The following is a 70,353-nucleotide window of genomic DNA, read 5'->3' on the forward strand; positions in this document are numbered from 1 at the left end:
TAGAGTTAGGGTTTACTGTACAAATCTTGTAAGATTTCCCTTGTATTTGCTTCTCTGTATATTCTTGTTGTATTGTGAGCTTGTAAGGCTTCTCCACCTTCAGTAGTTACCGTAAAGGAGCGGTTTCATAGTGGAGGATGCGTGAGTGTGTGGATCCTTGGATTAGTCACCTTTGCTTGAGGTGGATACCAAGTAAATCCCTAAAATTAGCGTTGTTTGTGTTTGGTTCTTGTATTTTCCGCTGCACATCATCAAGAAGAAGCAAACCAACGCAAGCGCGACGAACCGCTATTCACCCCCCCTCTAGCGGGCACAAAGGTCCCAACAATTGGTATCAGAGTGAGGTCGCTCTTCTACGGACTAACCGCCAAGAGAGCATGAAGCTAGAGGAAGAAGAAGATGGAGAGTGAAGGACCTCTCTGATGGGACATCCGGATTCCACCTCCATAAGACAAAGAGGACTTCAATTTTTGGTGGAACCGATTGGAGACTTGGTTCCAAATGTATTGGAAGCAATGGGTGGTCTTGGAGGACCCATTTGAAGCTCCAATGGACAAGAAGAGGAAGCGCCTCCGATCTCAACATTGGATCGAGGAACAACGGGAACAAGCGGAGGCCGATAAGGAGGTAACTAAAATTTTGCTAAATTTATTACCTTCTAATATCATTGTGAGTGTAGGTGAATACACAATTGCAAGTGATCTTTGGAAAAAGATCATTGCTTATCATGAGACCGCTACACAACTCCAAGGAGTGGAGGAGCCCAAGGAGAAGGGTTCATTGGTTCAAGAAGAGAAGGACCAATCGGATGTTGACACGAGTGCAACATTCGAGGAAAAAAAAGAAGAGGAGGAGAAGGAAGATGAGGAGAGATCATCAACATCTTCAAGAGAGGAAGAGGTGGAAGCATCCACATCCTCACGAATTGAAGAGGTGGAAGCACTCACACCCTCAAGAGGAGAAGAAGAAGATGATGCTACCTCCACAATTCAAGCTACATCAAATGGAGAATCGAGCATTATCCCTACAAGAAAAGGTATAGAAATTTCAATTGTAAATAACAAAAATCATATCATTTGCTTTAAGTATAGGGAGCATGGGCACTACAAGAGCAAGTGTCACAAGTTGGCCAAGGAGAAGCCTAAGGTGGTTGATCCCATGGAACACAAAAGCAAGGAGTACATTGTGTGCTTCTTATGCAATCAACGAGGACATTATAGAAGTCAATGTCCTAAAGGGAAGAAGACAACCAAAGTTAAAGGAGGAAGCACAAGTCAAGGGGGAGCTTTTAAGAGTAAACCCAAGGTAACTTTTAATAATGCAATTCCTTTTAGTCATGATAAAACGCATGTTACAAATAATTCTTCTCATTTTAATGCAAATTATCATGAAAATAGAAAGCATGATAACATTAAGGGAAAATGCATTCCTCCTCATGCTAGAACTACCACACCTAAGGTTAGGAAGGTAGACAACAATTTAGGCAATAACTCTAAGGATTATCGATATATGCCTAGATATAGAAATGCTCATAGGAGCCAAGAAAAATCCAAGTCCATGGATTTAATGACGGAGAATCAAGTCTTGAGGTCAAGACTTGATACCTTAGAAAGAACCCTAGCAAGAATGGAAAACATGCTTAAGGGTCAAAATGAGCATCACCTAGGAAAAGCTAGACAAGAGACATCCAATGGCTATAGAGGTTTGGGATACAAACCTAAAGTCAAGAAGGATGTGACTTTTTTTCATAGGGTTCCATATAGCTATGAGACCAGCCCTAGATGTAAAGGTCAAGTTAAGGACACTAGGGAAGGAATTCCAAAAAGTTCTTTTGGCAAGACCAATGTGACTAGGACTTCTAAGAGATCTAATAAAGTCACAAATAATGTCACAAGGGAGGTCATCCCTAAAGTTGATCTAGTAAAGGTGACTAAGACTCCAAATAGGCCTAATAAAGTCACAAAGAAGGTTACAAGGGAAGTTATCCCTAGGAGTGACCTAGTAGAAGTGACCAAGGTTTCTAAGAAGCCTAGAAAGGTCCTTAGGAAGGTATCTAGGGAAGTCATCCCTAGTGAGTACCCAGAGCACCCAAGGAGCATCAATAGGTTTTGGGTTCCTAGGAGCATATTCTCTACACCCTAGATGGGTTTAGATAGTGTCAACTCCAATTAGAAGGGTAGTTAACCCAACCTTATTAAAGTTGACACTTGAGAGCATTTTCAATGTTATTGTTAATCTTTCAAAATGAAAAGGATTATTGGGTTACTCTTTGAAAGAGTAAAATGTGTTAAAAATTAAGGAGTTGAATCTAATTTAAATTGACACACTTGAGAGAAGCAAAAGAAATGCCAAATTAGAAATTCGACATTTTCTTATGGAATTAAGGGAAATGTAAACCTTAATCCAAATTGTTACTCTTGGAAAGAGTAACATGTGCCAAAACCTAAGAAAATTGGATTTAATTTAACTTGGCACAATTGGAAAAATATAAGAAATACCAAATTGGGGGTTTTGGTATTTTCTTAGGGTAATTAAAGGAAAATCTAAGTCCTAATGTAAGATGTTTACTCTTTGGAAGAGTAAAATGTGTCAAACTTTGAGGATTTGAACTTAATTTAAATTGACACATTTAAAAAAGGATAAAAAATGTCAAGTTGGAGTGTTGGCATTTTCTTAGAAGGTTAAAGGTGAATCTAAACCTTAATTTGATTTCATTTACTCGTTGGAGGAGTAAAATGTGTCAAGTATTGAGGAATTTGACTTAAATTTAAATTGACACAGATGCAAAAAAAAAAAAATACCAAGTTGGAAATTTGGTATTCTATTGAGAGGTTAAGGGAAAATTTAAACCTAAATCAAATTAATTACTCTTTGGAAGAGTATGTTGTGCCAAACCTTGAGGAATCACATCAAAGGTAAGGTGGCACACTTGGAGAAAGGATAAGAAATGTCTAGTTGAGATACTAGTATATTCTTAAGGGATTAAGAGCAAAATTAAGTCTCAATCTAAATATTTGATCCTTAAAGAGAGTAATATGTGCCAAACAAAAATTTGAGGATTGAATTCTAATTGGTACAAATAGAAAAAGGGTAAAAGAAATGTCAAGTTGGGTTTTGGCATTCCTTCAAGAGATAAGCAATCTAGGCTTAATGTTAAGGTTCTAGCTAAGGTTTAAGGATACTTAGATAAATTATCTAGGTATACTTTATTTATGCTAAAATGTCATGTTTGATTGCCTATCATACGCCATGACATCATGCATTGAATTCATTTTTATTATGAAAAACACAAAATATCATGTCATGTCATACATACATCATGTAGCTATAGCTTGATTTTCTTTTGAAAATTATTTCTTTTTGATGTATGTCATAACATCATGCATTATTTTAATTTCCTTGTTATTAAGGACACATGACATCTATTATAAATGGTAAATATCCCAACAAGTGGGATGACACCAAGTGATATCCTAGGTGGATGATCACAAGTTTCATAATGCCTAGATAGTTATGCATGATCCCTTAGTTTAGGGTAAAAATAAATATACATCTCACAAAAAATCATAAGGTGACTTGTATGTGTTTTAGTACACATTAGATGCAAGTGAGATGTTAGGATGATGAACAAAACTCAAGATGTTGATTTAGTGCATCTTGTTGAGTTTTAGGTTCATCAAAACACATAGTTATGTGTTTTCTAATCATTGGGAAAGCTAATGTACAAGTCATGTACATTGAGCCCAAAGAACATGGTTGGATATTGGTTTTGAAAAACCTTGGTGAAGACTATCTTTTGATAGTAATCATCATTGGAAAATTAGACACAAACTAGAAGAAAACATTGAAGTTTTCAAGAGTTTTTAAATTTGTGTTAATCTTTGAAAATAGGAAGTATTTTCATAGAAAACTATTTTTTCCTGATAAAGTATACCCTAAATAATGTCTACATGAGTTTTCATGATTTTTAGAATTTTGTAGAATTTTTGAGGAGTTTATGAAATTCACAGAAAGTAAATTTCAGAATTTCAGCATTCGATCGATTGGATGGGCTCAATCGATCGGGTGATCGATTGAAAGCGGTTTTCTCGCAAGCAGAAGCTTGCTGGATCAATCCACCAATCGATCCAAGCAACGTGAATCGATCCATTGATCGATTGACACGTTGAATATGGCTGAAAAAGTATGTTTTTGGTGATTTAAGCCAATCTTCGTCTAGGTAACCACTCCAAACCCCTTGGAATACATTTGTATACATTTAGGGGGAGTTTTCATGATGAAAACAAGTATGGATTGGTTAAGAAAAACCAAAGTGAAGTTTAGGATAAGGTTTAATTTCAATTCTGAATTTTGAAACCTTAAAACTTCAAGTTTTGATTTTCAAGGGTCATTAACCATTCCTAACCCTTTGGAATACATTTGTATACAATTAGAGGGAGTTTTCTTGATGAAAATAAGCATGGATTGGTTAACGTAGACTTAGGTAAAGTTTAGGGTGAGGTTTAGCTTCTTTATTGCATTTTGAACCTCAAAACTTCGAGTTTTGGTTTCCTAACTGTTTAGGAACTCCAAGTCATTGTTGGTGCAATGATAGAAGTTTACCATTTTTTAGGGGGAGTTACTCTTTGAAAACATAAAAATCTTTTCAAAGACCTTGGAAGGGGGTTAAACCTTTGTGATGAAGTAATACTCAGGGTCGAGTATTGGGGAGCAATGGAAGATTGGTTATCTTCATTGCTAGGATGATTACTGCTCAAGAGAGAGCATTGGGTTAATGAAGGGGATCAGACCTTCATTGGTAAAGTGAAAAATGCTCTTGGATGAACATTGAGAAAACGATTACTGCTCAAGGGGGAGCTTTGGCGACAATGAAGAATATGAGATCTTCATTGTGTGGCAGTAAATAACGTAGAGTTAACTCTTATAGAGAAGAGTTTGTTTTCAGTTTTTGATGTGTGACAAAGGGGGAGAATTGGAGATTAAGTTAGGCCTTCATCCCAAGAAGGGGGAGCTTACCCTCTAGGAAAGGGAGAGAATGAAGGAAACATTCATTTATGTTTTGTCATGGAGTTAAGGGTATGAGATTTAGCCTTGTTATGAAGAATGGTGTTAAAGCTATGAGATTTAGCCTTGGTATAAAGAAGGAGTTAAGACTATGAGATTTAGCCTTGCGATAAGGAAGAGGTTAAGACTATAGGATTTAGCCTAACTTAGAGGTATTGTCAAACATCAAAAAGGGGGAGATTGTTGGGGCAATTTTCCTAGGTCAAGTTTGACCAGTTTGACTAAACTTGAGTTGAGTCAAGTTTGAGTCAGGATTTGAGTTTTGATGTTTGACAATATAAGGAGATTGCTAGAGCAATCGTCCGGTTGTGGAGATGGTCAAAGGGTTGACCAGGTTGATGAGAATACAAGTCAAGTAGATCACGGATGACAGGAGACTTGACTGGGTAAGTCATAACTGGAGGTTAGGCGTCTGAAGTCCTAACTGGAGCTTAGGCAGTGGTGGAAGTCCTAACTGGATGTTAGGCAAAGGAGAAAGTCCTGGTGAGGAGCCAGACATTTGGAAAGTCCAAGTGTAATCTTGACAAGGGAGAAAGTCCTGGCGAGGAGCTATGCAATTGGGAAGTCCAAGTGTGATCTTGGCACATGCTGTAAGTCCAAGCATGTGGTCGTGGCAAGGTAAGTCCAAGTGTGATCTTGGCAAAGGAGAAAGTCCTGGTGAGGAGTCAGGCAATTGGAAAGTCTAAGTGTGATCTTAGCAAAGGTTGTAAGTCCAAGCATGTGGTCTTGGCAAGATAAGTCCTAGTGTGATTTGGCAAGGAGAACTCGACAACTAGGATGAGGTCGAAGGAAGTGTTGGAGCAATCCCAATGGTCCGTGGGACCATGTGTTTTGGTGTTTGGGCAAAGGGTTTAAGTTAGGTTTACCCTTGTTATTTGATATGTGTACTTGAGTTGTGCAGGACTGCAGGTGACACATGTGACTCAGGTTGACAGCTTCGGGTCCGGTGAAGGATGGAGCATCCGAGGGACCATGGACAAGGCAGCAAGGACAATGGGCGAGGGAAGCGACTTCGAGGCATACGCGAAGGATGGCATTGGAGACAAGCCGCGGGCTTGGATGCATCCGAGGGACGAGAGCCAAAGGAAGTAGGCTTGAAGGCAAGAGGTCAAAGCTGCAAAGAAGAGTCAAATGAGTCGTGAGGGGTACGAGTGCATAAGAGATTGTACTCGGAGTAAAATCCTAGTTTTAGGGTTTTACTGTAGCGGCACTGTAACAGTTACTGTAGTGTACTATAGCAGTCGACTGGTGCATGGACCAGTCGACTGATGCACTGTAGCAGATAGCCGTTGAGAGAGCCGTTGGGCTCGCATCAGTCGACTGGTGCAAGGACCAGTCGACTGGTAACGGGCAAATCAGGTTCTGATTTGTTCCAAGCTCTATAAGAAGGAGCTTGGTATGGCCGGCCAAGGCGACGAAATTAGACTTGGTTAAAGCCTAATTAGTAGTCACAAAAGTGCTCAAGGTTTCCCTTGTGTCCAAGAGGTCTTGGTGAGTTTGTGGTGAGATTTCTCCACCCACAAGGAGGTTTGAGCTAGCCGGAGTTTCCGGGGGCTAATCCACCGACGGATAGGGATCGTCCACCTCAAGGACAAGCCGTGGAGTAGGAGCCCCTCCGAACCACGTTAAACGAACGTGTTAGCGGTTTGCTTGCTCTTTCTTGTAGTGTTTAGCTTTCTACTTGTTTGTATTAGTTTGTATTTCCGTTGCGCACTAACAAGTGTAGGGTGAAAGCGAGTATTTGGGGGGGCCGTCTATCCAACCCCCTTCAAGCCGGCCGCAAGATCCTCCAACAAGTGGTATCAGAGCAAGGCCGCTCTCCGTCGGACTAACCACCGAGGAAGCAAAGATGACCGGCTTGATAGATCCGCCAAAGTTCGAAGGAGGAAGCTTATGGGACATCACCTTTTGGATGGTGAAGATGAAGAACTTCTTCGAGACGGATTGGGACACAATGATGGTGGTGGAAGAGCCATTTGAAGTCCCTAAAGACAAGAAAGGGAAGAAGCTCCGAACACGACATTGGACGGAGGAGCAAACCTCACTATTTGAGGTAAACTCAAAGGTAATAGCAATTTTAATTGATTTATTGCCTCCTAATGTGTTAGTGGTGTAGGTAAATATGAGAACGTCCATGAATTGTGGAGCAAAGTGAAGAAATTTCCATGGGAGGAATTTTTGCCTACACAAGAAGAAGAAGAAAAATCCGAAGAAAGTGATGAAGTGGTCCAAGAGGAGAAGAAGGACCAATCGGATGTGGAGCCCAAGGAGATGGGCTTAGTAGCTCAAGAAGAGGAGGAGGAGCAACCGGAAGTTGAGTCATGCTCAACATCCGAGGAGGAGAAGGAAGATGAGGCATCATCTACATCCTCAAGAATCGAAGAAAATTCCAAGGTAAGTGAAGAAGAAGAAGAGGTCTTGGAAGTGGTCAATCTAGCAAGCACCTCCACCGAAGTGAAGTCAAAAGACCATATAATATGCTTCGGGTGCAATGAGAAGGGACACTATAAGAATAGATGTCCTATGGGTAAGAAGAAGGTAACTCCTAAACCCAATCAAGTTATTTTGAATACTAACATGGGTTGTAGGAATAAAGAAGCCCAAAAGAAGGAGAATAAATGGCACATAGTGTGCTTCACGTGTGGTGAGCGGGGTCATTACCACACCAAATGCCCAAAGAAGAAAGAAATCAAGAAGTTAGCGCATTTGAAGAAATGGGAGAAGAAGAGAAGCAAGAGTCAAGGGGGAGCTTCAAGGGTAAGGGAGGTATACCCTAATTTGAAATGCAATGCAAATTCTTATGTTCCCATGTATGCTAGGAAAAATAATGATTATCATTATGTAGCAATGAAAAATTTTGGATTTAGATATCATGATAGGAGTAGGGTAAATGTGGATCATAACCCTAGGAAATCTATGCATGATAAATTTAGAAATGATAGACCTAAGGAGACCCAAGGTATTAATCCCAAGAAGGGGAGACACATGCCTAGAAAGGGTAGGTCTAGGAATGTCCATGGTGGACATGTTGACTTTAGGGTTAGGAACCTTGAGAGGGAGAATCAAGCTTTGAAGTTAAAGCTTGATAATTTGGAGAAATTCCTTAAGAGATTCACTATTGGATCTAAAGGATTAAATATGGTGTTGGGTAGTCAAAGATCCAATAATGATAGATCGGGTGTGGGATACCAATCTAGTCCCTCCAAGGTCAAAAGGAGACCATGTGCTGGGGTGGCACATGATAAGGGCAAGGGAGAGTCATCCAAGGCCAATAAAAAGAAATATGTTAGGGTTGCATATGATTATGGCAAGGATGATGTGTCCAAGGTTAAGAAGATAAGGAGATCTTCTAAGGGACATCATTGTGGTTTGGTCACAGTAGATGAGTCACCTAGGGAGGTGACTAAGGTAAAGAGCTCTAGGGGGAGCTCAAAGAGTCAATTTGGGACCCATGGCCAATGGATCTCAGGTGGGTTCTACTTGGGGGGTCTAGAGGAGCCATGGAGTGTGCCAAATGGTTTAGAGACGGACTTGAGTCTCAAACCTAGGGATTTGACACACATGGATTATGTTTCATGCAAGGAAATATGACATTAAGGGTCATATTGCATGATAATTGGTTTTGGATGTATAGATTCCATATAAACCAATGCTAGGGATGCATTGTGGGTTGGTATGGGCAAATACATCAAGAGGAAGCCAAAACTAGGACTTTAGGTCAAGGTTCAATTGAACCATTTAGCTAGTTTTGGATTTTGTGTCAATCTTGGGATTGGTGATAGATATATTTTGTAATATATTTTTCCCAAGTAGACAATAGTACAATAGACCTCTCCACAAAATTTGAGAATTTTTGGAGGTCTAGGGAATTTCTGGTGCATTTCTGAAGGTAGCTTGAAAAAGCTGATTTTTTCATAAATAGGGTACCAGTCGACTGGTACAGATACCAGTCGACTGGTAACAATGTTTTTGAGCACAGAATGGTTCTGTAAGCTCATTTTGACGAGGGCAGTCGACTGGTACCGACACCAGTCGACTAGTAACAGTAGATTTCGACCATAGAATGCTTCTGTAAGGTTTTGTCGAAGGGGGCAGTCGACTGATACCAGCTTGAAAGTGTTTTTCAGCACTGTTCTTGACCATGTCAACTCACTTAGATGTATGGGATCCAAGGGGGATTAATACATGAGTTTAGGGTCAGTTTGGATGAGAAATTTTCAACAATTGGGATATTGTTGGAGAACTTTTTGGATGTTAGGCAAAGGGGGAGAAGTAAGGTTTAAATTGGGAAAACCTTTAGTGCCTTTGCGTAGGGGGAGCCTTGGGATAGGTTCTTAAAAAGCCCTGTGATAAAATCCTAGCTCAATGGGGAGCGTAGGTGTAGGGGGAGTCTTGTGATAGGTTCTAATGCATGTTTGCATCTTGTTTCGGCGGTTGCCAAGTGTGTAGCCTTGACAACGTAAGTCCATTCGGCAGAGTAAGTCCAAGTGTGTAGCCTTGGCATCGTAAGTCCATTGTATTAGCATGTTTATTTGCTATTTGTTTTCCCTAACTTAAACGTATTGTCAAACACCAAAAAGGGGGAAATTGTTGGAGCAATCTCAATGGTCCGTGGGACCATGTGTTTTGGTGTTTGGGCAAAGGGTTTAAGTTAGGTTTACCCTTATTATTTGATATGTATACTTGAGTTGTGCAGGACTGCAGGTGACACATGTGACTCAGGTTGACAGCTTCGGGTCCGGTGAAGGATGGAGCATCCGAGGGACCATGGACAAGGCAGCAAGGACAATGGCCGAGGGAAGCGACTTCGAGGCATACGCGAAGGATGGCATTGGAGACAAGCCGCGGGCTTGGATGCATCCGAGGGACGAGAGCCAAAGGAAGTAGGCTTGAAGGCAAGAGGTCAAAGCTGCAAAGAAGAGTCAAATGAGTCGTGAGGGGTACGAGTGCATAAGAGATTGTACTCGGAGTAAAATCCTAGTTTTAGGGTTTTACTGTAGCGGCACTGTAGCAGTCACTATAGCGCACTGTAGCAGTTACTGTAGTGTACTGTAGCAGTCGACTGATGTATGGACCAGTCGACTGATGCACTGTAGCAGATAGCCGTTGAGAGAGCCGTTGGGCTGGCACCAGTCGACTGGTGCAAGGACCAGTCGACTGGTAACGGGCAAATCAGGTTCTGATTTGTTCCAAGCTATATAAGAAGGAGCTTGGTATGGCCGGCCAAGGCGACGAAATTAGACTTGGTTAAAGCCTAATTAGTAGTCACAAAAGTGCTCAAGGTTTCCCTTGTGTCCAAGAGGTCTTGGTGAGTTTGTGGTGAGGTTTCTCCACCCATAAGGAGGTTTGAGCTAGCCGGAGTTTCCGGGGGCTAATCCACCGACGGATAGGGATCGTCCACCTCAAGGACAAGCCGTGGAGTAGGAGCCCTAATCTCCGAACCACGTTAAACGAACGTGTTAGTGGTTTGCTTGCTCTTTCTTGTAGTGTTTAGCTTTCTACTTGTTTGTATTAGTTTGTATTTCCGTTGCGCACTAACAAGTGTAGGGTGAAAGCGAGTATTTGGGAGTGCCGTCTATCCAACCCCCCTTCAAGTCGGCCGCAAGATCCTCCAACAGGAAGCTCCTGAAGGCCAGGAGTGAAGGATGAGAGATATCTGAGGGGCGCAAGGCTAATGGAGGAGGCTTGAAGGCTAGTTTGAGGTTGGTCGGGTATGGCCGGATGCTAGGCATGATGTACCAACAGGTCATGGATTGAACGGATGTTGATTTTGGGGGGGCTTTTGACTTGATTGGGCAAGTCCACAGGAGCTGGATCGATCAACCGATCGATTGGGCATGAGTCAATCGATCGGTTGATCGATTGGGAGAGCACCCACGACAAAGGGTTCTCCCAATCGATCCATGGATCGATTGGGAGCGTTTGCCGATCGCACAGAAAGCCTTCCAATCGATCAGCCGATCGATTGGGAGCCTCCAATCAATCGGTTGATCGATTGGAAGGTTGGATTTTCGTGCGATATCTCTGGAAATCGCACGAAACACATTGAATCGATTGAGCAATCGATTCAGGGGATTTCCAGAGAGCACAAAGGCGCTCTGGATCGATCGGCCGATCGATCCAAAGTCTCCCCAATCGATTGGGAGCAATCTAATCGATTGAGATTCGACCGTTGGCGGAGATAAAGACATTGGCGTGCGATTTCTTCGGTAGAAATTTCATTCCTTTCTACACGAGCTTGCAAAGGCGGTTTTCACAACTTCCCATAGCTCTCCCCGTCAGTCTTGAAGATTCTTGGAGGCAAGTCCAAGTCAAGAGGCAAGTTACAACAAGAAAAAGAAGCTAGGGTTAGAGTTTATTGTACAAATCTTGTAAGATTTCCCTTGTATTTGCTTCTCTGTATATTCTTGTTGTATTGTGAGCTTGTAAGACTTCTCCGCCTTCGGTAGTTATCGTAAAGGAGTGGTTTCATAGTGGAGGGTGCATGAGTGTGTGGATTCTTGGACTAGTCACCTCTGCTTGAGGTGGATACCAAGTAAATCCCTAGAGTTAGCGTTGTTTGTGTTTGGTTCTTGAATTTTCCGCTGCACATCATCAAGGAGAAGCAAACCAACGCAAGCGCGACGAACCACTATTCACCCCTCTCTAGCGGGTACAAAGATCCCAATACATTTTTTACCCTAAGTCTAAATGAAAAAGGTGAAAGGATTTTTTTAAAAAAAATAATGTCAAAGGCCTAATTTTTTTTCCGCATAGGGTCTTAAATAGGCTTGAGCCGGCCCTGGATAATTTTTTTTTTGTTTTTTATATGTTTGATTTAAATTTGTGGATTTTTATCTTATTTGGAATTAGAACTGAATGGGACTAAATCTTTTTTTATTTTTTATTTTGAGAGATTTTTTATTATCACAGTGATTACATGTGTGTTAGTTCCTAAATTACAGTTCATTTCCAAATTATATGGAAATTACACGAAGGGAGAATTGAGTCTATGTTTATTTTTTATTTTGAAAGATTTTTTATTAGTATGATAGTAGAAAGATGATTATATTCATCTAAGTACCTTTATAATTTATTCTCAAATTATGTGAAGAAAGATAAATTATAAAATTAATTTATAGTCGACCATCAAATAACCAATTTTTTTTAAAAAAAATACTCTCAAGAACCATACTTATCAGGAATATATCCTTTATCCCATTATAATAAAATTATCACCGTATTCATATAGCCCCATTGATCCCTTACCCATAGATGTTGGAAAAAAAATTCATTCACTCTATTTTTTTAATTACCTTTTTTCATAAATATTATAGTACATTTGCCGGTTATTGCGTTGTGTTTATTAAAAAAATAAAAAAGTTATATGATGAGTTTATCACTAAGGTAATGAGGAATAGTTTGTAAAAAAAATTTAAGACGAAGCGCCTTTTTAAAACTAAAATCAAGTAATTTTTCAATATTTTTCAAAATTAACTGATAAATTAATAAATTAGATTTGATCAGTGTCTTATCTAGAGGTGCAAATAAACCGAATTTATTCATGAATATTTTAAAATTAAATTAAAAAATATTTATTTCATATTTAAAATTATCAAATGAACTGTTTAAACTAACTAAAAAATTATCAAATTCAAACTAAATTTAAACATCAAACATGTTCAATTTTTTTTCAAACCGAATTTGAACATATACTATTTTATTTAATTATTCACGAACGACTCACAAACCGACCTTAATTCTAATCATTTTTACAGAATTTTAACTTAAATATATACAAATCAAGTTTGAAATAATTCAAATCAAATTCAAATTTAAATTATTTTAAATTATAATCCAATTACACTCAACAATTGAATCGAGTTCTAATTAAAATTATTTATATTTTCAAACTTCAAACTCGAATATTATATGTATTTTTTAAATTTAAACTCAACTATCAATATTTTTATATTATTCAATTCAATTTGATTCATTTACGCCCCAGTATCATTGACTTGTCAATCCATTAACATGCTTGAACTCGAACAGACCAAAAGAGTTATGGGACGGGACAGACACAATCAGCTAGTACATGATTATAAAATGTTCTTACACCAAAACAACACCATACCTGCAGCATCCTGCTGGTTTCAATAAACAAATCGACGGAAGGATGCAAAACCTCAACATTCACAGGAATCCAGAGCCTGATAGTGGCTAAATAAATACAAAATCACACCAGAATTGCCTATGGTAACCAGTTCCCTTAATGATTTACAATAAAAAAAAAAGAATTAAAAATATGGTGCGGAGATGTACAAGCCCGCACAAACTGTTTAATCCAGACCAGTGGCATGAGCTTATGTATCAATCATCAACTTGAGAGTGGAAAACAAAGCTTGGGAATGTTGTCGTGATGTCCCTGTTCAAGATAGACAAAATTAGTGAGAAATTGAAAAATAAAAAGGAGACTGCATTGCTGCATTCTGTTACAGCCAAAAAGGTAATCCGCTTAACGATCTTATAACGGTAAATTAGAGAAAAATCCCCAATCATAATGTTAAGTTTGCATGCAATCCCCATCTCCAAAAAACTTTGTTTCCACTCCCTGCATGCAAAGTATTACTTGTTTCAACTCCCTCATGCAAATATTGATACCTAAATTGCCCCTCAGATTTTTTAGTACAAAAATTTCAAAATTGAGTACAAAAAGTCCAAAAATGAGTATAATTCTTCTTAAAGTCCGTACTTTATATTAAAAATCGAGTATATTTTCTATCAAAATTGTTCCTCTTATTTTTTAGGGTTTAGGGTTAGGGTTTAGGGTTTAGGGTTTAGGGTTTAGGGTTAGGGTTTAGGGTTTAGGGTTTAGGGTTTAGGGTTTAGGGTTAGGGTTTAGGGTTTAGGGTTTAGGGTTTAGGGTTTAGAATCGTACTCAATTTGATAGATAATATACTAGATTCTAAGTTAATATACTCAATTTAAGAGGATTTATACTGATTTTTAGACTTTTTGTACCTAAAAATATCATGGGCAATTTGGTAAAGATGCTTAACTGGGGAGTGAAAACAAAGATTTTAATGGGTGGGGACTGCATGCAAAGATTTGTTTGTCAATAGGGACTGCATGCAAAATTACCCATCTTATAAACCAAGACAATACAAGCTTGCATGGAACTTTTCAGCTCTTGTCAGTGTGCCATTCTATAAAAATCATCTTCTACCACTACTAACGACATGTATGGTTTTCGTCTAACTTTGCTTGTGCAACAAAAGAAAAACATCTTCACCAGTTCATGATATTAGAATAAATCTAGAAATCAGGGTCGGAGTTAGGTTAATCATGGAAGAGTAACACCTAATCAGCAAGATTTTCGTATCAAGTGAAAGTTACACATGGCACATACATGAGATTATGTACCTAAGAACTCATATAGATTTGTAAAAATTGGGCACTTCTTAGAAGGTATAATATGGCGGAGAATTATGTAGATTTGTGCTATTGTGTAATCATATATTGTACATTAAATGAGAACCAGAAAGCAACTTCTTGTCCTGTTATTTTATGAAAAAACTGACCTATTTGTGTTATCTGAAGAGAAGTAAAACAGTTTATATGAATAAGTTATCAGATCTTTCAAAGTAAACAATTTTTTTTCTTCTAAATTATCCAACTTCTCATCCCCACGTAATGGCAACAATTTTCACAATTGTTTACCTGAGGTATTGGAGAGTCATATTCTTTAAAAGGGAGGGATGCTGCAAGATAAGGCTGTGCCATTCTTCCTTGTCAATTTTTCCATCATGTTTTGTGTCAACCTCCTCAAAAGTCTGGATAAGAACAAAATGGAAGACATATGATTATTAGAAATTAGGAGAAATATGATTATTAGAACTTAGAGAAAATATGTCTTAATATACACTTAAATACTCAAATAGATGGCATGAAGAAATAATAAGCACCTCATCCAATAAATCCAAGTGCTTTCTTGAATTAATTTCATAGCACATAAAAGTCATTGTGTTTAGTAGCTTCTTTTCAAATGCTAATATAAACTATTCATTCCATTTACCCATCCAGAAAATGAAAATCAACTTGATGCCTACAAAGTTTACATAAGAAAAGGGCAGATGGGATTGAAACACCAAATAATAGACAATAAAAAAAATGCTTGTGTGTTTTTAGGTACACAAGCCTGGGACATGAGATTCAGAAACCAAAAAGTATAAAACATTTCAAGCGCAGAATATGTAAGGTTGAAAGATAACCATGCAATACCAAAAAGGTTACTATTATAAATTTGCAGCTCCAACAAAATCAAGTCTTAATTTCAAGGATATAAGTTTTCATATCAAAATTTGGCAGAACCTCAGAAAATGTAAAGTTAAAAAAAAAAAACAGAATTTAAGACGAATTTAGAAGACAAAAAAGCAGCGTGCAAAATGTCGATGAAGCAATTTCAGTTCCAATAATCTCAACCTTGTCAATGATACTTTCTATCACATCGTCTGCAAGATTCATTCCAGATTCAGCAAGTGTTGCGACTACCATTTGCTTAACCTGGCTCAGAAAATTCAAAAAGATAATAAAATTGCTGCAATAGTGCTCTCAATTTCCAATTAGCAGTCAGAGATGTATAAGGTAATTTAAATGCTAGCAAATCAAAATAAAAACTTAATTCTGCTTGGCATTCTGGAAACGTACTGCTTACTTCCAACATGATTCAAAGCTTAAATGTCTAGAATTACATATGCAAGAAGAGTTAAATCTAGTTACGGAACTCTTGCAGGCAGCTATGCTAAATTCTTACATTGTTGATTGGCATGGACAAGCAGTTTTGTCAGATTTTGATATTCATACAGCATGGGAAGGATTTTGGACCCGAATTTTGAGGATACCAGAAAACTAAGCTGGATTAGATGGCTTATCTAAGGAAACCAAAAGACAAACTAGTTCAGATGGCTTATCCGACCTGCAGTATTTTTCCTCGCAGAATCAAAAGAATGCAGTTTCAGTTTTCTAGATCAAGAAAACTTTCATTCAAAATGAATGTTTCTCCCAGGGCTCCAAGATTTACATCACTTTTTATTCTTATATAAGATACATTTACCTATCAAATAAAAAAAGAATGTTTCTATCTGATTTATAAAAATGGCAAGGTGTTTGATTGTATAGTCTTTTTTTTTATTATTATTATTTTTTAAAACATTGTCAATAAAAATATGCTGCATGTAGAGTTCAACTTCTTCCATTTACCTGACAAACTATTTCCTCTTCTTGAACCTTCTTTTTATTACGTTGAAAATGAAGTTTATAATACATGTTAAGAAGTGATTAAATTTGAAAATTGTCTAGTTGGAAAAAAGGATATTTCCATAGTCAAAATACTAAGCACAGTACCTCTTGTCTTTCAATAAAACCTTGCTGCTTGAGATCATATAGCTTGAAAGAGACTGCAATAAGAAATGGGATATCTTGTAAATTCCAACTTTTAGCATCAAAAAGCATTTTCCATTAAGAGATGATTTTTTAAGTGTCATAGAAAAAGGAAGCACTAATTCAACTCAAATTTACTAATTCAGTAGGATCATAATCCTTATCCAGAGTTGAATTTGCCAAGAATGTAATGCCATGTTAGTAGTGTATCAGGTAACAAGACCATGCTATTAGCAAGTCGGGCCTGCTATTGAATTACATAATCAAAACATTAAAAGCAATAATTTTTCCAACAAATTTTACACTCACCATAAATTTTAGCAAGGATAGTCCGGTACAAAAGTTATACAAAATAACTTTTTCCACAAATAACAGATTTCCTAAAAAACTACCAATTTTTACTTAAAGAAAACAGTTCAAGCAGTGGCAAGTGATGTTATTTTGTGAAAAATATGAGATTCGTGATATTTCCTTTTCTCATGTTCAAGGGTATATAGAGCACTGATAACTGGAACCTCAGATGCAAAAAAGGTCCTTCTTTTATCGAATGAAAACCAAATTTTAAAAAAAAACATACAAAAATTGCAATTTTTTTAGAAATAATCCATAACCAACCAAGAAAAACTGTCAAGCTTACAATCAATTTTATCATCAATTGGAGCATTTGGATGGAAGACAGATAGTGCACGTGCAAACTCCTCAAATCCTAGAATTCCATTGTGTTTTGTGTCAAACAAGTCAAACACCTGAAAATTTTGTAAAATTCAAAAAAATTTAGCCACTAAACTAAAAAAAGATGGCTCCCAAAGATCTAACCTTAAAAGGACACATAAGTAAGGGTTTCCACAATCTCTTTGTTGATTGACAATAGCTAAAATCCAACTTATAATTATCATACTAGTTTGAAAATCACCTTTTAGCTCACGGAAAATTTGGAAGAAAATGTTGATGCGAGGGAAAATTAGAGTTTTAATGTAAGAGACACATATTCAATGGATATATGACAAAACACATAACACTACACCTTAAAAAGAAAAAATATATATGGGACTAAAGTACCCACTAACAAATGTCGAATGAGACATAATCATCACAAAATGAAGAATATAATATGCGCACATAGAAGAAACAGAAAAAGAGGTATTGGAGCACGCAGGCATCAATTCCTTGAACCTCAGAGCGGCGCACTGACAGAAAAATGGTGAAGCTAAAAAGAATGAAGTCATGCCTACAGAAGGCTGCAGAAATACCTACACGAGTCACAAAAGTATCTAACTAAGCAAGGCATTCACTAAAGCCTGGAGATGAAGGAAATGAGAGCACTCAACAAGGATAGTGATAGCAATGCTGCATTTGATGGTCCATCATGCAGAGGCTGAGATTGAGCCATGTGGGCAGTATGTAATCAAATGACCAAGTGGGTGTCCATAAAGTACATAGCATGTATCCAAATTGACCAACACCGTGTCCCCCACACATTGTGGTGGCTAACACCATCTAATTTCATCAGTAATATGCAATAAAGCAAAATCATGAGGCAATTCTTGAGCTTTCTAAAACTATTAATAGCTCAATCTTGCTAGTAATAAGCAATGGAATATTAAGTGCAATAACAAATAAAAAAAAGAGTAGTGTTTTATTCTCCTTTTCCTATTCAAATTACACTTGAGCACCGAGCTCAGGTTGAAATTAAATTTGATTGAGAAGCTGCAAACAAAAGGGAAGGGGAACGGAGAGGTAGAGACAAACCCGATCAGCAAACAAACTCTCCTTCTTCTTAGTCTTAAATAGTGCCAACTGAAAATTTTCCTGTATAATAGAAAAACATGTTTAATCTATGAAGATTACAAAATGTAAATTAACATAAAATTGCACAATTTCAATTAGGGGTAGGTAAAATGAAGAGCGTCAGTGATTTATAAGTATGTATTTAATGTCATCTGAAAAATATGATATCTGATTGAAAGCTACAAACTATAATAGTTAGGAACTATCATATACAATATATAAATTGGACATGGCAAATAAGAAAAAACTGTGTTCCTTACCTTGTTGATTAAGCCATCATCAATTACCGCACTACTAATCTTTTTGAATAGCTCATGCAATGCTTCTATTTCACTCACACTAACTGCAAAAATGGGTTCTAAAGATGAATAACAATGGACATGAATAAAAGAACACCACATATAATTAACAAAAGCAATTACAAACTATAACAATCAAGAATGACAATTGTTTTTTAAAATAAAAAAAAAAGAATAAACACAATATAAATTAATTAAAAAACTGAATAGTTCCTACAGAGATTGTAGTTCAGTTATGCTAACCACAAAACGATCAAGTAGAATTTAGTTAGAAAACACCATGGTAGCAATTTCAAAATATAAATGCCAAAAATAACAGAATTGGCAAATAAGAAAGAAAGAAAGGAAATGACTAAATCAATTGGAAGATAATAAAAATGAGACTTTATATGCATATAGGCAGAAGGCAACATACACACTGTTTCCCTAGCTAACCGTTCTGGATCCTTGAGTTCCTTTGACTGGTGAAAATCAAGATCACAACACTTCCCTAGGATGGCAATGAAATGCTTGAACCATTCTAGACACTGCAACATGATATTTTCTTCTTGCTAGCACACTCCATACCTGCATTTTGATGAAACAAAAGAAAATTAAACATTTCATAATAGCCTGGGCAAAATAGTAACAAGCATGCGATTCACCTGAACAACCTTTTCAACATTTTATTTTGTCCTGTTGTCCAAGCTTACAAGGCACGCCTGAATATGCAATCAAACCATTAGTCTGAAAGAAGAAACAGATTACCAGAAAACTGATGAGAACAGAAATTTGAATGTTCACAGGACAAGCCTTGCGTGACAGCAGGGATTCAACAAAACAATAATAACATGTCTAAGATTGTTTATCTTGAGAATTTCGAAGACAGATCATAAAAAATGAATAATAGAAAAATCTTAAAAGATGAACTAGACTCCACTACGTTGTATCTAGATGGAAAGGACCTCGCCCCCACGGACTAGCTGAGGAGATCCATGGTGGTTTGCACATTGAGCACGCGGGTCGAACCTGGGGTTGGCAAGGCATAAATCCCTGCACCCCGGAAGACTGACCCTCCCATCCATCTGGGCCGTCAGTTACCATGATTTACCTCCTCGTGATAGTACTAGGGAATCATTGAATTAGTTTGATCGTACACCAGCCCAATCAAAACCAAGGAATGAAGCCGAGAAATTAGGAAATCTCATGTCGTGCTTCTCTGCTACAAAGATTCCGAGATTCAAAAAGAGAACAATAGATTAAAGTTACCGGATCTGAAGCCGTAGGTACAGGCGATGGTCGAGACAGGCGGGAGCTCCGAATAGTAGCGGAACAAGGATTGAAGGGGGAGGCGGCGGCCAACGATTGATGAGAAGAGATAATCGAAAAGGGGAGGAGGGGTACCGTGTGATGCGTCGTCGTCTCCAGGGTGATACGCCGATGATATTATTTCGTCAATATTTCTTCGTTTTTTTTGTGATTATTTTGTGGTCCCGTTTCCGACTGAAGGAAACATTCTCCTTGTGGCAGCGATGTTTTTTCGAGGACCGGCCCGAGTTGGTAATAGACCGATCGATTTCGGCTCAACTTATGGCCTTGTCCCCTCCACAAAGGTAGATCCGTTATCGTAGCGGTCCTCCTAGTATCAGTCTCACGGATATGGAAACTTTGTCCCCTTCACTATTCGATCGAACAAATAGGTGAGAACTTCCCAATTGACGACTAAATCATGACTAAATCTTAACTATTATTTCACAATAAATTTATCGTGATTTCACAGCTAAGTTAGTCGTCGAAGTGCTGCTCGGAGAACACGGTGTGGTTAGATCTTCCGTAATAATCTAAGTATTTATAATTTAAAATTTAATTATGATATATTATGAAAGATTTTTTTTTAATGGATTACGGATAACTTGGAGAGGTGGCGGGGTGATCATGGAGTATACATGCGCATTTGCATATGATACACGGTGCATCTTTAGAGATGTATTTACATACATATCTAGTAGATACTAATTGCATATGATTGTGATATGTTACACTTGATTGAGTTATAATTGTTGTATTTGGTTGTCATGTTGTATACATATCATTTATTATACATGTATATGTTGATGTATATATTGCACGGGTGATTATGAGCAGATACTGTTACTGAATCGGTGAGTTTACTGACCATTATATTATGTGTCGATTTCAGATTTGGTATGTGTGCTTATTATGTCAATTATGAGTATGTGCATTTTATTATGTGTCGATTTCAGATTTGGTATGTGTGCTTATTATGTCAGTTATGAGTATGCGCATTTCATATGTTGGTTATGGCTGGATATTCATTATGTCGGTTATGTTTAGGTACATTGATTATGATAGTATAATCATGTTTTTTATTCCCTATTGAGGCTGTATACCTTTGATCTTTATATTTATTTATGAATCATGCATTATTCTGTCTATTATCCGTTGAATGACCCGTACTCACCATCGCATTTATACCTTTATGTTTTCAGGTAGCAAGTAGATGGTTGATGTGTCGCTTGGAGTATCATATCTGTCGGGTTCTACGTCATATTCGAATATGGGCCTTGGGTTTTGTTTTCTTACTGTATATGTTTTAGAAATTTATGAGTCTATTTTAGAAATTTATGAGTTTGGTATTGTATTATTTCGATGTCGTTTTGGAGTTCTGCTGTATTAGTATCTTGTATTTATGGTTGTGGTTGTATAAAGTCTAGTCGCCTAGTAGTGTATTGATTTGGTTTATATGGATCTGAAAACATTAGTTATAAGGATGAATCTCTATGTATATTTTTCTAATTTAATCAAATAATTGATAGAATTTTTTTATAGGATTAAATAATATCTTAGGATTAGCCGAGTCAAAAGACTTTGATATTAAAAATAAAAAATGGTCACAAACCTACATCAAATCAGAAATCAAGCCGGGTTTACTTGAACGTGGCCGGTTTCCTTCTCTGGTTTGCTCCGGAATCAATGGTGTCTATCAAATTCTCACTTGGATTATGTTACCAGATCTACGATCGAGATCACTTCTCTCTTCGCACCCGATATTTTTATAAGCGATTAAAGCGCATCGCGTAGCCTCCCCCAGTCGTCAAGAAAACCCTAATTCTTGGTCTTCCTCAAAGCGCGGCCTTGTGTGGATATCTAACTCGTAGCGCGGCCTTCGCCATGGGCTCGAGAATGCAGGAGCATGATGGCGCAAGCCCTGCGTGAGTATCCTCTGTTATTTCCCCCGGCTTTAGTCTTCCATTTGATGTCTTTTCGTTCGCTTCCTGTTCGCGTTTCATCACTTTCTTAGATGTTATTTTTTTCTGTTGCTGCAGAAAGATCTTCGTTGGAGGGTTGCCGAAAGATACGTCGCTAGGTTAGTTGCTTTTTTGTTGCTCTGATTAGTATAAAACTCGTTTTGCCATTTTTTCATCAAAGAGATCTGATTCTTTCTATGTAGATCTTAATTATCTCTCTCTCAATCAGTTGCGCACACATTGATCTTGTTAATATACTTGTTTAGGTTTCCTTTACATTTCGAGTTGGTTTTCTATGATACATATCGCAAAAATAAATAAAAAAACAACAGAGCGTTTGGTCAAGGATAAGAATAAATAGCGACATTTAATGATGTTTATTCTGTATCTTCACATAGCGTATGAAGTTGTCCTAAATTGTGCAGCATTGTTGCAACTTGGTCGTTGACAGAACAAATAACTACTTCTCTTATTATGCTCCTCCGAGAAGGAAATAACTAATTTGTAAAGTAGATTCTCTGCGTGTTTATGCTGCAGTAATTCAGGTTTAGTGCTGGAATTGCACTTTTCTGTAATTTTAAGGTTTGACGCATGTCTCTTGTCATTTGAATACAAATATCAGCTGCTAGCTAAAGAAGCAAGAGAAGGTTTGAATAGTGGCAAATTGCTCCATGTTCTAGATACTATCGATATAATTATTTGAGAAATTTTCGAGCTTGGCAGATAGGCTGAAAAAAGCAGCACTAGTCATTCCATTTTAGTGGAGCAAACCAATGAAAATCAGAAAGGAGCTTAAGTGAAAAATGCTAAATAGTTGGAGTGTAAACTATTTCATTGTTGGAAACCTTTTGCTGGTGCATCTCATCATGACACCTTGCTCATCAACCTTCTTCTTGCATGACCTTTGTGTAATGCCTTTTGTTTTATCTTATTGTAATACTAACAGTAAGTTGTTTTTGCTCAAATTTTACCCTTTTGTTCTATATGAACATTATTCATTGATGTCTGATAATCTCATCTACATTGTGACTGCTCAAATTTCTATATTATATATTTTAAATTTTTTCAATGGCTACTTTGTGTATCTATATTCTTGTGGTTTGCTAATCAATTAATCTGTTGCTGGAAGAAAATTTCATCCATTCTGATCTTCATGGGTATATCATTTGTGTATTTTTTTTTGTAACTTGCATTAAATTGAACTCTATTTTTTTTTCCTTTTCTTTTCATGGACACCTCTTCATGAAAGCTGACTGTCTAAACTCCATGGATTTTGATTCCATTACCTTGTTTCTTTCCGACAGATATTTATGACTCAGGATTTGTCTCAGATCCCCCCTCTCTCTCTCTATCTCTCTGCATGTTTTGTTGTGCAATTTGTTAAACATGCTTACTCTGGGGATAACATGAATATTAAATATGACTTTTGTAAACCAATGAATGCTTTGTTTCATTTTATTGCAGAAGCATTTGTAAAACACTTTGAGCAGTATGGAGAGATAGTAGATTCAGTGATAATGAAAGATCGCCATACAAACAAGCCAAGGGGTTTTGGGTTTATCACGTATAAAGATGCTTCTATAGTTGACAAAGTCATTGAGGACTCACATGTGTTTAATGGAAAAATGGTAGGTATTATTTTGGTGATCATGACTCATTATTATTTCTTTCTAACTGTATCATTACTGATTTTTTTTACCAGTAAACTTGCAGCAATTGTAACATATCCTGCCTTTTCTCTTTATAACAATATGTATCTGCTGTGTTTCTGGTTTTGTTATTTTGTCTGATCTTTTATTTTATGTGACATTCCTGTTAGTATCTTGTACTTATGGTCTGAGTTTCCCCTGTTTGAATGAGGGGAAAAAATGCCTTTGATACATTGTTACAAGATTACATCCTAAGTATTTGACACTTCCCTTCTCGTCCTTAATGTGTCATTTCTAACCTTTCATTACATGGATTCTGAAGGTGGAAATAAAAAGAACTATTCCAAAAGGTGCTGCTCCTTTGAAAGATTTCAAGACAAGGAAGATATTTGTTGGTGGAATACCGACTACACTTTCTGAGGGTAATTTATCTTTTATCTTTATATAATTTGTAGTCACTTTTTTAAAAATGCTGACGACACTAGGATCCGATGTTTACTTCAAACTGAACAGATCAGTTCAAGAACTACTTTTCTGAGTTTGGGAGGGTGGAGGAACATGAAATCATAAGGGACCATACAACCAACAGATCTCGTGGATTTGGTTTTATAGTATTTGAGAATGAAAAAGATGTAGATGATCTCTTAGCGAAAAAAGGAAATATGATTGATCTAGCTGGCACTAAGGTGAGTTAGTGCAAGATTTGATAGACAGTTTAACATTAGCATGGGGATAGTTTTTGTCTTTTAGAATTTTGATACAATTTTTCTTAGTATCTCAAACCAATCGAACCAGTAATTAGTTTTCTTTTGTTGAGCCAAGTTTACTTCAACTCTGTATGTCCTTTGTACGGGCTCTGTTGATGGCATTATTTCATTTTTAGGTTGAAATCAAGAAGGCTGAACCAAAGAAGCCTGGCAATGCCCCACCTTCTTTTGGCGGTGAATCTAGGACTCGTCACTTTGGCGACAATGCTGGCAGCTTTGGTGGTTCGTATGGTGGTGGTGCTGGCAGCTTTGGTGGCTCGTATGGTGGTAGCTCTGGTGGCAGCTTTGGTAGCTCATATGGCAGCGGTGGCGGCAGCTTTGGCAGTGCTGGTGGCTATGGTCCTTCATCCTATAGGACACCAGCTAGTTTTGGGCCTAGACCTGGTGGTTATGGTGGTTTTGGGGGTGCTGCTAGTGAATACGGTGGTAGTTATGGCGGATACGGAGGTAGCTTAGGAGACTATCGTGGAGCGTCTTCCGCTGGATATTCTAGTCGTTTCGGTTCATACGGTGGAGGATATGGCAGCGGGTATGGAGGTAGTGTAGGTGGTGGATATGGGCGTGAAGCTGGGAGTTATGGTGGTTCTAGCTATGGTGGCGCCGGTGGCGCTGGCGCTGGCTATGGTTCACCTGGGAACAGTTATGGCTCAGGACACTATGGTGGCAGGACCGGCTCGGGCCCTGGCATCGGTGGCGCTGGCAGATATCATCCTTATGGAAGATAGGAAGGGCTGATGCCATGCAGTTCTGGAATAGCTGCAAGTGTTCCGGGGAAGTATTGATGTTGTTAGTCTTGTAGGCAGTGGACAATGTAGCACAGCTGAGAATTAGCCAGCGTTGATATTCATATCGACGACTCTTGTAATTTCTATTCAGTACTTGTAACATCGAAGCGCTTTGAGCTTGGAGTAGCCTACTCTGTAACTTAAATTATCCCAATCATTTCTTGATTATTATTGTTTTCCTTCAATTTTACAAACATAGTTTTAGTTAACTTGTTTGTTCGAATTAGTTGGACCTGGTGTAGCTGGTTGCATGATTAAATGACTGACTTTCTTGTTGCCCACTGCTTTGTGTGAACTATGGCGTGCATTGTGTGGCCGGGGCTGCGAAGAGCTTGAACTCGGGGGCAGCGCCTTGTCTTGCGGAGCATGAATCTGGTGTCGTCGTGGAGCACACTCTGTCCCGAGGCTGCTAATGGAGGATAGGCAGTAGAGGAAGAAGTTTGTAGTTGAGGGTATGGACGACGGTTCGGAGGACGTTCGAAAGCCATGCACTGGGGTGAAGCAAGCTGACCACTTCCACTGCGCCTGCAAGCTCACTGATGGCGGTTCGTAGTGTTTTAGTATTGCCTATATAGACACATTCTAAAGACGGGAAAATGTGCTGGTTTGGGACTACAAAAGCACACTTTTTGCAGGAAGCATGTAAGATAGGAACTGACCCGTTTCATCGAATAGAATTCTGTTGCTGTGCTTATTTTGTGGTAGTTATCCTCAATAACATTTTAGAATTTTTTTTCTTTATTTGCACTTTTTTTTTTTATAACGCATTATAATTTCTAAAAGAGCCTGTCGAATTGAATGGGTTTAGTCTGTATGGGATGAGCGGTTTAAATGAATTCGTTGTTGTCGACGAACCAGACGATCGTAATGTGCTGAGATGGGCCGACAGAGCTCGGCCCATTTAGCTACTCCCTTTTAGCGATGGCATTGCCGATTGTTGGTATTTAAGAGGATTCCATATTCACTACTTGGCCGCCTCGAGCCTGCCCGACGCGTACTCGTCGGCGACGGCGAGTCCCCTCTTGCGGCCACTGCCGCGCCTCCAGCTCCTCTAACACTGTCCAATCTGAACGCCGAAAAATAGTTCGCCCGGACCTCGGTTTCCTTTCAGTGGCGATGACCAATCTCTCCGCCACGATTGAGGTCGAGTTCGAGTTGAAAAGGTATCTTTGATTTCGTTCCACGATGTCGCGTGATCTAGAAGGGTTTTTCATTTCCAGATAAATTTACTGCCAACTTTTGTATTGTTTTCATCAAAACTGTTCCTCACGGCTTTCCTACACTGTGAATTTAATCGTTTTAATAGTAAAAGAATCGACTTTGACTACTTGTCGATCTGAAACTAGTCACACTTCTGGAAGGAATGTAAGTGGCTATGCATGTTTAGCGATGGGGGTTAATAGTTGGTAAGATCAACTAGAAGAAAGACGCGAGCTTCATGTGCTCGATAGAATGCTGCATTGAACGTAAAATTACGATTCCATACAGTATTCACGCAATGTGGATTGCAGCAAGGGGGCGAGTTCTCCTGAGTTCATCCTCTTTGCTCCTGAAGGTTGATGCTTGTCTCGGTCCAGCTTTCATGCTTAAAGGTATCTTCTCACATCAGCCTTTTCTTTTTTGACACTTGCATGGTGCCTTTCACTCGAGTTTGTGCTAACGGAGCTCTCTACCTGTGTAACAGGCAAGTGGGATGGAAGAAAGAGATATTCCGCGGCAAATTTCATTCTTGAAGAGTTTGAAAATGCTAATGATAGGACTAGGCAGGGGATGTCGTTGGCAAAGAGCTTAGCATGCCTACCTGATGAATCTTTGACTTTGCATAAAGAGAAGCCTCTGAGCAGGATGGAGCACAAGCGTCTAATTGAACTTCGAATCAAGAAGAGGGTGAAAGCACACTTCTTTAATGGGAAGTATTATGATCTAATGAACAAAGTCATTGCTAATGTCGATACCCTCTCTGACTCCTACGATATAATTAGACTTAACTCTAATATCGACACGACATCAAAGAAGGACGATATTTGTTTCAACTCCTTAGCAGAGCAGCTAGCAACCGGTGATTTTGATGTGAAATTACACACCACATCAATTATATCAAAGAGCAAGAAGAAGGAGTGTTTGACACTTCCTAAGTTGAAGCTCAAAATTGTGCAAGAAGCTATTAGATTAGTTCTGGAAGTTGTCTACAGACAACATTTCTCTAAAATATCTCATGGTTGCCGCAGTGGAAGAGGGCAAAGATCAGCCTTAAACTATGTTGGGAAGGAGATTAGTAATCACAATTGGTGGTTTACATTATTCATCAACCAAGAAGCTGACCAGCTAATTCTCTCTAAGATTCTATCTGAAATGAATGAGAAGATTGAAGATTCCATGCTGTTCAATTTAATACAGAATATGTTTGATGCCAAAGTACTTAATTTGGTGTTTGGTAGCTTCCCAAAGGGCCATGGCCTTCCTCAGGAGGGAGTCCTCTCGCCCATTCTGATGAATATATATCTGGACAACTTAGATCATGTGATTTTTGAGATGTGCATGAGATATGAGGGCCTTGGTCTTGAAGATAGTGTCAACAAAGATGTCCAAATTTCAAAGCTTCGCAATTGGATGCGTAAACAAATAAAAGCTAATGATGATAAGAGTGTTAACCAATTGGGTGATTGCGTACGGACGAGAATTTGTGCTTGTAGATACATGGATGAGATATTTATTGCTGTTTCAGGTTCTAAAGAAACAGCCATGAAAATAAAGTCTGAAGTAATAAGTTATTTGAAGAACACACTTCATTTAGATGTAGAAGATAAAATGAATCTCTCATCAATCAGAAAGAATTCACTTGGTGTACAATTTATCGGTACAGTGATCAGGTTGTCTGCTCCAGAAAGTGCTGAATTGAAAGCAGTTCACAAATTGAAGGACAAGGTCAAGCTATTTGCTTCCCAGAAGAAAGAGATCTGGGATGCCATGACACTTAGAATTGGCAAGAAGTGGCTGGCCCATGGTTTGAGAAGAATCAAAGAATCAGAAATCAAGCAGCTTGGACTTAGCACTCCATTGCTAGATTATATTTCACAGTTTCGCAAGGGCGGCATGGAAACAGATCATTGGTTCAAATCCTTACTCAAAATTTGGATGCAAGATGTGATTGCCAAATTGGAAGATAATGAGGAGGTGCTCCTCTCTAAGTACATTGCAGAGCCAGCAGTGCCACAAGATCTTCGAGAAGCATTCTACAATTTCCAGAAGCAGGCTAAGGAGTATATTTCATCTGAGACAGCTGCCACTGTTGAACTATTGCGTGATCCTTGCATAGAACCAAGACTTTCTACAAAATCCACAACAGTGCTCAGATTGGAAGTGCCCTTGAATGCTATAAAGAAATGTCTGCATCGTTATGGTTTGATCAATATGGAAGGCTTCCCAATGCATGTGTCCAAACTTGTGTTACAAGATGATGACCTGATTATAAGCTGGTTCTCTGGATTGGTTAAGCGGTGGCTGAGATGGTATGAGAAATTTGATAACTTTGGGGATATTAAGCTCTTGATGGTGCATTGCATTAGGAAGTCTTGTATTCGAACTATTGCAGCAAAGTATAGGATGTATGAAGGGTTAATTGAGAAGAAGTTTGAGTTGGAGCAGTATGGCATCCCTTTGACGTTAGAAGATATGGACTTCGATGCTAATGCTACTACTAAATTAGATGATGATGAATACTATATGTATGGGATTTTAGGTAGTGGATTATGTCTCCTGTCTTTGTCGAGAGTGAAAGTGGCAGCTCGAGTGTTCGATTGTTTTGTAATGGGATGCACTATTTCATCTCCAAGTCTCTACACGCTTCATGTGAAGGAGAGGCAAAGGTTTCCTGGATGGAGGACTGGATTCTCTACATCAATCCATCCCAGTTTGAATGGAAGGCGCATTGGCTTGTGTAGTCAACATGTTAAAGATCTATATCTGGGTCATATATCACTGCAAAATGTTGAGTTTGGTTCTCTGAGTTGATGTGTGTTTAGAGCCTCTTGTACTCAGGTATTTTGCAACATCTTATGTAACTTCTTTTCTTGTTTTTTCCCTTGAAGAAATATTTAATCTCTTTTCTTAATAACTTTAATTTTTGAGTCTTTGATCATAAAGTATGTTTCTGGTGGCTAAATTATGTTTAAATCTGAAAGGCATCCAAAATTTTATTAGGAAGCAAGCAATATACAAGTATTAGCAACTCGTTTGAACATGACTTGATCTTGTCAATCAATATAAATCCAATGGTAGGCTGTAGCTACTCAATCTTCCCTTTTTTTTTTTCAAAGTATTGATAAATTTTGGCGACATGATCCACCTTAAGGATTTGCAGTATAAAGTTTGAGACACGATACACCTTGATGATTTGTAGTGTTTCTTATTTGACCAAAGTTACACTGAGCTGAGCCATTATGGATCGCCAAAGTAGTTAATAAACCAAAATATACATGGTTTCCCATGTCAAAACTTTTTGTTAAATAAACTCATTGAACATTGTTACATTCTAATTGTGCACTGGCGGATGGCGACGCGGCCGGAGATCATAGTCCCTGTTCAGCATTTTGAAAAGTTGATCAGAAGCCTCTAAAAGTTTTAGCTTTTCAATGTTGTCTCGTGTGTCATTAGATGAGTCCTTAATGGCTTTGGCTTTGCCTTGTATCTCACTTGCTTTATTTCTTTCACTTCTCAAGTGGGGTTTGGTAGTGCTGGTACTAGATTCCTGTGATAAGCAGACAAACAGACTATAATTTACATGAACACACTAAGACTAGCACATTGGAAACAAAATCACCAAAAATGAATGCAAGATATATAATGTCTAATAAAAGTGATTTGGGTTTTAACATGATTTGATCAATCAACTGAGTCTAGGACTGGCGGTGGCTTAAAGAAGAATCTAAGTAAATGGCAGGAAGAGGAGTTACAAACATGAACACATCTCAAACATATCACGGTCCTTGTTATGATGTTATCTAATCAATAGTAAAAATTCTATCATAACTACATAATGATGCTTAGGTGCATTATGAATATATTTGTTTTGTCTGAGTGAATTAGTTTGCTGATAAACTGAAGTTGCTAATATTTTCCTCTATTTGCAGCTAGCATTTTCTAATTTTTTTTCTTGGATAAGCTATTGTTAAGAAATTACAGCATGAACATTTACCTCTGTGTTTGATGACTGAAGCAACTTGGTTAAAGTGTTCTTAGCATCCCCTGCATAGAGAAGAGCAAACATGGATTCAAGTTGAACAAAGCTGAAATAATTCTTTCATAACCCCAAAACGACACTAGAGACACAATCTAATGCTTAGATCAAAACCACTTAAAACAGAACTTAATTTAGACGACAGATATACATCATACATAACTGTTACTCTCTACTATCTATCACTTTAACGGGTAAATAGACAAAAAAGTTAGACCTCAAGACATATGTAAATGGCTTAACAACCCTGCCTTTCGGTTTTAGTTGTTCTTTGGAGGGTGGTTTTTTGGCGCACGGTAATCTGCGCTGAAAGGTATAAGCCCAGCAAAGTGTAGTCTAGAAGAAGGGCGAATTCTACTGCTCAACTCACACCCTACTCTCGGTTCCTTCTCTTCTCCACGCCCACATTTTCTCTCAGAGCTGGGATTTGCACCTGTACTCTGCTTCATGCTGCTTTTTTCGTCTTCGATCACCATTCTCCTCCCTCTGTACCATCGCTTGGCCTGAACTAGTCCCTGTCATTGAGTCTGTAAGAATGAATTCTGAAACTCCAACAAGATGGAAGAGTGTTTGTCAAACTATACCTCATCGCTCTTAAGAATCACAATATTGTTCTTGTTCAAATCTGAAACAAAGGAGTTAGAGTGCAATTAGCCAGTATAACTATAGAGAGTACTTAAACAAAGAGAAATAATTACTCTACATACCTCTATGAGCAAGGCTAAGGAAGTCCTCCAGAGAAATCAAAGAGACAAGCATAACAACTACAGTAATTGTAGACCTCAAGCACCCCATGACTCTGTCCTGAGCAGAATGTCTGTCATGCAGCAAAAGGGAGGAAGAGGATGAAAACAATTCAAAGATCCAAGCTCTATAAGCTAGCATTGCAGCTCATAGGTCAAGGGCAAGATTCCAACAATCTTATTTTTAACTATTTCTCTTAACTTGTTCTCATTAGCTTTGCTTGCAGGGGTGTACTTGGAAGGAAGGACCTAAAGCCCTTTTCTGTGATTAAAGAAAGACACGTAAAAAGGAGCAGAGTGGAAGAAATGCGTGTTCGTTGTTCAAGAGCAGTTTGCATGCCGCCATGCATGCAACGATGTTGCTGGTCAAAACTCAGATGCAAGGTTTTGTCAACCCAAGGAAGCTGGTGTACTAATTTAAGAGTAGATGGGGCTCTTTTTCCAAAGGGAGCACAAATTTCGCACCATGGTCCAGGGCTTTGCTTGTGCCTCACTCTTTTTGGGTGGCGATCTCCATGAGCTGTGTCTGTGTGGTTGCGAGAGGTTCGATGCAGAGATGGCAAGCTATGGCTTGGTTTTTGTGAACTTTGTTAGGTTAGTGTGGACTGGAAGGGTAGTTAAGAGTTTAGTTTTAATAGCGAGTTTGGAAGGGAGGAAGAAACACAGTATCAGCACACTTCCACACAAGAATCTTTTTGGTTGTAGTTTATTTTTTTTCCTTCCTTTATTAAATTTTGTATGGGTCATGCATATTTCCTTGTGGGTAACTGACTGGTTTTGTCAATTTGTTTTATCTGACTAAGTTATGGTGATTGAGGTGGAGTTATTGCTTTATTATTTGTAGTTCATTAATAGGAGGATAAATGAATTAAATATTCATAAGTATATTTGATGTTCAATTTGGTAAGAGCCTATATATTCTCTAGTAGTGTCATTTTGTAAATTTATTAATTCATGACTTATTATAATGTGATTGGTGTTATGCCACTTTTAAGGTATATGGACATGAAAATTGTATTGGTCATAGGCTACGTATAGTGTTATCATATAACAATCTCGATTTGGTCAATGCACTGAATACGCTAATACAAGAATAAAACAAGACAATCATTTGTTCACACACCCTAATCTCATTTTTTATTTGCTTCCACAATTCTCATGCCCTATATTCAACTTAAGCTATGGAGTTCCAAACAAATTAAGCTTCAAAGTCTAAGATCTCTCTCTCTCTCACACACACATACACACACAAGATTTTTAAATGAAGAGAGAGGCCAAGGGAAAAACAATTTTATAGATGTAGGATTGACCAAACACTATAAAGCATTTTGCTATATCATATATTTTTGTGCATTCATATTGTATTGTATTATTTTTTGAAGTTTTTCAGTAAAGAATAAAAGTTGAGGTGTTCCATGTTCACAGTGTGGTCCTTGAGGAGTGTCTGTGGCTTGAGGCAATTGGACCAACTCTAACTTCAAGAACTCCTTTACCTCTTAGAAGTTGAGAAGTTGATTAACCGCTTTAATCTATTAATAAACACATGTACACACCCCCTTCAAAATTAAAACACATTCACACAAACATATATATGCACAGTGCACATAGGATTGTGATCTTATGCAAAATCGGTATAGGATCAAGGTTTCTGGGTAAAAAAAGATGTCATAAGATGATCTAATTTAAAGACAACAAAACAACTCTAATAAAAAAATGTGTAGAATCATTGTAACGTAGGATCGTATCGATTTTATTTATTGCATATGATTTTACTGATTTTGCTCCGATTCCACTGCAAAAGATGATTCCAAATAATCCTGGATAGATTTGGTATTTCTGGATTGTACGATCAATCCGGATAGCGATTCTGTAAACTATGGGTTCAATGCATAGTGAATGAAAGCAAATAAAAAAATGAACAAGACTTGTGCTGAAGTGGAGTGCATGTGTAGAAGATGACGATATTGTTTAAAACCCACTTCTTCCAAAGTTTCTTTTCCATACAAATAAACAAAAAAAAAAATATCAATTTTGTGTTGCTGCAAGCTCTATTTTCAGATCTTCCGTACAGTTCTTGGTGCAATTTAAAGGAGCCAGATTTTTGAAAGGAAGGTTGTGGACAGTTTTTCTTTTCTTCTTTATTTTTCTCATTTTTCGAGGTGCTTATTCAAAGGATTGATTTGTCCTCGTGTTTAGTTTATTCTCTGTTTTTTGCTTAGCATGCTCAAAAAGTTGCTCATGTCTTCCAACCATTCTTTCAGAGATTTTTTGCTAATGAAGTTTGACAAAAAATGCTATGACAAGCATTCTTCCATTGATCCACCATCATAGTTTTGTTCTAGATATTTTGCCAGTATCCGACACCTAAGGATGCAGCAACCTCGCGGAGGAGAAACAAGCAGTAGAAAATATTTAACACAAATAAATTATTCTTCGGCAAACAAACAAGTCGTAAATCCACAGATGATAACTTTGAGGTAGATATGACAATCGTAACAACACGATCACAAGCGGATGTCACAAAACAAGCATCCGTTCGAATGATTTGAGTGTTGTTACAGGAGGGATACAATTGTTGATTTGCAAGCAAATTTTCATGTAGTAGGCATTTTGTGACAAGCAGATTGCACTTTCCTTTCCAGCAAAGAGGTGTATCTATCAAGCATCGATATGACAGCTTCAAATTCAGTTACTTGCTGATCTATCTTCTCGATTTGTTGGACATACTCTGCAAAACCATGGTTTTTTGCACTTAACTGTTCGACGAATACTCTCAGACCAGATGCAATGTCTCCGTAGCCATTGTATTCCTCGGCCACTTTCTGGTTCATTTTCTCCAGCAGCAATAGCTGGTTATTTGTTCCCTGAATGTGATAAACTCACGATTAAATGAGAGACGAACCTGACTATTCTAACATAACCACCGCTAAATACACAAAACACCAACAAAGTAATTTCCATTCTATTGAGTTTTAGGTTGATCAATTTCAAGCAAAATGTCATCAGAAGTAACATATAGTTTTCTTTCCTTTTTGAATAGTTATGGGGAAATATTTCTACATTAAGATATCTAGCATGTGATCAATCATGCAAGATAATATAATTTGAAGTGCACGTGTATCAAAACGAAGTTCCATATTTTCGATGGATATGAGAACATCATCCGAGCAAAAGTGAATATAGTATCTACTTCATCAGTTTAATTATGTTCATTTTATGCTATCATACAATAAGGGATCCCGTAGGCAAACAATTATCATCTATAATGATGTTTGTAAATGTCATACGGCTGCAGAAAGAAACTATTCCTCCACCATGAAACTACTATGTGAAACATTTTCGATGTTAGGTAGGTAATCCTGCTATCTTGAGACTCGATATGTTAGGGAATCATGACAAGCTTGATGCTTGAACGGCACCAAGATATGGTTATTTCATGGAAAATAATTTACAAGGATAAAATATTTTCAGAGGAAAACTTTTACAAGGAACATCAGATATTTTTCCTCATTTGGTTGTGAGATAAGAAAAATATTTCCCCTCCTTTCATTCATTCATTTCCTTTCCCAATCTATCTCCGTTGTGTCTGCCAACAAGACGGAGAGGTAGCGTTGGCCAATGCAAAACCTAACGCCTAGGGCTAATGCAAAATGTATTGGTGTAGACCGAGGGTGCCTCATTGAGCTTGCCTTTGCCCTCTTCAACCAGAACCAGAAGTTGGTTTTGTTAATAAAACAAAACTACACATTTTCCATAGTCTAGGAGTATAATTTCCATTTACCATGATTTTCCATTGTGCACATTAGAGAATATTTTTCAATAAGACATTTTCCATCAAACAAGCAGACAACAAGATACAAAATTAGCTTGCTGGATCACATATCTTACATAGAAAAACAACAAGAATCAGCAGTATTTGGCATTCCAGTGTTAACAAAGCCTGATTTGTTATTTATTTACCTATTTATTTTTGATTCAAGTTAACTAAGCTTCATTCTGATATGCTACTTTATCATCCACACATCCTAGACTAACAGTTCTTACAACTTAGACATCTCAGTCTTGATCTTTTGCATCAAAATAATTATTGCAGAATATTCCTGGACATGGAAAAACAGAGTAGGAAGCACTGCATCAGCAGGCATCATTTGTTCGGTCATCGCACCATGAGAAGTGAAGTCTAATTACTTTCAGAATTCCAATTAGTTTGTCAAAATTAATTCTTTTCCATTGCTCAACACAATGTAGGTTAGTTCCTTCTAAACAGACCACATGAACAATGAACCTTGAAGCATCTTACACAGCTTTAATGCACAATCCATTTCAACATCAAATCCATTCATTTGTACCTTACCTTCTGCCCAGAACATGTCATTCTAATTTAATCTATCGATCCTCTAGTAATAGATGCACATCGCCCAGAATCCATCCATTAGAAAAAACTAAACTTTGAGGAAATTGAAATAACAAAAATGAATTCCCTGTTTCTTAGTCAACAGAAGGTACAGAAGCGAACAGAAAAGAGCAACAACCATAAAAAGAAAACAAATTTAAGGAGAGGGCATTCTTTGAGGAACAATGATTTTGTAATTCAAGCAAGAAAATTAGATAGATCATCAGATTAATTGAGTGATAAGAAGAAATTTGGGTCTGAACCATTTCATGGCGGTTATGCCTTAACAATCAGAAAAGAAAATGGAACATATCGCCAAAAAGTATCATTCTAAGATTACCAAATTCCCAAAGAAAATGATGGTGTAGCGACAGATTCGAATCCTAAAGAAACGTACAAAAGAAGCAATTTTGATGGAGATATATAAAATAACATTTGATTAAAACTGAGCTAGTGGCATGATCCAGCACCAGCTAAAAAAAATGATGAAAAGGAATCGAAGAGACTACTCGGAAGGCAAACCTCGAGCTCGCCTTTGACCATCGTGGAGATGTTGGTGAAGAGGTCCGCCAATGATTCCGCAAGTTCATCCCTCGCCGCCGCCTTCGTCTTCTCGTCCGCCATCGCCGCCTTCGTGGTCTGATCGGTTCTGGATACCCTTTGGCATCTTCACCTGCCCAGGATTCGGGAAATTGCAAACCGAACCGGCCGGAGTGTTCCGTCCGCCCGGTTCAGGCTGTTGAACCGGTTTGACCAGAATCGAGAAGCAATTAAGGAATAAATAAATTACTAAGTTAATGCAAAATTTAGGATTTTAATCGATCTAATTCACAGCATTCTTAATTGATATTTTATTATTTATCGAATTATTTGTAGAAATAAATTGATAAATTAAAATAATTTAATGTGCGATATTATGCAGCTTAATTTGAAATTACGGCAAAATAATTATTAATTTCTCATTATCATGTTTGTCCTCATGTTGCACTGTTATTTATAAAAATATTTAATAAAAAAAATAATCTGGTATACACCATCTCACTTGCATAGTTGATTGAGGAATACGTTCGTCCTAGTATCTTCGTTAATCCTCTTAGTGTCTCCGTTAACCTTTTCAATATTCCTATCAATCTGTCCTCGGACTTATACGGAGGAGATAAATCACAGACGACAATCAGTCTTTGAAATAATGACTAACACATAAGGGAGGTATTTATCTCGACTTTGTCGAGATTCGAATCCCAGACCTTATGATGATAACATCTCATGTGCTAGTCACTGGTCCACTAGACCATCCCAAGAGATCGATTGTTCTTTTTTCCAATTGAATGTTTTGGTGGTTGTGCAAACTTAGTCAGATCAAAGGTCTTCTTTCAACTTTATCAAAAGTTAATGGATTATCGACTAATCTTGATTGAGTCAACTATCCAATTGTGTCCAACTTGAACAAAATTATTAAATTTGAGAACAAATTATCTTGAGTCGTCTCACATACAAGTAGACATAACTATCTAAAACATTCTATTTTGTTAGTAGATCATCCTAGATCGACTCACACATAAGTAGATTGAAATCATCAAATAAAACTAATTTAAAGTCAAGTTGTCATCTAAAGGTAGACTCTCAGCCCATATATAGATTTAACTTGCTAATAAGTTGACTTCCTTGTATGTCAAAAGGTGTAACTTTGGAACTTCCTTTCCCAATAATCCTCATCTCCATATGAGTCTCATTTATCTAATATCTAATTAATCTTAACTTATCAAAAGTTTTATTTATCAGATCATCCTTGACTTATTTAGATCTCCGTTCATCAAGTATCAAGTGTCCCTTAACTTGGATTTCTCATTGCTCCTGCAATCTCACCAACATCACTCATTTGAGCTTCACCACTCAGAGGAAAAAATAGTTGCACCAACATTGTCCAAAGCCATGTACGTCTAATAGGTTGAGCAAATTGGACAATCAACATGGGTAGATGTATTGCTTAGGTGAGCCTTGCTAGGGTGGACTAGTACAAGTCTAATGGATAAACTAAGAGGGCAGTAATTTATTTAATGTACTCAATTAAGGAGTGCAGTTAATGCAAGACTTCCACGGAATAAATATAAATGTCTTATCCATTTAAAGTAATTAATTATATTCCAGCATACGTTTAAAAGAAATATATATATATATATATATTTCACCTTCCATTTCCACCATTATAAAGCTAAAGGTCTGGGTTCCCTTTGTATAGCAAGTCGAGCGGTATGAAGTCCATATACTTCCTTCTGCTAATAATGCTGCTGCTTCTTCAGGTTTCTGATCATTACAGCGCTGCTGCTTCAGGTAATCTTCTGTCAGTCAATCTGAATCAATCTGCTATATATATATATAATCAAATGATGAAATTAATCAACAGCAAAATATGGTTACTGATCGAATTAAACTCTTGCAGAAATATCTCCAAAGGAATCATTGTGCATTGGGTTGAACAAGAAATATCGAGGGATTTGTTTCACAGATAAAAGGTGCAGAGAATCATGCATACGGCAGGGGCGAGAGAGTGGGCACTGCTATGTTTTCTTCTTCTGCGTCTGCCGATGGATCTGCCACTCTACGAGCACTACTCCTGCTCTTCACTATAATCGGCATATGATATGATTGATTCAAGAAGAATGTAATCAATTATATATGCACTCTGAAACTAAATAAAATGTAGCATTGGGGATAAGATGGATTAGAGGTAACTGAATTTCTTTATAAATTATAGAAAAATCAGCCAGTTCGGTATTCGGCTCGCATAGTCTGCTCATAACCTACTTGAAGCTCTTACACTTTTAATATCCACACATGATCAACTTGATTTAATACGATCCAGACTCTAGATTTGCACGCCTTACACACTCACATATGAGAGAGATCTTTTCTCCATGTATTATTCATATAATTAATGCATGTAAATGAATATAAACTAATTAATATGACTTAAAATTTTTAATATGGGATTAAAGTCCTATTCACAATGAAACTTTACATCTCTTTCATTTTTTTTTTCCATTCACATATATTTAATATTTTATTAATGATCCCGAAGAATATTGATAACCTAACCCATCAATATTCTTGAAAATTTTTGATTAAAGATATAAAATATATCAATATTTCTAAGAATATATATATTAAAATATCGTTTTCACAAATATTATTTGATTTCTTTATAACTACGACAACATATCATATTTTGATCCCATTATAAAATGCTTGTTTAATATTTGTTACCTTTTAATTTTTATTGCTATAATATTTTGTGTGAATGTAAATATTTGATTGTTTCAAATACTAATACATTTTTGTTTAAGCAATTTACCAAAAGACGTACTTAGTTTAATGTATTTATCAAAAGTCACATCGTTGTTTGGTATTTACTAAAAGGTACAGTTTACCAAAATCAATCCCCAGATTACCCCTCTGGTTAACTTGGCAACCGCCTTTTTGAAACACAATTTTTCGAGCATCCAAGCCGAAATTCGAATTGAAAAATATTTTGTGGTTCGGATGCACGTCTTCTCACCATCTCTCTCCCTCCATCCCTCTGCATGGTGTTATAAGCTTGAAAGAAATATGAACCCTGCGCTTGCCATTATTGCTCGTGCTGGTTGGCGGGATTGCAATAGACCAGTTAGGTTTATGGCATAATGGCGTAAGAGTTGCTAGAGGAGACCAAGGACAAATTAAGTTAAGAACGTCAGTCGAGAAGGACAAACTTCTTGCAAGAGGGAAATTAGTAGAAGCACACATTTAAAGATTTAGACATGTATGTATTGATTTTGTTACTGTAAATTAGGGTAGTGATGATAAATAAAAATTACAGTATTGGTGGGAAGAGTGATGGCAAAAAGTGTTCTTATGGTTTATTTTGGTAGTGTTGGGAATAAATATTCAACAATACTTGAAATATAATGTAATAGAAGACTTGAATGATTTAAGTCTTCTTATTTTCTGACGTTGATAGTTAAGTTGGGCTAAACATTTTTTATTTATGGTTTAGGGTTTAGTCAGTGGTGGTCCTAGTTTACAAGAAGTATCTGCTTCAAAAGGGGCCTGATATCATAGATATCAGGCCCACGTTGGGTCTGATATCATCGATATCAGGCTCAACGTGGTATGTGGTTAAAACTTTGCTTTTACATCAGATTGTTCTTTTCCTCGCTCAACCCTTCCTAGTGGTTTCATTTGAGCAAAATTACAATTTAACTATAACAATAGATTATGTAGTTGCAAATTTACTAAATTAGTTTGTAATTTATTTATCAGGGATGATCATATAACTGAAGAATTTCTCTCTGAGATATGGAATACTCTTGATGCAAATTCTAGCATTGGACATGGAGCTAATGTAGGAGAAGTAGCCAGAACAAATATTCCATCATATTCGCAGTACAGTTGTGTGCCTAACACAAATAGAAATACAAGCAGTAATTTCACATTTGATCTAAATGAAGAAGTTAGTATTCAAGAAGATGATGTTCTGAACCCGTGTACAACACTTGGTGATTACTATGAGGCTACTTGAAGTGAGGAGGAAGGGTATTAAAACCGAAATGGAGAGGAAATGCAATGCAATACAGATGTACAAGAATTCTTTACTGATGATATGCAGATTAAACAATATGAAATATCTCAAGAGCAGTACAGTGACTTAGAGGAGGAGTTCCCAATAGCTAATGATCCATATATTCTAAATTCTCGATTGCTCCAAAGGCCAATTGAAGAGACAAATAGATCAGCATGAATTTTTTATAGGACAGATATTTCCGTCTCGACAAGAGTTCAAGAATAAATTTGTGAAGCATGTCATGGTTAAACATATGAGATATAACCCAGTTGACACTCGGAAAAATAAAGTAAAAGTTGTCTGCTTCAATCAACCGTGTAAGTGGAGAGTAGTTGCCCGGGGGGATTTAGAGTTCATTGTTACGAAATATATAAAGGAATACCAATGTGGCACCATTAGGGAAAGTGTTGATCATCAAGCATGCTCTTCATCCTTTGTAGCTTCTTTTGTTGAAGAGCAATTTCTTGCTAATGAACAATACAAGCCAAGTATGATTATAGCAAATATAAAAGCTAGGTTCGGAGTGACCATATCCTACAAAAAAGCATACATATCTCGAGAGAAAGCGATGAAGAAATTTGTTGGAGATTATGACCAAGCATATAGAGATCTTCCACTATATCTGCGTGAGTTAAGAGTAAGGGATCTTGAAACCTATGTGGCACTACACAGGAATGGAGATAATTTGTTCCAACGCTGTTTTTGGGGTTTTGGAGCTTGTAGAAGAGTATTCAGGTCTTATCTTCGTAAAATAATTGGAATTGATGCCACACACCTAAGAGGCAAATATCTTGGTGTGTTGTTGATGACTACATCAATAGATGCTAATGACAATGTCCTCCCAGTAGCCTTTGGAATCGCTGAAGTTGAATGTGAGTCTGCATAGGAGTGGTTTCTGGATCATACGAAGAGATTCTTTAATGTTGATCCAGAGTCAATGAGTATAGTATCAGATAGACACCGTGGCATTATATCAGCAGTAATGAAAGTCTACCCTACTGCCCATCATGCTTTTTATTGGTACCACATGTCTTGCAATATGGTAACAAATACTGGCAGTAGGTCAAGTTTAGGGTTATTTTGGGCAGCAGCTCTAGCAAACACAACACTACAATATGATCTCATAATGCAATCCATGCTTGAAAAACATCCAAATGCTCATAAGTGGCTTCAGAACATTGACCCTAAAAGATGGGCTAATGCACACTTTAGTGGCAGAAGGTACACAATGCTAACCACCAATTGTGTAGAGAGTTTAAATGCTTTATTCAAGGAGACGCGTGAACTTCCCATAAATAGGTTAATTGATAATACCAGACGAAAGGTAGCTCAATGGTTCTTTAACCGTAGGGAGGAAGCTTCGAAATGGTATGTTGCGTTGACACCTCATGCTACCAAAGAAATGGAATCAAGGAGGGAGAAAGCTAGACGATATAAAGTCCACCCCTACTTTCAATCCGAAATGGAAGTAGAGACATGGGGTGCTTCATACATTGTTGGTTTAGAGAGAAAATATTATAACTGTGGGGAGTTTCAAATTTCAGGATTGCCTTGCTCACATGCAATTATTGTCATAATTCACCGGAACATGGATACACTCCCATATTGTGAGCATTATTTTCATTCACAGAATTGGAAAACGACATACATGGATCGTATTTACCCTTGTCGAAGCAAGGAATTTTGGCCTAGGGGAGTAAACAACATTATAGTGCTATGCCCCTATAGCCTTGTGCAGCCTGGTAGGCGAAAGAAGGCAAGGATCGAGTCGAAACATAATGAGAAGGTCAAAATCAAATGCAGTAGGTGCAAACAACTGGGCCATAATCGGAGGACCTGTAGAATGCCGCCAGCCCCTGGTTCTTGACTGAATTATAAAATGGAGGAGTTGAGCCATATGTTTTGTATGAAGTACATATATAGGATTGTAAGAAAAACAGTTGTGGAAAGTGATGTTTCTGTTATATAGCTTTATGGAGTATTTATTTTGTGTTACAATATTATTGTAGGTATGAGAAGTGTAAACCATCACCTATAAGGCAGAAATAATACTTCACACCATATTTCCATTGTTTAAAATAAAAATACGATACATTTCAATTCAACAGAAAGGGGTTAGTAATTTCAAAGTCACGTAAATATGTTGTGAAATATAAAAGAGTTAAAACTCGCACAAAGGGATTGTAGTAATCCTTGCAAGATAATATACGACAACAGTTCTCGGTCATTGAAAAATAAAAGAGGTGCATTGTTCGTGCCAACTGACACGGAGCTATACCTTCTTATACAGGGGGTATAAATACGTTTTGACACCAGATATACCTTCTCCCCAGTCAGACCCTCACAGGGAACGTGATTTCAAGTAAATCCAAGTAGGGGAGGGTCATCAATGGGTTTTAGTCAAAATCCACTGATGGACCTAGACACATCTGATTGGACCCATTTCAGTTCTACTGGGATTCTAGAGTTGCAAGGACTCCAACTTTGCTGGCAAATCCTTATTTAAAGCTCTACAGGTGTTGGGAGAAAAAAAAAATATAATCAGCCTCCGTTGGGTCTGGTATCGTATCATTTCATAAAGCTTGATTCTATCTCCCCCAAATATAAACTCCAAACATGCTAAAAGGGGCCTGATCAAAAAAATAAAATAAGATCAATTTTAAAAGGTGCTTCCATAGGGTTGAAAATAAAAGTTGTGCACTGTTCAGTGCCAACTGGCACGGAGCAATAACTTCTTGGCCATGGTGTCAAAATACGTTTGGACACCAAATATACCTTATCCCCATTCAGACCTTCACAGGGAATGTGATTTCAGGTAAATCCAAGTAGGGGAGGGCCATCAGTGGGTTTTGGTCAAAACTAACTGATGGACCTAGACACCTTTGATTGGACCCATTTTAGTTCGATTGGGATTCTGGAGTTGCAAGGACTTCAAAGCTGATGGCAAATCCTTATTTAAAGCTCCAAAGGTGTTGGGAAAAAAATAAAATATAATCATCCTCCGTTGGGCCTGATATAAGTGCATATCAGGCCAAACGTGGGCCTGGTATGGTATCGTTTCATAAAACTTGATTCTATCTCCCACCAATATAAACTCCAAACATGCTAAAAGGGGCCTGATCAAAAAAATAAAATAAGATCAATTTTAAAAGGTGCTTCCATAGGGTTGAAAAGAAAAGCTGTGCACCGTTCCGTGCCAACTGGCACGGCGCAATAACTTCTTTCCCATGGTGTCTAAATACATTTGGACACCAGATATACCTTATCCCCATTCAGACCTTCACAGGGAACGTGATTTCAGGTAAATCCAAGTAGGGGAGGGCTATCAGTGAATTTTGGTCAAAACCCACTGATGGACATAGACACCTCTGATTGGACCCATTTCAGTTCGAATGAGATTCTAGAGTTGCAAGGACTCCAACGCTGCTGGAAAATCCTTATTTAAAGCTCCAAAGGTGTTGTAAAAAAAATAAAATATAATCAGCCTCCGTTGGGCCTGATATGCTCTCATATCAGGCCCAATGTGGGCCTAATATGAGTGCATATCAGGTCCAACGTGGGCCTGGTATGGTATCGTTTCATAAAGCTTGATTCTATCTCCCACCAATATAAACTCCAAACATGCTAAAAGGGGCCTGATAAAAAAAAATAAAATAAGATCAATTTTAAAAGGTACTTCCATAGGTTTGAAAAGAAAAGCTGTGCACTGTTCCGTGCCAACTGTCACGACGCAATAACTTCTTTCCCATGGTGTCTAAATACGTTTGGACACCAGATATACCTTATCCCCATTCAGACCTTCACAGGGAACGTGATTTCAGGTAAATCCAAGTAGGGGTGGGCCATCAGTGGGTTTTGGTCAAAACCCACTTATGGACCTAGACACCTCTGATTGGACCCATTTCAGTTCGAATGGGATTCTGGAGTTGCAAGGACTCCAACGCTGCTGGAAAATCCTTATTTAAAGCTCCAAAGGTGTTGGAAAAAAATAAAATATAATCAGCCTCCGTTGGGCCTGATATGATTGCATATCATGCCCAACGTGGGTCTGGTATCGTATCGTTTCATAAAGCCTGATTCTATCTCCCCCAAATATAAACTTCAAACACGCTAAAAAGGGCCTGATCTTCGAGGCTTCGAGGCACACCTTTTTCATGGATCCTCGACCTACCTAATAGTTCTTTTGTAAGAGCTCAGGTCCAAAATATGTTTGATAATTGGGATCACCCGGAACAAAACTTTATCTTCCATGGGAAGAAACTGAAATTTACAAAGCAAGATGTGGCACTGATTCTTGGCTTACCAAACTCTGGAGAGATAGTTCGTCTCGATTTAAATGAGGCCTCCAGCGCACTGTACATGGAATTTTTCCAAGATTCGGATTGTTCTGCTAAACATTTGGAGAAACTGATTATGATGTCGAGATCAAATGAGAAGCTGTACTGTCAGCTGTATATCATATATTTTTTTGCAACTGTTCTGTTTTGTGGTAGCAGTAGTGTTCTTAGAATACCTGTGCTCTCCCTCATTGACTGTGTAGATGATTTTGACAACATATCTAGGTTTAATTGGTGCAATGCAGTATATAGTTTCATGGCTCCTCAATTAGACTCCATTGGCTTGGAGCTTACATTAAGACCCAAACCACAGGTAGCTGATTCAACACCCAAGGCCCCCTTGCTCAAGGGATTTCCAAATATTTTGGCTGTAAGTCCGATTACATATATATCACGATATTTGTAATGCAGATGATTTATTTTTTTAATCATATTGTAGGTATGAGTGTGTGAGCACATCAGCATTATGTATCCAGACCATCTTGGAAAATTGCCTAGAATACTACGGTGGAGTGCCTAACCATCATGTTGACACAGTAAAAAAAATGATAGGCCGTGTAACTGCAGATAAAATTTTAGTAGATTTAATGCCGGAAGAATCAGAGTTGGATTTACTACACAACTGGGCTCCGCCAACTGAGGAGCTTGAGTTGGTTGGACAAGTATCTCCCCAGCAAGCCGAAGAAGGTATACAACAGACTGTAGATAAGGTAGATTGTAGCCAGTGCAAGGAAAATGGAGAAAAAATTGAAAGTTTAAAGCAACAATTACATAAAACTACTAAAAGTTTGGAGGAAGCTAATAAAAACCTGACAACAGTGATAGAAGAAAAGGATAGTCTCTTAGCAGCAATGGATATTGTGATTGTTGATATGAAATCTCTGCTTAAAGAAAAGGATCAACAAATAAGTGAACTGGGTAAGGAACGGGATACGAGTGGCACCAAGGCTGACACTATAAATTCTGACGTGGATAACAGAATTTTAAATGTAAAAGACAAAATCATCGCCATGCCGAAAATAAGATTAAAGAGCTCCAACAAGAGCTACAAAGCAAGGTTTCATGGGAGCCACAAGCAGCATAAGGCATAGACCCTAATTTGCCTAAACTACCAGCTAATTTTCGTGGCCTATCCAAAAGAAAGAGAAGTCAGAGAAGTTTGATATCAGGTTCCACAAAAAATAAAAAAGGCAAACAGAATGTTCAATCTGTCGAACCAGATGCTCCTGCACCATCAAAGTCTGTAGATACAAGTTCATCACAAATAGAAAAAAATGTGATGAACTTAACGAGGTCAAGAACAAAATAATGAAGGTACGGTCGAGATTAAGTAATTCTTTATTTTATAATCCTTAATGACATAGTAGCATTTTAATTATATCAGCAAGCGAAGACATTTTTTAAGAAGAGTAAAGATGGTGTGATAGGGGATGCATTGTTGAAGCTTAGTCAGTTAAGGTAACGTAGTTGGCAGTGTAAATACATAAACCACATGTCAACGAATGATTATTATTGGAGTTTATTAATATTTATTATACTCAAAATTTATTAACTACTATTGAAACTAATCCTTGTGTGTAGGGTGACAGTGCATCTGATCTGGACTGATGATAATTTCTCTTTAGATATGCAAGCTTTTATGACAATATTTGATGGGACACAATACACCAATGGTGATTGCATAAATGTTTATTGGTCTATTCTTGCTAATGAGGCCAAAAACTCTAACTCACCGTACTACCCATCCATATTTTGTGGGGTTGGATTTCGAGTATGTGTCTCATCTCACTCTAAATTGATTTTAATATATATTGGATGCAGTAAACTCATTAGCTATCTTGTTTGAATAGGAAATGTTTGGAATGATGCACGTGGATGCACTGAAACAAAGTGCAAAAACTGATGAGGACAAGACCATTAGATATATTTTCTGTCCTCTAAATAATGAAGATGATCATTGACATCTATTGGTCATCGACCTGGATGAATGTCAAATAATTCATTAGAACTCTTTTGGCATCACAGAAAATTACACTGCTGTTTTTGATAAAACTGTAAGTATCACAATTCTTATATCCAATAAGCATTGGTTATGTAATAATTACTATTGTGTGTTATATGTAGGTGTTGTTTTTTAAGGAGTTAAACTGGTCATACTATCACATCTGGCATAAAGGATTAGCACCTTTCTCCGGGGGAGAGTATAAAATGATTCAAGTTAATGACCCCACACAAAGCAAATTGTAAGTATTTGTGTCTATTCCATCATCTTTGGATTGTGCTTTTTTTATGATGGGTTATGCGTTTGTTTTGTAGGTTGGATTGTGCTTTTTTTTATAATGCGCTATGCAGAGAGTCTAATGTTTCAGAGACCTGTAGACTTTGTACAAGCTGATATGAGAGCTTATAGATTTAGACTTGGACATAAAATCATGTCTGACAAAAACTTTAAACTGTAGCTACTGAATGACCATTTGTATTATCATATTATTGTAATGATAATTGTTTGTGTAAATTAATATTATGATTTACTGTAGACGTATGGGTACATTTGGAGTTTAAATTAAAATTTGTAAAACTGGTCATACCATATCAGGCCCATGTTGGGCCTGATATGCTCGCTTATCAGGCCCAAGGGATGCTGATTTGGTTATTTTTTTCCCAACACCTGTAGAGCTTTAAATAAGGATTTGCCATCAACGTTAGAGTCCTTGCAACTCCAGAATCCCAGTCAAATTGAAATGGATCCAATCAGAGGGTCCATCAGTGGGTTTTGACCAAAACCCACTGATGGCCCTCCCCTACTTGGATTTACCTGAAATCACGTTCCCTGTACAGGCCTGACTGGGGAGAAGGTATATCTGGTGTCAAAACGTATTTATATGCCATGTCTAAGAAGGTATTGCTCCGTGCCAGTTGGCACAGAACACTGCACAACTTTTCTTTTCAACCCTATGGAAGCACCTTTTAAAATTGATCTTATTTTTTTTTTTAATCAGACCCCTTTTAGCATGTTTGGAGTTTATATTGGGGAAGATAAAATCAAGCTTTATGAAACAATACGATACCAGGCCCACGTTGGGCCTGATATGAGAGCATATCAGGCCCAACGGAGGCTGATTATATTTTATTTTTTCCCCAACACCTAAAGAGCTTTAAATAAGGATTTGCCAACAGCGTTGGAGTCCTTGCAACTCCAGAATCCCAGTCGAACTTAAATGGGTCCAATCAGAGGTGTCTAGGTCCATCAGTGGGTTTTGACCAAAACCCACTGATGGCCCTCCCCTACTTGGATTTACCTGAAATCACGTTCCCTGTGAAGGTCTGAATGGGGATAAGGTATATCTGGTGTCCAAACGTATTTTGACACCATGGCCAATAAGTTATTGCTCCGTGCCAGTTGGCACGGAACAGTGTACAACTTTTCTTTTCAATGATATATATATATATATATATATATATATATATATATATATATATATATATATATATATATATATATATATATATATATATATACATTAGTTTATATTGGTGGGAGATAGAATCAAGCTTTATGAAACGATACCATACCAGGCCCACGTTGGGTCTGAAATGAGTGCATATCAGGCCCAACGGAGATTGATTATATTTTATTTTTTTCCCAACACCTGTAGAGCCTTAAATAAGGATTTGCTAGCTGATTTGGAGTCCTTGGAACTCCAGAATCCCAGTAGAACTGAATGAGTCCAATCAGAGGTGTCTAGGTCCATCAGTGGGTTTTGACCAAAACCCACTGATGGCCCTCCCCTACTTGAATTTACTTGAAATCATGTTCACTGTGAAGGTCTGACTGGGGAGAAGGTATATCTGGTGTCAAAACGTATTTAGACACCATGGGCAAGAAGTTATTGCTCCGTGCCAGTTGGCACTGAACAGTGCACAACTTTTATTTTCAACCCTATGGAAGCACCTTTTAAAATTGATCTTATTTTATTTTTTTGATTAGACCCCTTTTAGCATGTTTGGAGTTTATATTTGTGGGAGATAAAATCAAGCTTTATGAAACAATACGATACCAGGCTCACGTTGAGCCTGATATGCACTCATATCAGGCCCACGTTGGGCTTGTTATGCACTCATATCAGGCCCACGTTGGGCCTGATATGAGAGCATATCAGACCTAACGGAGACTGATTATATTTTATTTTTTTCCCAACACCTTTGGAGCTTTAAATAAGAATTTGCCATCAGCTTTGGAGTCCTTGCAACTCCAGAATCCCAGTCGAACTGAAATGGGTCCAATCAGAGGTGTCTAGGTCCATCAGTGGGTTTGACCAAAATCCACTTATGGCCCTCCCCTACTTGGATTTATCTGAAATCACGTTCCCTGTGAAGGTCTGACTGGGGAGAAAGTATATCTGGTGTCAAAACGTATTTAGATACCATGGCCAAGAAGTTATTACTCCGTGCCAGTTGGCACTGAACAGTTCACAACTTTTATTTTCAATCCTATGGAAGCACCTTTTAAAATTGATTTTATTTTATTATTTTGATTAGGCACCTTTTAGCATGTTTGGAGTTTATATTTGGGAGAGATAGAATCAAGTTTTATGAAATGATACAATATCAGGCCCACGTTGGGGCTGATATGAGAGCATATCAGGCCCAACGGAGGCTGATTATATTATATTTTTTTCTCAACACCTTTGGAGCTTTAAATAAGGATTTGCCATCAGCTTTGGAGTCCTTGCAACTCCAGAATCCTAGTCGAACTAAAATGGGTTCAATCAGAGGTGTTTAGGTCTATCAGTGGGTTTTGACCAAAACCCACTGATGTCCCTCCCCTACTTGGATTTACCTGAAATCACGTTCCCTATGAAGGTCTGACTATGGAGAAGGTATATCTGGTGTCAAAACGTATTTATACCCCTTGTCTAAGAAGGTATTGCTCTGTGCCAGTTGGCACGGAACAGTGCACGGAACAAAGCCGACCTTGTGCTCTTGAAACCGAGTGTTGGTCCGAGCCTATTTGATTTTCTAAACAATCCCAACCGTTACCATGTTTTTAGTTTTGAGAAGATAGAAATGATGTGCAGTATAACTTATATACATTATGCCTCTTTCCACTTATAAGCACCAGCATCACATTTTATATATTATGACTTATATTTGACTAATCACTATGCAATATTATTAATATTCCAGTGACAGTTTATAATCTTTTCATATACTACATACCACTATATTATACAACAAAAACTACATACAAAGATATTAAACTACCTACACTACGTAATAAGTTCATTTACATTCTATACAAGTTTTTGCCTTACAAGACTATGGATATTTAATCCAATGTTTTAAAAAACTTATCTATCAAAATTGATACCATTACATCAATTCTAATCTTTTTCATGTCTCCTTGTTTGAAGACCATCTTCATATCATATAGGAGACATTGAATGTATTGCATCACAAAGAAGCCACAGTCAACGTTGTAAATAACAACAACATTTTTATGGTCAATATATTTTTATTAATAAGTTTATTCACACTCTGTGCTCGATTTACCTTGCTTGTTGTTGTGGACATTCTATTGTACGAGAGACCCATTTATCAAACGGATAATGCCTTTCCAAGTTTGGATGAATAGCAGCAACGTGCTCACGACTATATAGTTTAAAATATGATACCTGAAGATTGAAGAGGAAATTTTCATTTTCCATCAACTAGCATTTATATTAAAATACAACCATACACATTATTATTAGATGCTCACCGCTGCTTCAAATTCATATTTGTATTTACTTCCACTTGCTAGAGAATTGTACTGATTGAACATCATTGATTTGACGTCCACCACCAGCAAGTGGAAGTGTGCATTATCACTGCACAAAGGTATAAAAATATACCTTACCTCTTCATCTCCTCTATCTGTCTTTATCAAGTGTTGGAAGGCAAACTTACTTGACGATTTCATTAATGACTACAAATATGCAAAGTCATATATACATAACCAAATAATAAAAAGAATTCTAATTTTTACTATTCTCAAATAAATTCCTTACTGTGAAGAATGTTGAACAATATATTGACTTGTTGTATGTGCTTCCAGACGGGAATGCCCCCCTAAATAGAATTTTACAATACGTGTCGATTACATCCCCTCTTGTCAACATCTCTCCATTCACACCAGATAAAAGGGAATACAAATTTAAACAAAAGGGTAGTTCCTCCCAAACTATATCATTTGTAAACCTACAAAGTAAACAAATCAGAGATTATTTTTACAAATTTAATTTTGATAACCTTAGATCAACTATGTAATTAGGGAAGCATATAATTGTCTTGACTAATCAACTATATAATTTACATACTTTATTTTCTCCAAGACTTTTAACAAGTACGTCACCTCTTCGTCTTGTTTTTTTTTCTTGGAAGACTTAAATTGCTTCTTCACATGCTATACACATAAACAAAAAAGGCAATTAAATAATCCATTAAATCTAACAAATTACAATGAAATTTGCAGATATCGTCTTGCAGCAATGGCTTGTTTCCTCATTTTGTCATATTTGGTAAACATATCTACATCCTTCTCTGCCTCTTCATTAGATTTGTCTTCCATCAATTGTACAATATCAATTTCTTCTTCCATTTCATCCAAATAAATTTTCCTTTCCCCTTGCCCACAACATCAGATTCTTTGACAACTTTTTTTCCTTCTCCTAGACTTGAAACTTTCTCCGTAGGCTCACTTATTTGTATATTTCTACGCTGCCTCTTAGGTAAAGTTTTGAGCCATAATGGACTATCAATTGGAGTATCCCTATAATCATAGTGACTTCTGTCACGTCCTCTTCTAGTTCTTGTTGTAACACCTATAGGTTCAATTTGAGGATCGTCTACAGGCTCGCTAAATTGAGATTCCATGCCTTTATTTTCAACTATTTTAAGTAATTCTTTCACCCTCTCCTTCAATTACATGTTCTCTATTGTTAGCTCTTTAATTCTGTTTGCTTGAATAAAGCAATTACAACACTCCTTATTAATCTGCCTTCCTCCTTCAGTTGCTTCAATTTGTGATGCCTCCATTGCATGTGGAGTGTCATCAACGCCAGCAAGGTTCTCAACCAATGATTTTTCATCTTGGTTAGGGATTAGGTCAATCACAACCTGTAAGAATATTAAATCACATGTTAAAACAAGACTTTTTAACCAAACTATAGTCAAAGTATTCAAAATTTACCTCTTCAGATGAGACTTGATCAATCAATTCCCTCATCTTACTAATATGTGAAGGAATATTCCTCCACTTATTTATTCTTGCTCCTTTTATTTTGTATGATTTTTGGATTGGAACATGTTCCAAAAACCATGCCTGATTCACCATCACAAGGGTTACCCATTTATAAATGTCCGCAAAATATTAATAAATTTCACATAATTTTTACACTTACTGCCAAAAGACCAGCAAATCCCTTTAGGTAAAGGAGGTTGGTATTAGAATATTTTGTCTCAGTTGATGAAAATATGCCCTCAATCTTAGGTAATTGTGGAGCCATAAATTCATGGATTGCTTCAACCCAGTTGAATCTATCAAGATTCTCAAAATCATCTATTATATCTATAAGACATAAAGAGACCTTATATGTACTAGAAGAAAATAAGATACAAACAAATATATACAAAATATAGAATTTGCAAAATAATAAAACATCATCTTCGCCTTCAACGCGATTGCCATAAAATTTAAGCAACTCCTCAATTCTTGATCTAGTAGCTTCTTTTTTGTTTGAGAAGTAAGTTAGAAAGAGGTCACTGGATGCTTTAGTTGAATTCATTGGAATTGAAGCTCCTCGGTCTGCAATACCAAGCAGCAATGAAACGTCTCCTCTTGTGAAGCCAACCGAAACACCTGACCAAATTACATTATTATTAGACTTCTACCAACACATACAAAAGTATTAGGCACACCGTGGACCTGATACGATGTCATATCAAGCACACGTTAGGTCTGCTATTGCATCGTATCAGACCCACGTTGGGCCTGATACGACATCGTATCAGGCCCAGGTTTAGCAAAATATTAAATTTTACCATACAACTACTTTGTGATTAAAATACGAAATTATATATTGTACCTGAGAATCTAAAGGTTTGACTACTTGAATCCCAATTTTGAAATATATTTACCAAAATCCCACGGATGTGCTGCATATCTTCTATGTCCAAAAAAATCCGAAAGGGTGACTGTTTGATCAACACTATGTGTCGGTCATGTAAAATAACAGACCCTTCATGCGTTCCTTTCTTCGTGGATGCTTGAAAAAAACTTTTAAAGTGACCTAAGACACTGTTCCAATGCAGTTTCTGTCCAACATCAACTGAACCTAATACTTTATAAAAATAAAAAAATTTAAATCATACTAGTTTAGCTTCTCAAATTCACAGAGTTTGTAAAATGATAACCTTTACAGCTAATTGATGTGGAGAGGATGATGATACACCCGATCGACGTCTTTGCGTCATTATGATACTAGATGATTGAAGTAAATCCTAGAAACCTTTATTGGTGGCTCGCGAATAGTCCTGGTTTTTAATTGAACTGAAATGCTTGATGTCGCTTGAGAACCACTCAAGGTCACTCAACTAGGGTTTCACAAGAGGGAGCTGCACTCGTATATCACAAAGGAGGGAGGTATACAAATGATCGAATTTATTTTTTTAAAATCAAAGTTATTCAAAAAAGTGGTTTGGATGCCTGGGAAATGACGACTGAACAGAGGAGATTGACGGGAGGGTTATATTGGGTATTACACATCACTTACCTGCGTCTTTTGGTAAATATCAAACGGTGATGCGCCTTTTGATAAATACAGTATATCATGTACTCCTTTTGATAAATTGTCATTTTTGTTTTATAAATAATATTATTCTAATTCTTTTCTTAATTTGCTTTTATATAATGGTTGCTAGGATAAATATTTTAAAATTTGAATTTGAAACACTTAACTCAAGTAATTTTTTTTGTCATAGATTTTGGATGTCGAGATCCATCTTGTCTCTAAGAATTTAGGAGATACATAAAAAAAAAAAAAGGGAACAATGAATCACTACAAGAACGTATAAAAATATTTATTTTCCTTTGTCGTCATCTTGATGATTGATTGAAAATTTAGTGTTTCACTATATAAAAAAAATCACAAGAACTTTGAATTTTTTTTTCTTTGAAAGAAATGCTTGACCATTAGAGAACTATACTTCTCCCAAGAGTCCGTTATGAATGGATGCATTTTTGCATGCAAAATTTTAAATCTGTAAGCAATTATTACTCGATAGTATTCAAGATTAACTCGAAACTCACACTTCGTGGAACAAAAACTATTATCAAAATTTATTAGATTTTTTTTTCTATTTTTCATGCATCGAATGCGCTTTTACACTAATATCATGAGTGTGGATTTAAAAAATATTTTAAACTTATCTTATGTCTACTAGTTGCTAAACAGAATAATGCTTATGAAAAACTCGTCAACTGTGTCTGACTGGATTTACATCGCTTCCTGAACCACTATATAAGATACTACTTCATATCTTTATTTAATAAAATATTCATTTATAAATCTGGTATGAAATTATAATTCTTTTATTTATACATTTATTTTTTAAAATTAATGATGAAATATCAAGAAGAAGGTATGCCGTATGCCAGATAATGGTACAACTCATACCATACCATGCTTTAAAGCAAAAGATATTATTTTAGGGTTACCATTATCTAAAAATAATGACATAATAATATCAGGTGCATTAAAAATTATTGAAGGTAATGGAAAAGTAAAAATTCTTTTACAAAATGATACAAGCCTCTTTTATTGAAAATTCACTGTATGTTAGTAAATTAAGTAGAAATTTGTTTAGCTTTAAATAGATATTATATTGAAATATTTAATGAAAATAATATTGAATATCTTTACATTGTATCTATTATATCTAGCTAGAAGTAGATAAAAAAAAAGATTGTGTACACTCTCATCTATGATGTATTGTACTATAATAAAAATAATTCAGACAAACATAGTAACAAACTAGAAGTTTATTGATAAGCACAATTTCATATTATGACATGATCTATTTGGTCATCCTAGACAATAATGATGTGAAAAATAATAAGTAATTCACGTTAACATTCTTAAAAAAATCAAAAGATTCTTTTACATGATAATTTTTCATTTGTGACTTGTTCATAAGACAAATTAATTATAAGACTTTCCCTCACAAAGGTTGATGTTGAAACTCCAAACTTGGAGAGGATTCATGGATATATATGTGGACTTATACATCCACTATGTGATCCATTTCGATATTTCATGGAGAGCTGTCAAACTGACCAACTCATGGTGAGGCATGTCGACCCGTCATCTTGGCGGGTTGGGAAATCCCCAACCCAATCCAAGGCAGGTTGCAGGTTAGGCCGACCAACCTGCGAGCCCATTAAAATTCAACGTTTTACTTTAAAAATATTTCATCAATCAAATTTATCTAAAAACAGATATTTTAAATGTAAATAGACAGGTATGCATGTTTGATGAAAAGTAATAATTTTATTTCAAAATTTTAAAAAAAAGATAATAAATTAATATAAAACTTGGGTTATTTGTGTTTCTCAATCCGCGGGTCAATCCAATCCCATCGCAGGTCAACCTGCGAGGGTCACAGGACTAGGTGGGTGTGCCCAAGATATGCTTGATCTGTTAAAATTCCAACCCAACTCGTTTAAATTGTTTGGAGGGTCAGGCCAACCCAACAGACACAATCCAAATTGACGGCTCTAATTTCATGGTATTGGTTGATGCTTTAACTAGATGGTTACATGTTAGTTTGCTTTCATCTTGAAATGTATCCTTCACTAAATTACTTGGGCAAATTATTAAATTATGAGCTCAATTCCATAATTATTCAATCAAGACAATTTGCCTTGATAATGTTATTGAATTTAAGTCACAAGCATTTGATGACTATTATATGTTAATTAGAATTTTAATTGAACATTCAATTTACTGTATTCATACATAGAATGGACTGGCAGAGTCATTTATTAAGCTGTTGAAATTAATTACTAGACCACTATTTATAAAAACAAAACTTCCATCTTCTACTTGGGGTGGTCATGCCATAATATATGTTGCATAATTGATTCATGTAAGACTAACTAATTATCACCAATACTCATGATCATCACAACATGTCTATGGTTTTTTTTATGATTATTTGCTCATGTCTATGGTTGAGAACTTGATGTTTCTCATCTTCGAGTATTTGGTTGTGCATTACATGTCCCTATCTCACCTACACAATGAACCAAAATGGGTCTATAACATGGACTTGAGATTTAAATGTTATCTGATTCACCATTATTAAATATTTGGAGCCTTTAACATACGACTTGTTTACTACACGATTTGCAGATTGCCACTTTGATGAAATGAATTTTCCAATACTGAGGGAGAAAAGTTGTATCTTGAAGAACAATACAAATTTGTTGGAATGAAAAATATTAGCTCATTTTGATTCTTGCAACAATCAATATGAAGCTATTGGAGTGATTTGGAGTAGAAAATCATGGTGTAGCCAATGCTTATAGTTTTTTCTCTAACCGCGAAGAACAACTGTACCTTAGGCAGTAGTGGTCTGGGAGCATGACCTGTTGCCCAAGCACAAGTTTACCTTTTAGTTGCTTGCTCTTCGACGATTATGAACAACGAATAAGTTGTCTTATGACCCTCACAAACAATGCTCACTATGTCAGCGAGCTATAGAGTCAAATGATCATATTTTCTACCAATATCCCATCACAAGGCTATCGTGGGACAAAGTTCAAGACTGGCTAAGTAGCCGACTAGCTATCTACATAGCAGGTAGTTTGATCTGAGCCTTCTGGAGACAATTCCGAGGCAAAGGAAAGTTCAAGAAAGCCCACTACTTAGCTGCGACTTGTGTGATTTTTCTTGTATGGCATGCTAAAAACTGATCTCGTTTTGAGGGTGAGGGACTTTGTATTGAGAGGATGTTCCTCAGAGTCTAGACTCACTTCTACCAATTTGTAGACATCTAGTGATAGTAAGTTTCTTTGATCTATATATATTTACCGTTCCCCAAAAAAACATGGAAAGAATCATGCACTTGCAAATAATTGCAAACCAATTGCTTGATGCTTTTGTTAATACCAAAAATGTGATAAAGTTATACAATGTTTATGTAGGACCATCTATTACTCTATTTGCAAATACATATAGAATACGACAGAAGCATGGGCGACCAATTGGCTTTAAAGACACCGTACCTTGTAAAAGAAAATATAAAAAAAAAAAAGAATCAAAAGCTCTAGAAGAAGCAATTCTAGATAATAAAGTAAGAGAAATTAATGAATAAGATGTGAAAAATGTTGTTCTTAAAAAATCGGAGTTACATGAAAACAATGAAATTTCAATAATTTATTTGATATCTCATAAAATATGGGATCAAAATAATACAACCACTGATGATATTTTCTCTTTCAATATGACCCTTGACATCATGCAAGGTGATAAAGATCTGAACCACAATCTGTTAAATATTGTAAAGAAAGAAATAATTGCTCAAAATGGAAGGTGACTATATAGACTAAATTATAATCTCTAGAGAAATGTAAAGTCTTTGGGCTCTTAGTTCAAACACATGAAGATGTAATTCCAATAGGATATAAATGGGTGTCTGTACAAAAAAAATTGAAAATGGTGAAATTGTGAGATACAAAGCCAAACTTATAGCCCAAAGTTTCTCACAAAGGCCTAGAATCGATTATGAAAAAACATATTCACCTGTGATGGATGCCACTACTTTTCAATTCTTGATTAGTTTGGATGTATCAAAAAAATTAGACAAGCGACTATGGATGTGGTCATTGCATATCTATATGGTTCATTTGATAGTGATATATAGATGAAAATCTCTAAAGAATTCAAATCACCAGAAGAAAATGATACAACCCTCAAGACTATGTTCTCAATAAAGTTGCAAAAATCATGATATGGATTAAATCAATCAAGGTGCATGTGGTATAATCGCTTAAGTGGATCTTATTACAAGAAGGTTTTACAAATAATGCTATTTGTCCATGTGTTTTAAAAAAAAGGACAGAAGAAGGTTTTGCAATCGTGGTAGTATATGTCGATGATCTAAATCTTATAGGGATACTCGAAGAGCTCAACAAGACTACTAATTATTTTGAAAGTGAAATTGAGATGAAAGGCTAGGAAAGATAAAATTTTATCTTGGATTGCAAATTGAACATTTACTAGATGTAATATTTGTTCATCGGTTCTCATAAAAAAACACTAAAATACTTTTCTATGGATAATGCAAATCCATTACCTTCACCAATAGTTGTTTGATCACTTGACACAAAAAAGGATACTTTTCATTCACTAAAAGATGGAGAAAACATTATTAGTCCAAAAGTGTCATATCATAGTACAATTGGTGCATTATCATATCTTGTCAATTGCATTCGCCGAGATATTACATTTTCTATTAACCTTCTAGCATGATATACCTCCTCCAGCGCGAAGACATTAAAATGATGTAAAACACATATTTCATTACCTTTGTGGTACAACATATATGAGATTATTTTATTTGATAAGATCAAATTTATCTTTAGTAGGATATTATACAAATGCATGATATCTTTCATATCCACATAAAGCTAGATCCCAAACATGTAATGTATTTATACAAGGCATTGTTATATTATAAAAGTCAACAAAACAAACTTTATTAGTGGCATCTTTAAATCACTCTAGAATCATTGCAATGCATGGAGGAAGTTGAGAACGTATGTAGACTAACAATAACTAAAGCGAGATTATATTAGAACAAAGGATACTTCACCAAAATTCTTTTATATACATAAACTCAAAAAGAAAGGTGATATTAATATCCAATAAATTCGTTCTAGTGATAATGTAGTTGATTTATTCAAAAAAAATATTGTCATCATTGACATTCAAGAAATTAGTGCACAAGATGTTGACGCATCAAATAAAGGATGTTTGATGAGTAAAATCAAGGGAGAATCTACTGTTATATTATTTTTCCTTCATCCAAATTTTTTCTACTGAGTTTTATTGATAAGATTTTATTGAGGCAGCGTTGGATTCTCCATCAATCATCTCAGAGTGATGTTATAATAGGTGATTGATTGATTTGATTGTCGATTGATATATCATTATATTTTTCAATTTCTATATCACTTCACCTAGGCTATCCTCCGGTAAAATGATTAAATAAGACAATTCTCTCTTCTTCTATCATTAAATTATAACAATTTCTATTAATATTTATCGAATTATTTGTTGAAATAAATTGGTAAATTAAAATAATTACCAATTTAAGATCCTCATGTAATTATAATTTAGTATGTTTGAGTGTAATGGTATTATTATGCAGCTTAATTTGACAAGAAATTAAGGTAAATTATTTATTTTTTTCTAGTTCTATAATCTAGTGTTGGAATGTATTTATAAAATTTTTTAATAAAATAATTTGATAAATGAGCAACTTGGTGTACCAAGCTTCTGCATTGTCCAATGCAGAATCTCGAAAAACAAAGATCAAATCATATTGGATCTCTTGTACACAATCTTAACTGGTATAATTGACACTCCTTCCTCCAATTGAGTGATTTGATAATCACATTAATCATATTTTAAACTCTTTGACAAATCATAAAAGTGAGTCGATTGACTCGACCACTCGGATATAATTGCTCCCACAATCTCCCCACAACGTCACTCAATCGACCTTCACCACTCAAGGAATAAATAGTTGCACCAACATTGTCCAAAGCCATGCACGACGTCTAATAGGTTGAGCAAATTGGACAATCTACATGGGTTGATGCATGTATTGATTAGGTGAGCCATGCTTGGGCGGTCAAGATGACTAGTACAGGTCTAATGGATAAAAATAGGAGGGCAGTCAATGCAAGAATTTATTTTATATACTCATGCAGTTAATGCAAGACTTCCACGGAATAAATATAAATGTTCTATCCATTTAAAACTAAATTTAAAAGAAATAAAAATATATATATTTCACCTTCCATTTCCCAGTTTTCCAACATTATAAAGCTAAAGGTCAGAGTTCCCTTTGCATAGTAAGTTGAGCACCATGAAGTCCATGTACTTCCTTCTGCTGATAATGCTGCTTCTCCTTCAGGTTACTCATTACTACGCTGCTTCAGGTAATCTTCTATCAGCTAATCAATCTGCTATATATATATATATATTGTCAAATATTGATGAAATTAATCAAGAGCAGAGTATAGCTGCTGATCGAAACTATATATTGCAGAAATATCTCCCAACGAACATTTGTGCGTCGGGTTGAATAAGAAATATCGGGGGATTTGCTTCACAGATAAAAAGTGCAGAGAATCATGCATACGGCAGGGACGAGAGGGTGGGCACTGCTATGTTTTTGCCTTCTGCGTCTGTAAATGGACGTGTAGCTCAACGAACACTACTCCTGTTCAGGGCTATAATCGCCGTATGATATGATTGATTCAAGAATGTTGTATACACTCTGAAATTAAATAAAATGTCGTTCTGGTGATAAGATGGATTAGAAATAACTGAATTTCTTTATATATTATAGAAAACTCAACAATCCTCGACTCCAATCCTTAATTACAAGGTCACACAATAATAATTTTACCGCTAAAACACCCCTTCAATTACGATCCACTTTCCAATACCATATAAAATTGAATTGAAAATGTTAAGAAAAATAGAGAGTGCTCTTGACAAAAGCTTGTAAATTGATCCAAAGAGGTTAATAGTAGGCCATTTCAGAAACAAGAATCCACAAAGGCAAATAACAAACTATATTTGAACTAGAGCATCTGTAACACTTATAGTTGAATCTACAGAATTTCATCACATAAAAGGCAAATACAACCCCAAAAAGAAGAAACTTACAAAGGTCGATCCACAAACAATTTCTTCACACTTCAGGATGAATACTTGGATATGAACTTGTCTACATGGATGATTATGTCGTCAATGTTTGGCCTCATCGCCGGTTGGGGTTGTAGCATCCATGCCACGAACTGGCGGAGGCTCTCAGGGTGAGGGTGATGGTGATGGTGCAGGTTCAGTTCGGAAGGCCATTTGATCTGGGCATTCATGACAGCTAACTGTAAGCTACCTCCTGACTCGCCAAGCACATACTCAAATGGGGATGTGCCATACCTGCCAAGAACCAGCAGCTAATTGAGACCCAGAGGTATCACAACTCAGCCAATAAATGTTATTTTAAAGGCTTTCTGTTCCATCTAAATGTTCTTTAGAAACTATGGATGTTACTTGGTACAATTATAGAATATAGATCTACTTTATCACATGCTTAACCTCTAAAGGTATGTAAATGCCATTAGTCATACAATTTACACATTTGTACTAGATCACACCAAAGTAAAAGAGAAAAATCTAACAAGATGAGAGAGAACGTAATAATCGAAAGTAATTAGCATAATAGGAGAAGGCATAAACAATCTCACATTATTGCGTATAGTGTACATCCAAGAGACCATATATCTGTCCTTTCATCAATATCGGCATGGCTTGGGCAGTCCCACAACTCAGGAGCCCGGAAAGGTGCAGAACAATGCTCACTAGCCCATTCCTACGCAGAAATTCATCAAACAAGCAAAAAAAGGTTTAAACTTCCGTCAAATTTTTGTTAGCAATACTGGTTACGTTAATTAGATTTAGTAGATGCAAATAGATAATATGATTGCAACACCAAGTTAATACATCCATGAAATAATTGAAACAACATTATCAAACTATCTTGAGAATACTAAAATGATGAAATGCAGAAAGATCATCCTATTCCGAACTTCAAAGCTTTTGAGAATTTAATTATTAGCACAAACATACAATGCATAGTGTTCAAGTCGACCGCTTCAAGGGTAAACTGATTCATACCTGTAAATGCAATGCCTCTGACCTTGAGCGAATTTCTTTTCTCGCAGGCTGTGCACTTCCAAAATCCATTAAAATAGCAATGGGCGGCTGTCCCTTCCTGTGCGTTATGAGAACATTACCAGGTTTTACATCATTATGTGCATATGGAGGATCAAAACTATGCATGTGCTTCAGGCCATCACAAAGCTGCATATAGACAAAAGGCAATATGTCATACTAAATTACTAAACAAGAAGACTATATAACAATAGAAGCCTGAGAAAGTAACTAGCTGCATTTAAAGTATGCAAACTCATGTCCACAGAGGGCACAACATTGTTATCGAGATCAATTAACACCACCATATCTTTTTGAATGCAAAACCAAGTTTATTAATAAATGAACTAATGGCCCATGGGGCGTTGATGCATAGTTTGAAATCTCATACTATGTCTGGCAAAATAGTTGAAATATACCGTACCGATAATAATGACATGAGTAATCTCACCCATGTCGTCTGCTGATAATGCTAACACTCAACATAGCTTAGCACACTTCGACATGCATCAAGATGATTCTAAGTAATGACTGTTATTATTTTATAATTTATTTATTTTTTCCAAAATTCTAATCTTATTGATTGTGTAATTGTTATGCTTTTATTTTTAAAAGTAAACTACTTAAGAAGAAGATTGTAGGAGTAAACCTCATATAATTCATCTAGATAAACATTAAAGTAAATATGAGTAAAATAATTTCAATTCAATTAACTATTGATTAGTCTTTTCAAAAACAAAAAAAAGAGAAATAACATTAATGAGTAAATCTCATTTGAATTAATCTTGGCATGCTTTAACACATAGCGAAACATGTCGAAAATTGATACGGTATAGTACTACTAATATTTTATTTAATTAATATGATAACTGTATTCTTATTTTTATAGGTAAATAAACCAAGAGAAAGAGTAAAATGAACCTTGACCCTAATTATGTAATTGTCCTCTTTTTTTTCTTCTTCTACATTTTCATCCTCTCTCAATTTTCAATTTTCAATTTTCAATTTTCAACCAACACCATGCATCGGAATAAAACTTCATGACACAGTACTGAAATCACCTCATTCCGATCGACCACCAAAATTCCAGCTCAAAACGAAATTTTAACCCCTACATAGATCACATTTATCATTTCATGAGCGATAAATTTCCAAACTACCAGCTAGTTGTCTCTACATAAACAACTGGTGGCAAATTTTACAAACTGAAAGCACAATTTTTTTTTTCTCAGAAATCACACTCACGCATAATTGCCATGTTGTGCCACTTTGAACTTTGGCTGAGCAAAGAATTATTATAAATTCAGAAAAAAAAACCTTGTGGAGTGCAGAACCGTAAAAGGTTAGTTGCATCAGTGGCGCAAGAGTATTTCCTAGAAATTTCCAAAGGATAAATGACCATTGCAGTAGCAGCACTAAGGTATTTCTTAGAAACTAAAAGGGGAAAAGCAACTTGCAATGGTTCAAGCCCCTTCATATGCTTCAACTTATGAATATAATAAGTGTCTAAGATGAAAAAGCTTGGCAAGCAAGTAGTTAGTGGATGAAAACATAAGAAATTCAGTCAAAACAACGTAGACAGTTCCTCATTTTCAGTAGCAATTGCAGTTCAAAGACAAAATTGATTTGTTCAAGAAATAGAAAAATAAGTAATTCTTGTCAACTCGTCTATCTTATGACACATTCATCGCCGCACAACTTTTACTTTTTGGAAGAAGTCAATGGTATGGTAAAATGCTTTATGCTTTATAGAGCAACTTAAACTTTTTTTGTACCCCCACCTAGTGGGATAAGACTTTGTTGTCGTCGTCGTCTGTTTCAATCTGGTAATTACGGTACATAGCTCTAACTTCAATTCTTAATTGCCAAGATTTTTTTAGGCAAGACAGAGAAGAGTTAGTAGCTCCTGTTTTTATCTATCCATATTTTAACACGCATGGATCAAAATTACTGAATTACAATATGCTAATTATAAAAGGTACACAATTGAAAAGTTGCCAAGTTCAATCTCTGATCAAAGTAAATGAATTTGACAATTGAATCGATTTTGATGAAGCACAACTTTTGTATGTTAGATACGTTCAAAATAAATGAACCAAATATGAGGAAAAGAAGATAAGTTTACCTGTCTGAAGATGTGAAGAACCGTGATTGTTGGAAAACTTTCCTTCTTTGATTGCATAATTTTTGCCAGATCAAGTAAAGTTCCATCCAGATGAACAGGGAACAATAAGTAGGCTTCATGCTTTCGTGATCCATCTTGTGTACCCTATATGACAATAAATAGAGCAGCACTCAACTTATCATGTCAAATAAATATTTCATCTATCAATGATAGTGAAAGAAAATAACATGAGAAACTTCGTTAGCACAAAGTGGCCTACAATGTCCTCCAAGTTCATGAAAATAAAAATTAGTCCTACAATATCAGTTCTATAAATTAGCAATAGTTCAAGCATGAAAAAGTCAACTCTTCCAGACATTCACGAAACACAATTGATGTTTCTTTAAAAGACCGTGTATAATGATCCAATTAATTATTCAATTCAAGAACTTTGGTGTGTATGTACACAATATATTTAAACAATACACATATTCAAGCACTTCCATTGACAACTTCATAGCATAGACTATAGATTAAAGGGCAACCCGGTGCATGAAACTCCCGCTATGCGGGGTCCCGGGGAGGATCCATTGTACGCAGCCTTACCCTGCTTTTTGCAAGAGGCTATTTCCAGAATTCGAACCCGTGACCTTTTGGTCACAAAGCAACAACTTTACCATTGTGCCAAGGCTCTCCTTCAGTATAGACTATAGAGTAAAAAGTCAAAATGTCAGCTAGAAAGCATGCTGCAAATAATGGAGGATAACAACCCATATCTCAATCAAGTATTATTGATGATTGCACTTGCACCAAACATAAATGCATTTGCAGCAAGTGATTCCTGTAAAATGGTTTTAAGTTCAAACCATCCAATGAATCAAATTGTTGCTTTTGATGAAGAATTTGGTATAGATGAACTTAAACTACATAGATTGACCGAGCATCGGTTTGACTTGCCAGGTCGAAGGAAAAAGTGTAAAAAGAAAGTCAATATGCTTAGCAATATGACAGTCCTTCAAATATATCATGGCATAATAGATTTGTGTATTCTGTCTAATTTTCTTCAACTACTACTGGTTTGCTAATCAAATCAAGCCATTATTCCATCATATATGACTAGAAAGTTTGCAAGAAGGATGATATACAAATGTTTTAATTAGTAATCAAGAGTTTAACAAACATAGGAAACTACAAAATATTCCAGCCCCATAAGTAACACACATGTTTGCAAAATAATACTAATACAAAAGTAAGAAAAAATCTTTAACTGACCTTCCTTACTATTAAGATGGATTTGTCATCAAGCTAAATGGTAAACATCAATATTTACTTTTAATTATAGAAAAAAAAAAACAGCGAACTGAAGAAATTTAGACCTTAACAGGAATGATAGCATGGTCAATGAGAGGAAGCAAATTAGGATGATTGAACAGGGACGAGACGTGGATCTCCTGCTTAACCAGCTCCAGCTGCTCCTCTGTCTGGATAATGACTTTCTTCATGGCATATGTTCCATCATCTAAAGCAAAGCATAAATCATCAAATTTGTTCATTGTACAACTACAACAAATAACTTGTCCCAGGGTTTTTCAGTCTTCCAGATGATCTAATGAGTTGCAATTTTGACTAGGTCCGACGAACTATTCCGGAAAAGAAGAACCCTTTTTCACACAGAACGAAAGAGTAATGCAGTTGACTAAACTAGACCACAAGTAACAATTCTGTGGGGCAAGAAAGAACAGCTGATCAGAGCACCAATCGCACGAAGTTAGAATCAAGAGTTGATTTCGAACAAGGAAAGTGTAGATTGATGGCAGACAGGACGCGATACCTGAGTTGTGGGAGGGATTGATCGACTTCTTGCTAGCAAGAGTGGAGTTGCCATCGGCGACGACCTCTTTGACGAGGAAGACGAAGGCGAATCCGCCCTCGCCGAGCTGCCTCAGGATCCGGAAGCGGTGGTCGTTGATCCAGACGTCGTCGCCGCCGCCGTTGACGGCGTCGTACAGGGCGTTGAGGCCCGAGATGGAGCATCCCATCTCTCCTCCTCTTTCTCTCGCCCTCTCTCTCTCTCTCTTTCCCCTAAGCCTTGGATACAATGTTGGGCTCTGTAGAATCCAGCAATCTCTTTGATAAAAACCTAAAATTGTTCTTGAGCAAGGTTTCTGCTGTTTGTCCAGAAGTCAACTTCAAATATATAAATTATAAGAATCACAAAATTACAAGTAACAGATTTTTCTTTAAAAAAAATAGATGGAAAGATGGATGAAAAAATGTAAGAAAAAAGGGGAAAATAATTTTATTCTTATTTAATTTATAAATAATGTGTTTGCGAACCAAGTTTAAGTCAGCGTCTGTCCTTAGTCAACGCCGGCGGACCCAGTTCATGGAACAAACCTCGGCAGCTCTCGTTTTCTCTCTCCGACGCCGGCGAGGGAGGTCGAAAAGGATCGAGAAGGAAAATGGTTAAGGAGGGCAGCCCTCGCCGCCTCGCAGGACTGACTCTTCCCGGCGCCTGCTCCCACTTCGGCGAAGCCGAGCTCGATGCCACCCTCTTCACCTCGATCAAGAGCATCGAGAACGCCGCCGCCGCAGTCAACGGAGCCTTTCTCCGTTCCTTCAAGAATCGCCTGACGCTTCTCCGATTCCAACGGAGGTAACCTATTCAAGAACAGAATCCATCCCGACTTCAATCCAGATTTTGTTAAGAAATTAATTTCAAACTTTTCTCGCCTCTTCCGAACATTTCAAGCTAATAATTCGAAGATATTTGACTTTCTGTGACAGAAAACGAGGATAAAAAAAATCCCAACTTTGATATTACAAGATGATCAATCGAAGCTTTGTTCATCTTTTCCCAGCATTTCAAGCTAATAATTGGAGATACTTGCTACGATTGTAAACGAGAATAGAAATCGCAGCTTTAATCTAGTTTTGCTGAGAATCAATTCCATATGTTCCCATTGTTTCTAAATATTTCGAGCTACTAATTCGAAAGCATTTTACTCGCTGTGGATGTAAGCTAATCTGTCTGGTTGGCAATCCTTGTTGATACGGTGCATGTAGGTGTGGTCCGATAAGGAGAAGCAGTCAAAAGTCGGACATGACACTCAATGATAGTCAAAAGTCAAGGAGGACATGACGATCAAAAATCAAGGGGTGTGACAGTCAACAGTTAGAACTTAGGAGAAAGAAGAAGTTAGACTGCCTCATGTCATTGATGTCATTAGTCGGATAATTCTTGGTCGGGCATAGGTAGAATAGGTCCCTAAATCTGAGACATAAGAGGCATCCTGGATTAGTTCTTGACCTACCCCTAACTGATTGGACTTTCTCAGCTCGGGCTGTGTGAGCAGGTCGGGTACTTTCACTAAAACAATTCTCGGTCGGCCTTGAAACGATCAAGGCGTGAAGGATGGGTGCCTCATCACAGTCTCAAATACAGATAACAGATAAAGTTTGGACGGGTCGCCATGGCTCAGCCTTCTCATAGAGACTCAGGTTAGGTGGTATCTCTAAATGATCATCACGAGCTGTCCGTTGCTAAACTTGGGCGGGATGGAAAGTACTAAGTGACAAATAATGTCGGAGAATCGTAACCTTCTGCCAGAGAATAATTGTCATACATCAGGGAGTATTCCAGTGGTTTACTATCACATACGAATGAAACCTTCCTTCCATCAATAGGAGCCCACCATACATCTTTTCTCACCCGATAGGCCCTGACCCCCGACATTCTCTGACAACATGCATGCTCTGAAGGTACGCAGCATCATATAAAAAGAGAGGTCTTCTCCCTTAGTCAGAGTACGCGCACATTTGCACTTGTCTTCTACAGTTTTTTCTCCTTCGTACATTGTCCTTCTGGGGAAAAAGTACCTGCCTTGACATCAGAGGACGGGAAAAAGTACCTGACTTAAGCGTCAGAAGGTCTGCACCGAAGATTTTTTCCCTGGTTTCTGGTCTCTAATACTTCGTGTGCTTGTCTGAGTGTGCGCAGCGCCTGAGTACTTTTGGCTTTGTCACCACTATCCCTGAGTTTCACGTGCAGGGCTGTTATTCTGTTGCACATACGCTAGGTGTGTCAAAATCATCTCTCCGTCAATATTAGCACCATCTCAGCCGATCTTCGTCTAACTCAGATTCCAAATATGATCACTTGTGTAGGCAAAACTTGCCTATTACCTGTTTGTTCCTTTTCCGCATTGGAACCAAAAAAATCCTGCACAATAAGGAATCACTTGATTCAACAAAATCGAAAATTCAACAACTCGCATGATCAGGTTGATCTTTGTTGTGTCACATTTGGGATTCCTCTTGTCGGAAATGGTGGTTTTGTTCATGCTCTCCATAAATGAAGAATGGACTTGCTTCTTCTAGCATTTTGCCATGTTAGGTGGTATCGTTCAATGCTGTTTGATTTCGCCTCTGTCCAATTTGAATGAAGAATTCCAGAGAATTCTGCATTTCCTGTGTTCAAAACCATAGCGCTTCAATCCAAAGCCTGAAGTGAGCTCCCTGGTTCCATATCGAACCATCAGGTTCCATATGATGTGCAGAATATTTGGAGGAGCATTTCTTTATGAAGTGAGGATAAAAAGCTCGTTGATGTGCAGAACATTGTGTCAGTGCATTCTCCAGATGCAATTCCTCTATCCTTCAGTGATGAGGTCGAATCACTCAAAACACTGCTCAATTACATCGATTTGGTGAGTTTCTTATCCATTCATCTTTTTGAAGGTGCAGCTATTCTGATTTTGTTTGACAAAGTCTAAAGAAACTATTTACAAGCATCATAGTATACTGTCTTTAGATGAATAACTTGGAAATGTTAGTTTGAGCTTCAACTTTATACATACAAAACTGTCTACTTGTTTACTTCCTATGTGAATTACCTAACCGATGTGATTCGTGGAGTTTTAGAGAAAATCGATTCCAACTACAATAAAAATATAAAATACAAGAATCTCTGAAGTTCCTGAAAGAAATTAAAACCCGTCCATATGGGAGCTTTTGAGGATGAGGTTACTATGATACCTTCAAACTTCAGAAAGATGTGGAAGAGTTCAACGCCAGTGCGAAGAGACTTGAGCTAGCAGGGCTTTGGTATGAGATAGTCGAGAAGGTACAGGCACTCTAAGAATGAGGATACAGGTCCATACATGGCGAAAGGCAGGCCATAACATTACCGATACAGACAGAGATGGCTCAAGCATGCTGAAGAGTGTCTGCAAGCTCGAGTGTGTTCTGGGCATCTATCAAAGAGCTCAAACCCGAGATAACAAGCCTGAGGGTGTTAAAACTCGAAGAGAAGGTGCTTCAATGAGTAAATGAAGGCCAATTACGTAGTGATGTGTTTGTCAGTGACTCCAACTTTACAACATGGTGGATAACTCTTCCTTCGCAATTTTGAAGACATGTTGTGGATGTCTGATCCGTGACAAAGAAGATTTAAAGTCATATGGCAGTTGTGATTTCAATGAAACAGTATAGTGGATATGAGAAGCTTAAGCAACTTGTTTATAAAACAAGAATGATTTTGTCTCAATAAATTAGAATTTTATGTTTGAACTTGACTGAAACTATTTAATCTGTATATGTTTTTTTTTTTCCTATTTGTATTTTTTTTTGTATCTTCTACTTCACAAAAACAATGAAGTCAATGGTACAATGGACACACAAAGAACACGAGCTCTGTGATCACCCTTTTATCATTCTTCATGAAGATGAAGATGAGCTTTGTGCTTTCAAATGATGCAACTTCGCAAACACTCCCACCATCGGTGCAGTGTTGTATGTGCACGCCTCCGTTTGCATGTAGTTCTCCCTCATATCTTTGAATCTGTCCTTGGCATTCGGGCCACCGACAATGGCACCGATGAGAATGTTAGGATTCTCCTTTCGTCGTCCAAACCACTTGTCGTAGCCTTGAGCACACCCTATGAAGGACCCGTCCTTTTTGTAAGATATGGTTGAAGCGGCTCTATGGTGCACTCGCTTGGGGTATTTGCGTCCAAACCCCACCATGTAGCTCATGCCCAACGGGTTTGAGCCCAACATGTAGTCGACTTGCACCTTCACAAACGATAAGATCTCCCGAGGACCTAAGGATCCTCGAGGACAATGCAACAACTCGCCGGAGGCAGTCAAATAATCAGAGTAAACGGTAAGGAGGAAGGCGGCACCGGTCACGTACTGCATGTTGTTCCACTCTCGAACAAAGAGGAGGCCACCGGGAGTGCGACGAACATTGCTATCGGCGGTGCTCATGTTGAGGCAAGAACAAATGTAGTGCTGAGCTTTGGATCTGTATTGCTCTAGTACCTCTACTCGTTTCTCTTCTAAATTCCTTCTCCCTTCTTCCATCAAAAGCTAACAACATTAAAAAAAAAATGCACAATTACTTTAATTCCATAACACATCAAAATCCAATTGAATCTAAAAATTATGCACATTGCTCCTAATATTTTTGGGATTTGTTAATAAGATCATAGTTACGTTAGTCATTAAGTGGATTACCAGTGGCTGACTACTCTCATTCAAACCTACTTGAGCTTCTTTCTAGTAGGTATTTTTGGTACATGTTCCGACCAACCTAAGTCTATTTTTTTAATGAAATATATATATAATAAAAATAAATAAATATTATTTTTTAAAAAAATTATTTTACCTTTGAGGCGAGAATTTGCAAGCCTGCGTACTTGATGTCCCAACTGAATTCAGACACAGCCCAGCCGGCGCCGCCCAACTCCGCCGCCTTCTCCACCGCGTAGGTCAGGTACTTGGCTTGCCTCGTCGCCCGGTGCAGCCACATTGCCGCCCAGAGCAGCTCGTCGCCGTAGCCGCTCACCGACGGGTAGTAGCTCTT

General features: G+C 37.0%; 7 protein-coding genes across 21 annotated transcripts in view; 2 read left to right on the top strand and 5 right to left on the bottom strand.

Moving 5' to 3' along the window:
- Positions 1-13,120: 13,120 nt before the first annotated feature.
- Positions 13,121-20,045, bottom strand: LOC122016171 (calcineurin B-like protein 3). 4 transcript variants are annotated; one of them, XM_042573394.1, is made up of 10 exons: positions 19,818-20,045; positions 19,223-19,270; positions 18,985-19,136; positions 18,531-18,613; positions 18,232-18,291; positions 17,120-17,228; positions 16,447-16,499; positions 15,526-15,606; positions 14,764-14,876; positions 13,121-13,468 (listed from the first exon to the last, which is right to left on the bottom strand). In XM_042573394.1, exons 3-10 carry the CDS (start codon positions 19,103-19,105, stop codon positions 13,414-13,416), a joined length of 675 nt encoding a protein of 224 aa, XP_042429328.1. In that variant the 5' UTR covers positions 19,106-19,136; positions 19,223-19,270; positions 19,818-20,045; the 3' UTR covers positions 13,121-13,413. The 4 variants fall into 4 exon arrangements, with proteins under 4 accessions (XP_042429328.1, XP_042429327.1, XP_042429331.1 ...); XM_042573393.1 differs by having other exon boundaries at positions 19,214-19,270; positions 19,818-20,044; XM_042573397.1 differs by lacking the exon at positions 19,818-20,045 and adding an exon at positions 19,492-19,748.
- A 1,582-nt stretch (positions 20,046-21,627) lies between these two features.
- Positions 21,628-25,189, top strand: LOC122015878 (heterogeneous nuclear ribonucleoprotein A1, A2/B1 homolog). The gene is made up of 6 exons (XM_042572948.1): positions 21,628-21,781; positions 21,896-21,936; positions 23,282-23,445; positions 23,789-23,888; positions 23,980-24,152; positions 24,350-25,189. Exons 1-6 carry the CDS (start codon positions 21,741-21,743, stop codon positions 24,956-24,958), a joined length of 1,128 nt encoding a protein of 375 aa, XP_042428882.1. The 5' UTR covers positions 21,628-21,740; the 3' UTR covers positions 24,959-25,189.
- A 764-nt stretch (positions 25,190-25,953) lies between these two features.
- Positions 25,954-31,831, top strand: LOC122015143 (nuclear intron maturase 4, mitochondrial-like). 5 transcript variants are annotated; one of them, XM_042571879.1, is made up of 5 exons: positions 25,954-26,181; positions 26,365-26,610; positions 26,703-29,056; positions 31,083-31,151; positions 31,225-31,831. In XM_042571879.1, exons 2-3 carry the CDS (start codon positions 26,457-26,459, stop codon positions 29,027-29,029), a joined length of 2,481 nt encoding a protein of 826 aa, XP_042427813.1. In that variant the 5' UTR covers positions 25,954-26,181; positions 26,365-26,456; the 3' UTR covers positions 29,030-29,056; positions 31,083-31,151; positions 31,225-31,831. The 5 variants fall into 5 exon arrangements, with proteins under 5 accessions (XP_042427813.1, XP_042427814.1, XP_042427815.1 ...); XM_042571880.1 differs by having other exon boundaries at positions 26,380-26,610; XM_042571881.1 differs by having other exon boundaries at positions 26,507-26,610.
- Positions 29,538-31,326, bottom strand: LOC122015144. 3 transcript variants are annotated; one of them, XM_042571883.1, is made up of 6 exons: positions 31,200-31,326; positions 30,962-31,071; positions 30,839-30,879; positions 30,688-30,769; positions 30,213-30,262; positions 29,538-29,765 (listed from the first exon to the last, which is right to left on the bottom strand). In XM_042571883.1, the coding sequence occupies exons 2-6, from the start codon at positions 31,047-31,049 to the stop codon at positions 29,550-29,552; spliced, it is 477 nt and encodes a 158-aa protein (XP_042427817.1). In that variant the 5' UTR covers positions 31,050-31,071; positions 31,200-31,326; the 3' UTR covers positions 29,538-29,549. The 3 variants fall into 3 exon arrangements, 2 of the variants coding, with proteins under 2 accessions (XP_042427817.1, XP_042427816.1); XM_042571882.1 differs by lacking the exon at positions 31,200-31,326 and having other exon boundaries at positions 30,962-31,176; XR_006120840.1 differs by lacking the exon at positions 31,200-31,326 and having other exon boundaries at positions 29,700-29,765; positions 30,472-30,769; positions 30,962-31,174.
- Positions 31,832-33,383: 1,552 nt separating the features above from the next.
- LOC122015865 (biogenesis of lysosome-related organelles complex 1 subunit 2-like) lies at positions 33,384-36,049 on the bottom strand. The gene is made up of 2 exons (XM_042572929.1): positions 35,913-36,049; positions 33,384-33,861 (listed from the first exon to the last, which is right to left on the bottom strand). The coding sequence occupies exons 1-2, from the start codon at positions 36,012-36,014 to the stop codon at positions 33,592-33,594; spliced, it is 372 nt and encodes a 123-aa protein (XP_042428863.1). The 5' UTR covers positions 36,015-36,049; the 3' UTR covers positions 33,384-33,591.
- Positions 36,050-60,223: 24,174 nt separating this feature from the next.
- Positions 60,224-66,465, bottom strand: LOC122015450 (probable serine/threonine-protein kinase DDB_G0291350). Of its 6 annotated transcripts, none has more exons than XM_042572330.1 (8): positions 66,310-66,465; positions 65,883-66,146; positions 65,317-65,672; positions 64,862-65,004; positions 63,507-63,650; positions 61,346-61,531; positions 60,916-61,040; positions 60,224-60,607 (listed from the first exon to the last, which is right to left on the bottom strand). In XM_042572330.1, exons 3-8 carry the CDS (start codon positions 65,522-65,524, stop codon positions 60,367-60,369), a joined length of 1,047 nt encoding a protein of 348 aa, XP_042428264.1. In that variant the 5' UTR covers positions 65,525-65,672; positions 65,883-66,146; positions 66,310-66,465; the 3' UTR covers positions 60,224-60,366. The 6 variants fall into 6 exon arrangements, with proteins under 6 accessions (XP_042428264.1, XP_042428266.1, XP_042428263.1 ...); XM_042572332.1 differs by having other exon boundaries at positions 66,299-66,455; XM_042572329.1 differs by having other exon boundaries at positions 65,317-65,650; positions 65,883-66,456.
- A 2,599-nt stretch (positions 66,466-69,064) lies between these two features.
- LOC122015449 (endoglucanase 16-like) overlaps positions 69,065-70,353 on the bottom strand; it is a 2,146-nt gene continuing 857 nt past the window's right edge. The window contains exons 3-4 of the mRNA XM_042572326.1: positions 70,156-70,353; positions 69,065-69,857 (exon numbers count right to left, since the gene is read on the bottom strand). The exon at positions 70,156-70,353 is cut by the window's right edge and continues 258 nt beyond it. Coding sequence (XP_042428260.1) covers positions 69,204-69,857; positions 70,156-70,353 — 852 coding nt within the window. The 3' untranslated portion in view covers positions 69,065-69,203. The remainder of the gene's footprint in view (positions 69,858-70,155) is intronic.

The sequence above is a fragment of the Zingiber officinale genome, chromosome 8B, assembly GCF_018446385.1.
Source record: "Zingiber officinale cultivar Zhangliang chromosome 8B, Zo_v1.1, whole genome shotgun sequence".
NCBI lineage: Eukaryota > Viridiplantae > Streptophyta > Magnoliopsida > Zingiberales > Zingiberaceae > Zingiber > Zingiber officinale.

Bases quoted from the DNA above. Each gene is read 5' to 3' on its own strand.
- LOC122016171 (XM_042573394.1), bottom strand. From the start codon at position 19,105: ATGTTGCAGTGTCTAGAATGGTTCAAGCATTTCATTGCCATCCTAGGG. The intron at 18,292-18,530 runs GTAAGGAACACA...TCTATTATACAG, and splicing joins ATGATGGCTTAATCAACAAG to GAAAATTTTCAGTTGGCACT. The intron at 15,607-16,446 runs GTACTGTGCTTA...TTTCTGAGCCAG, and splicing joins GTTTTATTGAAAGACAAGAG to GTTAAGCAAATGGTAGTCGC.
- LOC122015878 (XM_042572948.1), top strand. From the start codon at position 21,741: ATGGGCTCGAGAATGCAGGAGCATGATGGCGCAAGCCCTGC. The intron at 21,937-23,281 runs GTTAGTTGCTTT...ATTTTATTGCAG, and splicing joins GCCGAAAGATACGTCGCTAG to AAGCATTTGTAAAACACTTT. The intron at 24,153-24,349 runs GTGAGTTAGTGC...TTTCATTTTTAG, and splicing joins TTGATCTAGCTGGCACTAAG to GTTGAAATCAAGAAGGCTGA.
- LOC122015143 (XM_042571879.1), top strand. From the start codon at position 26,457: ATGTGCTCGATAGAATGCTGCATTGAACGTAAAATTACGATTCCATAC. The intron at 26,611-26,702 runs GTATCTTCTCAC...CCTGTGTAACAG, and splicing joins TCCAGCTTTCATGCTTAAAG to GCAAGTGGGATGGAAGAAAG.
- LOC122015144 (XM_042571882.1), bottom strand. From the start codon at position 31,139: ATGCTAGCTTATAGAGCTTGGATCTTTGAATTGTTTTCATCCTCTTCC. The intron at 30,263-30,687 runs GTGCAAATCCCA...TTCTCTATGCAG, and splicing joins CAGCATGAAGCAGAGTACAG to GGGATGCTAAGAACACTTTA. The intron at 29,766-30,212 runs GTAAATGTTCAT...TGCTTATCACAG, and splicing joins TTCAGTCATCAAACACAGAG to GAATCTAGTACCAGCACTAC.
- LOC122015865 (XM_042572929.1), bottom strand. From the start codon at position 36,014: ATGGCGGACGAGAAGACGAAGGCGGCGGCGAGGGATGAACTTGCGGAA. The intron at 33,862-35,912 runs GTTTGCCTTCCG...TATCACATTCAG, and splicing joins TGGTCAAAGGCGAGCTCGAG to GGAACAAATAACCAGCTATT.
- LOC122015450 (XM_042572330.1), bottom strand. From the start codon at position 65,524: ATGGGATGCTCCATCTCGGGCCTCAACGCCCTGTACGACGCCGTCAAC. The intron at 61,532-63,506 runs GTAAACTTATCT...GTCTATATGCAG, and splicing joins TTCTTCACATCTTCAGACAG to CTTTGTGATGGCCTGAAGCA. The intron at 61,041-61,345 runs GTATGAATCAGT...ATTTCTGCGTAG, and splicing joins CAGAGGCATTGCATTTACAG to GAATGGGCTAGTGAGCATTG.